At 36.7% G+C, this 72,089-nt stretch overlaps 2 protein-coding genes, 1 long non-coding RNA gene and 2 pseudogenes across 4 annotated transcripts; all 5 read right to left on the bottom strand.

Annotated features, from left to right (window-relative positions):
* Positions 1 to 38,632: 38,632 nt before the first annotated feature.
* On the bottom strand, positions 38,633 to 41,667 carry LOC148195972 (uncharacterized). The gene is made up of 9 exons (XM_088094437.1): positions 41,520 to 41,667; positions 41,157 to 41,277; positions 40,831 to 41,072; positions 40,546 to 40,752; positions 40,385 to 40,477; positions 40,204 to 40,305; positions 39,207 to 39,422; positions 39,034 to 39,108; positions 38,633 to 38,960 (listed from the first exon to the last, which is right to left on the bottom strand). Exons 5-9 carry the CDS (start codon positions 40,385 to 40,387, stop codon positions 38,904 to 38,906), a joined length of 453 nt encoding a protein of 150 aa, XP_087950563.1. The 5' UTR covers positions 40,388 to 40,477; positions 40,546 to 40,752; positions 40,831 to 41,072; positions 41,157 to 41,277; positions 41,520 to 41,667; the 3' UTR covers positions 38,633 to 38,903.
* Positions 41,668 to 42,898: 1,231 nt separating this feature from the next.
* LOC148195971 (uncharacterized) lies at positions 42,899 to 43,488 on the bottom strand (annotated as a pseudogene).
* A 384-nt stretch (positions 43,489 to 43,872) lies between these two features.
* LOC148195970 (uncharacterized) lies at positions 43,873 to 45,393 on the bottom strand (annotated as a pseudogene).
* A 1,845-nt stretch (positions 45,394 to 47,238) lies between these two features.
* On the bottom strand, positions 47,239 to 48,154 carry LOC148195969 (uncharacterized). Of its 2 annotated transcripts, none has more exons than XR_015780808.1 (3): positions 47,846 to 48,154; positions 47,613 to 47,674; positions 47,239 to 47,482 (listed from the first exon to the last, which is right to left on the bottom strand). It is a non-coding gene; the product is annotated as an uncharacterized LOC148195969 (long non-coding RNA). The 2 variants fall into 2 exon arrangements; XR_015780807.1 differs by having other exon boundaries at positions 47,613 to 47,671; positions 47,846 to 48,151.
* A 737-nt stretch (positions 48,155 to 48,891) lies between these two features.
* Positions 48,892 to 49,531, bottom strand: LOC148195968 (uncharacterized). The gene is made up of 2 exons (XM_088095337.1): positions 49,332 to 49,531; positions 48,892 to 49,237 (listed from the first exon to the last, which is right to left on the bottom strand). The coding sequence occupies exons 1-2, from the start codon at positions 49,529 to 49,531 to the stop codon at positions 48,892 to 48,894; spliced, it is 546 nt and encodes a 181-aa protein (XP_087951463.1).
* Between the last annotated feature and the right edge of the window lie 22,558 nt (positions 49,532 to 72,089).

The following is a 72,089-nucleotide window of genomic DNA, read 5'->3' as shown; positions in this document are numbered from 1 at the left end:
GCAGAAGGAGAATCATAATCAGAGGCATTGGCAGAATAAGCACTATTGACATAACCAGAATAGGTAGACATGGAAAAAGAAAAATACTAAAAATTACGAAACAAATAAAACACAACACATTTATACATGCAACACGCACACACAAAACAGAGCATCACATCACAAGACAAGACAAAACACAACACACACTAACAAAACAAAAGACCTAAAACTGAACCGTTGGTCCCCAGCAACGGCGCCATTTTGTTGAGAGGGTCGCACCTCCCACAAAAAATTGTTTGCAAAATTAATGCAGTATAGTACTAGGAAGTGACTCCTAGGTCGTCTCTCAAGGACCAATGTTGTGGTTTAGTCTCAGATCAAACAATGAGTGGGGGGTTTTGAAAGTGTTTTTGTGATTAGAAACAAACTAAATTAAAACTGGGAATCAAACACGACCAAACATAATTGAAAGCATTGAAATAAACGAACAAAACATGAAGACAGAACGGTTCTACATTGAGACCGAACGATCTCTAAAGCAAGTGAGGAAATTAAAAATACAGGAAAATAAAGAAGCAGAACAAAATAGACAACATAGTGAACGAAAACAGTAAACTGTCCTAAAACAAGATGTGTGAACTAATTAGAATGTAGGAAATAATAAAGAAACATATGATGTGTTATTCAAATGCAACACATTAAATACACAAACCAGCGGGAATTAAAAGAAGATCTCCAAAAAGTGCTTGAACCAATTTTAATGAGCGAAAACAAAATTAAATTGTGTGAACAACTTGAATGGCAAGGATAAATCATCATTTAATGCTTTGCAATGTTGAGTTAAAAGGTGAAATGCTAAATTCGGCAACCTCAACGCATATTCATAAAGAAACAACAATTTAAAAATGCATGACAATGAAAATAAAATATATGACTAAAGCTAAATTCATTCCATGTATATAATATATATAAATCTCGGTGCATGCATTAAAACAAGGTGAATCATAACATTTCTATTTAAAACTAAACAAAGTCAAAGCAAAGCAATTCCCAAATGAAAATAAAGCCTCCTCTGCTCCAAATTCAAATCAACGTCACTTTTTCTTGAAAGAAAATAAATGTTAACTTTTTCTCCAAAATAAATCACCGTGCATCTTCAATTTAAAATCACCGCTTCAATTTAAATTCCCGTGCACTCCTCTTTTGCTTGCGTGCTGCACCGTCTCCAACCAAACCGCGACAGATCCTTCCCAGCTCCCATCACCCGTGTGATCCTCTCCAAGTTGCCTCCATTCTCATCAACCGTCCGTGTGCAAGCTTCCAGCAAAATGAATCAACATTTCTAAAACAAAATCATCATCCACACAACCCGTTCATGCATCTAAAGAAAGAAAGTTTAAAGCATTCTACTGCTGGAATAAAAGAACGTGTGCTTCCAAACACTGCTCCACTTCAGCCGTAGTTCATCTCTCTCTGGTTGGCGGCTCCTCTCCGCAGCTGCCTCTCTCCCTTCTTTCAACGTCACGGGTTTTTAAAACCCTCTCCAAGCTGCTTCTAACGTGGTTGCCCCTTTGCTTGCAACCCCCTACCATGCTTCCTGGACCCCTCTCATACTACCAAATCTGGACGTGGTTCTTTCTTTTTCCTTCCTGCACCCCCTCCTTTCTTAAATAATGTTCCAATTAATCCCCCGTGGCAGCTAGAAATCTCTGGGCCGCTTCTCTCCTGCCACCACGTGCTGCTCTCTCTTCATCCACTTACATTCTTTAAGCCAAAAAAAAATATTGTTTTTCTCCATACCGTGTGTCTGGACAGCACCAAAAATAACTCTCCTTTTTGTGATGTTGGACTCCTCCATGGGCCCCTCTTGCTGGACGTGAAATACCGTAGGCTGCCTCCCACTAAATGCCAAAGTCCTTTTCTTTAATGTCCATGTCTTAGGTGGCAGCTAGACTTTTCCATGTGGGCCGTGACACCATGTGGCATGTGTTGATATGCTTGACAAAATGAACTTGACAAAATGAATTGTCATGGGGCTGTGTTGGGGCCGTGTGCAGCTTGTCATTTACGTGGCCACTTCCTCCTTTGACTTCAAATGCATGTGTAACCTATTTTACCAAATTATGTGAGCTGCACTTCCAATTGGTCCCCTCCATGCTTCACGGTTAATCTCCACTTCTCGGCAAAAGTGAATGGTAATGTGCTTTTAGCATGAATTGGCTGTGTGATGTGTATGTGGGTTCCAAGTTTTGCTTCCAAAAATTTAAGAAATGAAGGACTTGCTTAAGAGTGTTGGGAGGTCTTAGCATCGTCCAATGATCAATTCCAGCCACCACAATTACTAAACAGCAAGCAAACAATGCAAACAGATTAGAAATCACTCAAACAGTAATCACTGGACTGACATATGAGAGTAAAATAAATACTGGGAACAGCACAGAACGAATTTGAACAAAGTAAAAACTATACGTTAAAATAGACATCCAGACGAAACTATGAAAAAAAATTGCATGAAAAACGGATAAGAATTGAACTCAAACGAAGACACACAAGTTGACACAACATTCACGCGGCAGCCAGCGAAAATAAAAATGGCTAAGATGCATTGGCTCAATTGCCATTTCTCATTTAGCTTTCAAATGTCCCAAAAAGTTATCCAAAATTTTCCCGTAATTAATAATGCAAAATAATAAGCTCAGATAATTCAAATTAGTTAAAATAAGAATTTCTGATCAAATTAAGCACAATTAGGAAAAACAGGAAAATACCGGACGTTTAAGCATAATTCACCGACTAATTCTAGCACATTAAACTAAGTGAAGTGAGGAAAATATTGGTTCATCAAAATAGACCACACTTAGTCTTTTGCACTCCTGGGCAAAATCAAGACGCAAATCAGGGAATAGTTCAAAGGACTTTTAAGAAGGTGACACAACGTCGACACACAGAAAATAAAGACTCACAAGGAAACAAACAGAATTACACATTCCTCAAGAAATCTGGACAAAGAAAAGAGGTAGACAATATCCAACTCAGAATCAGAGAAAGCAAATACTCATGAAATTATCCAAGCAATTCAAATCATGACAAAATGATCAATCAACTCAAAAAGTGAATCAAAAGTAACAAAACCTCACAGATGCACTATCAGTGTTTCTCTCAAGTGTCTAAGGTAAGAAATGTCAACTCAATGCACTCAAGAAAGCAAACAACAACAGACTTGGCAAGACTCTAATATCAACACTCAAAACATATGCATGTTCAAATCAAAAGGTCTTTTGTGGGTGAAACGGGGCCAAGGACAAGGGAGGATAGATATGGATGAGAAGCTCCAAACCAAAAGAAATAGAGGAGCAATGGGGAACAAGTGTAGACACAGTCAAACACACCCAAACCTCTAATTCAATCCTCTTCTTGACTCCATTATTCACAATTTTTTTTCATTTTTTTACTGTTTTTCTACTCTTTTTTTTTCATCCTGTCTCTTTTCTTTACTCTATTCAGCACACAATTTCAAGAGACAAGATACACCACATATTTACAAAAACAAAACAAGAAGAGGAACCAACCAGCCAATTCATCAGAAACCCCCAGGAGACCACACTTGTTCCCAAAACACTTCCAAAGCTCCAAAATTCCCTAAGGTTAAGGTAATCATGGTTTTTCACTTAGAGCTAGTGTATGAGCTTCAAAACAAAGAAATGAGGAAAGTATAAGCTCAAAAGGGGTTTTCAAAGGATCAGAACAAGGTAAGCTTATTTGGCTAGAGAGGCTCAAAACCAAAATTGCCTTTATCACTTCCAAACATGCATATCAATCAAGAATTATCAACAAGAGTCAAGCCAAGGCATATGCGCAAGCAATCAAGAGACATATCACACACAAGAAAGAACATCAAGTGGCTCAAATCTCACACAGGGTAATTTATGTCACAATCAAATCAACCTCTCAAACATCATAATCATCTTCTCAAGCAGAGAAAAGCAAGGATTTCAAACAAATCAGAGTATCAATGAAGTGAAAGACACATCTACAACCTAAACAAAGTCCAGAAATCAAGAGAAACATGTAAAATTGTACACAAGACACGACAAAAATAACCTCGAAAAGAAAAAATTTAACCAAGAAAACAAAAACTAACGAAGAAAAATAAAAATCTCCCCCAATAGACCACACTTAAACTACACAATGTCCTCAATGTGTCATAAGCATAAGATCAGAAATCATAACAGTCAACAGATCATGGACAAGTGCAATAAAAGTAGGGAAAGGGGGAGAAGAGAGAAAGAAAACTCCCCTGATCATGGTGGCAGTTGCCAATTTTGGACTTGCAGGGAGATATTTTCCACCATTGGATCCAACAAGGAAGTTTTGAGGAAGAATTCCTTCATCCTCCAGATTTGATCTAGTAGGGAAATGTCTTCGATAGCTGGATCTAAGAAGCAAGGATTGTTGATGAGCACGTTCAGCCGGTGTCTATTGATCTTCAAACTGTTGTGTTTGTGAGCACCTTTGTCTTCAATAGTGGGTATTTGTTGATTAAATTCGTGTGTACCTCCTGCAACATGGTTAGTGCAATGTGGCTCTACAGAAATTACATGCAGGGGTATAACACCCAATCCTAGTGTAACAGGCTGAACCTCAAATATACTCTCAGAACATGAATCACTTTCAAATTCAGAAACAATATCAACCACAGACTCAGATTCATGTTCAGTGCATGGAGAATAAACATATGAATTTGATATCAAAAATTGGTTCTCATCATGCAGAGAGGGAGAATTAAAAACATGCTCAGCAACAATATAATCACCAACATACCTATCAATAGCATAATCATTAAAAGCATAATCATCAACAGCATAATCAAACTGAGGTATGCTTACCTCCACTTCCTTGAAGATTGGTAAAGTGGTGGAAGATGAAGGTGGTCTACCTGGCTTAAAAGTATTGCTTATTCCTGCCTGGGCCCCAAGATCTTTATCAGTCTCCTCAGATGCAAGAGTACGGACATCTGAAGGTGGGAAAGTATGTGACGCAGTAGTAAGCTCATAACTCTGCTCCCCATCTTCTATGTGGATGACACTAACATCATCAGGAATCAGAACAGTCTGAAATGGTGATTCCTCTAAATCTTGAGACTGTTCCTGATTGAGTTGAGTGGTCATCTGCCCTATCTGATTGCTCAAACATTGAAGGTGTGCTCTGTTCTCTTGCTGAAACTGAAGGTTCTGCATGGTCATTTGCTCCAACAACTCCTGCAATGTAGGCTCAGAAGTAGAAGGCGGAGGGGCTATTTGGGCAGGAGCATCATACTGCTGACTCTCGTATTGTTGGACTGGTGGAGACATAAAAGTACTCTGGAATGGTGGTTCTTGATAATGATGTTGTGGAGTACTATGCCATCCCAGGTTAGGATCATTCCATCTAGGATCGTTGCTATAACCATACTGCACAGGGGAGAATTTGCTCAGAAACTGATGCTCAAGATATCCCCAATCGGTAACGGATCTTAGAGGAAGAGAGTCTTTCCAATCCGTAGCTGCTCCTTGTAATGAATGCGGAAATGCCCCCAAGAAAATGTGATCAAGAGGGACATGTGGAGGCTTCAGTGAAGAGCACATGATGTGGAACTCCTCCAAATGTCTATGTGGGCATTCTCCTGCAAAACCATGAAACTTAGGCAGCAGATGTATCAGTCCAGTGGTGAGAACGCAATGAACATCATCCTCATTAAGTGAAACCGGCTCCCAAAGAGAGCTCTCATAAGTTGGAGGATGAGCCATATTATTCTCAACATAAAAGTCAGTAGAATTACAATCAGAGTACCACGCAGAAGGAGAATCATAATCAGAGGCATTGGCAGAATAAGCACTATTGACATAACCAGAATAGGTAGACATGGAAAAAGAAAAATACTAAAAATTACGAAACAAATAAAACACAACACATTTATACATGCAACACGCACACACAAAACAGAGCATCACATCACAAGACAAGACAAAACACAACACACACTAACAAAACAAAAGACCTAAAACTGAACCGTTGGTCCCCGGCAACGGCGCCATTTTGTTGAGAGGGTCGCACCTCCCACAAAAAATTGTTTGCAAAATTAATGCAGTATAGTACTAGGAAGTGACTCCTAGGTCGTCTCTCAAGGACCAATGTTGTGGTTTAGTCTCAGATCAAACAATGAGTGGGGGGTTTTGAAAGTGTTTTTGTGATTAGAAACAAACTAAATTAAAACTGGGAATCAAACACGACCAAACATAATTGAAAGCATTGAAATAAACGAACAAAACATGAAGACAGAACGGTTCTACATTGAGACCGAACGATCTCTAAAGCAAGTGAGGAAATTAAAAATACAGGAAAATAAAGAAGCAGAACAAAATAGACAACATAGTGAACGAAAACAGTAAACTGTCCTAAAACAAGATGTGTGAACTAATTAGAATGTAGGAAATAATAAAGAAACATATGATGTGTTATTCAAATGCAACACATTAAATACACAAACCAGCGGGAATTAAAAGAAGATCTCCAAAAAGTGCTTGAACCAATTTTAATGAGCGAAAACAAAATTAAATTGTGTGAACAACTTGAATGGCAAGGATAAATCATCATTTAATGCTTTGCAATGTTGAGTTAAAAGGTGAAATGCTAAATTCGGCAACCTCAACGCATATTCATAAAGAAACAACAATTTAAAAATGCATGACAATGAAAATAAAATATATGACTAAAGCTAAATTCATTCCATGTATATAATATATATAAATCTCGGTGCATGCATTAAAACAAGGTGAATCATAACATTTCTATTTAAAACTAAACAAAGTCAAAGCAAAGCAATTCCCAAATGAAAATAAAGCCTCCTCTGCTCCAAATTCAAATCAACGTCACTTTTTCTTGAAAGAAAATAAATGTTAACTTTTTCTCCAAAATAAATCACCGTGCATCTTCAATTTAAAATCACCGCTTCAATTTAAATTCCAGTGCACTCCTCTTTTGCTTGCGTGCTGCACCGTCTCCAACCAAACCGCGACAGATCCTTCCCAGCTCCCATCACCCGTGTGATCCTCTCCAAGTTGCCTCCATTCTCATCAACCGTCCGTGTGCAAGCTTCCAGCAAAATGAATCAACATTTCTAAAACAAAATCATCATCCACACAACCCGTTCATGCATCTAAAGAAAGAAAGTTTAAAGCATTCTACTGCTGGAATAAAAGAACGTGTGCTTCCAAACACTGCTCCACTTCAGCCGTAGTTCATCTCTCTCTGGTTGGCGGCTCCTCTCCGCAGCTGCCTCTCTCCCTTCTTTCAACGTCACGGGTTTTTAAAACCCTCTCCAAGCTGCTTCTAACGTGGTTGCCCCTTTGCTTGCAACCCCCTACCATGCTTCCTGGACCCCTCTCATACTACCAAATCTGGACGTGGTTCTTTCTTTTTCCTTCCTGCACCCCCTCCTTTCTTAAATAATGTTCCAATTAATCCCCCGTGGCAGCTAGAAATCTCTGGGCCGCTTCTCTCCTGCCACCACGTGCTGCTCTCTCTTCATCCACTTACATTCTTTAAGCCAAAAAAAAATATTGTTTTTCTCCATACCGTGTGTCTGGACAGCACCAAAAATAACTCTCCTTTTTGTGATGTTGGACTCCTCCATGGGCTCCTCTTGCTGGACGTGAAATACCGTAGGCTGCCTCCCACTAAATGCCAAAGTCCTTTTCTTTAATGTCCATGTCTTAGGTGGCAGCTAGACTTTTCCATGTGGGCCGTGACACCATGTGGCATGTGTTGATATGCTTGACAAAATGAACTTGACAAAATGAATTGTCATGGGGCTGTGTTGGGGCCGTGTGCAGCTTGTCATTTACGTGGCCACTTCCTCCTTTGACTTCAAATGCATGTGTAACCTATTTTACCAAATTATGTGAGCTGCACTTCCAATTGGTCCCCTCCATGCTTCACGGTTAATCTCCACTTCTCGGCAAAAGTGAATGGTAATGTGCTTTTAGCATGAATTGGCTGTGTGATGTGTATGTGGGTTCCAAGTTTTGCTTCCAAAAATTTAAGAAATGAAGGACTTGCTTAAGAGTGTTGGGAGGTCTTAGCATCGTCCAATGATCAATTCCAGCCACCACAATTACTAAACAGCAAGCAAACAATGCAAACAGATTAGAAATCACTCAAACAGTAATCACTGGACTGACATATGAGAGTAAAATAAATACTGGGAACAGCACAGAACGAATTTGAACAAAGTAAAAACTATACGTTAAAATAGACATCCAGACGAAACTATGAAAAAAAATTGCATGGAAAACGGATAAGAATTGAACTCAAACGAAGACACACAAGTTGACACAACATTCACGCGGCAGCCAGCGAAAATAAAAATGGCTAAGATGCATTGGCTCAATTGCCATTTCTCATTTAGCTTTCAAATGTCCCAAAAAGTTATCCAAAATTTTCCCGTAATTAATAATGCAAAATAATAAGCTCAGATAATTCAAATTAGTTAAAATAAGAATTTCCGATCAAATTAAGCACAATTAGGAAAAACAGGAAAATACCGGACGTTTAAGCAAAATTCACCGACTAATTCTAGCACATTAAACTAAGTGAAGTGAGGAAAATATTGGTTCATCAAGTACATTTAGGATTATCAGATAACAGAGATTAAAAATAGATGATGAATGAAAATTGTATTTCCAAAATTTATTAACTATCTATTTAAAATTCTAAAGCTCGTAATTTACTTTGTCTTCTTTATGTGATACCTATGTTTTTATTATCTTTTTCACCAGGTAGTTATTAGTGTGCTGATAATAATCAAATTCTTCCAATTAGAATTTTGATTTCAGTAAGTTTTTCCTACTTTATCTTTCTTTTATCTTTTAATATTCTCTTGCATGCATGTAGTTTTTTGGGGTATTTTTGTATATAATCTAACATGGAAATATGGATTCTTATCTAAGTCTGGAATGATATGTTTGGTTTTTTGTAAGTTAAATACTTTCTTAACACATCTACTTGGTTGGGGTGTTGGTGTATTTAGAAAATAAATGATAACAGATAGAAAGAGACTTTGATAGGATTTAATAGAATACGTAACTATTAACAAATTGATATGATAGTGATTTATTTTGATTGAGAAATAAGTATAATCACTAGTGCAGAAAGGGCTATAGACGTCCGTTCTATAGCCCTTTTGACGTCCGACGTTTCCCCGACGTCTTTGTGGGTGACGTTACTCAGACGTCCGGGGGTTCACATCGGACGTCTATATAGATATCCGTTTCATATAAACAAAGTTCTACTTAATGTGGAGTTGAATCCACTACCAAAACTATCAACATAAAACTTAAACTAAAACTAAGCAATGTTCAACAAGAAATAAAACTATTCCTAACTCCATCTTTGCAGAAGATAAGCGGTCCACTCCTGCCTTATCTGTTTAATTGTGTCCTCTGGAATAGGCGATGTACTCTTGAAGCGCTGCAAAATTCAAGAAAGATTCATTATGGTTTCATATATGTTGAACATGAATATGATTTGTAATGTATTGAAGGTATACATCATTACCTTATTCCAGTCATCTGTAATGACAGCTTGAATGATGGTCTTAATCCAACACATCACATAGAAGCCACATTCCCATGAATCTAGCTGCTGGTTACACTAAAATCACAAACTAAATAGTTAAGAATTTAGATCATTCAATAACATAGAAAATGAATTAGAAACTATAAATGACTTACAACCTTTGGATACAAAATTTGAACCAGTTGACCACGAGATTTACCAATAACTCTGTACAGATTGAAAACACAAAGTATAATTAATATGACTATATTTATCATAAAAGTTGAAGGTGAACATCAAATTCAAAGTCATTTTTGGAGAAACACTTACCCTTGAAGCATGGTTCTCAAGTCATTTTTCATCCTCCTGTGCAACGAACAAAACCATATAATTTTACATTGTTTGGGAATGATGACCATCAGCTGCCAGTGCGACCTATCACGAAGGACAAATAGTTATTCAACTAATTAAGGAAACTATAATAATGAACTGACCACATATAACAACACCTACCCCTCAATGTATGGCACAAGGTATACGTCTCTTTTTGACTCATCCATCCATGTTTGTAAATAATGTTGTCTGTTTTGAAGTGTGTTACCAGACGGTTGAATGGTCTGAGGTTCAACAAATCCGTACATGGAAGACCGACCTTGGTCTACAACGATTGTGTCCATGTACCTAAAACAAAAAAGTTAAGTTGTTAGAAACTATAACAATGTAAATAAAAGTAATATGAAAGACCAAATTGACTATCTTACATGCACCACAGCTCAATGATGGAAATATTCAACATCCTGTCTTCCCCAATCACCTCCAATGCATTAGAGAATGTGATATAAACTGGCACATGTGGGGGAACACCAAATACTCTCAAATCCCAGTATAGTTCTAATGATAGAGGATCATCCTCCGCTTCAGCCATCTCATCATCTTCATGTATGATTGTATCATGAATTGACTGCTTCTGAGGACGTGTGAACTGAAGATAAGAATTTACGTCAAAGCGTTATCAACAATTATTTGAAGAATAAACATAGAAATACTAAGGAAAAAGACATTATACCTGTGGAGTAGCGATGTGTGACGTGATCAATGCTCTGGGAACAACGGTTGCTCTGAATCATTAATAAGAGAATCATACAAATTAGCCCTTCCAAAATTATCTTCACTGACATCACGTATCATGTCCTCTAAATGGTCACTCATCCATTCTTCCACATAATCCGTTCCTCGTGACGTGGTAGGCTGCTCCAGTACTTCTCCATGTCAAGTCCAAACGGTATAAGTCCTCATTATGCCGTACATGAATAAATGGTAACGCACATTGCCTAAGTCTTGCCGTATTTGATTAAGACAATGGACACAAGGACAAAAGTATGTCCCGTTGACAGACTTAACATTTTGTTCAATGTATTGCAAGAACTTCGAAACACCCTTATCATATTCTTCACTGATGCGATGTTCGTTCATCCAGCTTCGATCCATACTATGTTCGTAAAATCATCAGTTCAAGTTTTTTTAACTCTCACAAGGTTAGGCCCTACCCATTCAAAAAAATTAATTTTCATAATTTGCTCAGACACGTGCATTGAAGTCTACATCATAAAATTGATAAGATTTCGGCAGCATTTCGCATTGGTCTCCGAAATACACGAAATGAGAGTAGTCAACGATGACCACAATCAAATATGCATCCAGAGAACAACACAAAGAATGAACCGAAATTTTATCAATCTTATCCATAAACTCCAATTAACATGTTATTGCAAATTATGAAAATTAATTTTCTCAAACTGTCCAATCGAACAATTCAAAATTTAACACAAACGATTAAAAGATTAATCGTTTTTGTTAAATTTCAAACGGGAACTAAGTGTCACTCAATGATTTGATACTTATAATAACACAACTAATACATGCATATTCAAAAGCCAATAACACATGCACACTTTAGAGTAAAAAACATGCATACACAAAATCCAATTACATGCATACAAAAATTTATCAACCAACAAGCTAACCTGAAAAGTAGATTCGAAATGAAAGGGAGGGAATCGAGGAAGGAACGGCCTAAAACGTAGCCCAAAAACAGTCAAAGAAGCCGCCCAAGAACACGCAAGAGACTGCACAAAAATAGACCGAAAACGATTTTGAATCGGTTCAAATCAAAGATATTTCATCACAGGGCAATGTAATCGGATTGAAAGTAAATTTAAACGGTCCAAAAGAGAGAAAACGCACCTGGAAAAGCAATGGCGCAGACAGCGTTCGCGGGGAAGACGATGAACAGTAAGCGTAAACTGCTGATAACAGTTGAAAAACTGTTATTTTTATGATTAAAATTGACACTAAAAGCAACCTTTACACTTAGAAACTAGCTTGAAATCATGCTTTTCTTTATATTTTTGGAAATAAGAGAGCTGGACAGGTTTATGCTTGATTTCAGTGTTTTTGTGCAGGTTTTAAGGTGAATTTGGTGAAAGAAGTGAAGAAGGAGAGAGATGAAATCAGAAAAGACATCAAAAAGTGCAAAAGGAGAAGCCGAAGTCACCGCTCAGCGGCAGTTTACCGCTGAGCGGCACTCAGGCACTCACGGGAGATCCGCTGAGGGGCAAAATGGCCGCTGAGGGGAGAAAACAAGACACGCACTTACCGCTGAGCGGTAATTTACCGCTGAGCGGCACTTTAATGGGCTTGGACCTAAGTTTTTGTAATTTACGAATGGTATTTAAGCTTTAGGGTTTCCTAGGGTTAGGTATCTTTGGCTGGAACGAAGCAAACACTCTCTCTTCCACTCCTTTGAAGGAGGATCTTGGATGTTGAGGCTTCCTCTTCACCTTTTTAGGGTTTATTCTTTCATTCTTTCATTGTAATTCATCTAGGTTCACCATGAATATGGTGAACTAAACTCTGTATGTTTGTTGGGGAATCAATGTAATCTTGTGAAACTCTCATATATGGAATCTGTTTTTACATCTTTTAATTAAGACTTATGCTTGCTTTTCATCATTAGTTAGGGTTTTTCCTCTTTGCTTAATGCTTGCATTGTTTAACTCATTCGATGCATGATTATTGGTTTTGTCGATACGGACACGTACGGGGAAGTCTAGATCCGGGGAATTTCTCCCAATATGATATTGGTTGTCGTTAAGCTCCTGCACTTATGAACTGATCATTAGGAATGCTAGGAATTGTATGAACTCGTGATTAGGGAGAAGCCTTCTAGAAAGGTACTTTAGAGAGTGGCATTAACAATGATGATTTGAATGTTGAATTCCTAAAATATATGAGAGTGGATAAGATGAAATTGACCCCCAACAACATATTCATACATTAATATCATTGAAAGTGTTTATCTTTTGCTTTTTGCCATTGATCAAAACTTCATGCATACATGTTTATTTTCTGTCTTGCATATTAAACTCCAAATATTTTATCTGTAAGTCTTAGCTAATTAAGAAACCACATAACTAAACTAGGCCGTGAGTCCTTTGGGAAGAACGATACTTGGTCTTACCAAGTTTATTACTTGAACGATTCGGTCATACTTGCCGATTGAAAAACAAGTTTGTGACATCATATTTTGGTGTTCATAAATTTGTCCATCAACTGCTCGCGGGTTCGCGTTTCCCATATTAATACTGTTAGACGTCCGGTACTCTGGGGCCCCGACGTCTATAATATTATAGACGTCCGGCCCATCACTAATATGACGTCTTTGGGGATTTAAAATTGATATTCGCGGGGGATTATAGACGTCCGTCTTGGGGGAGACGGACGTCTAAGAGGCTGAAACAAATGAACGCTTCAACTCCCTACTCAGCCCATTAAACGTCCGTTATGGGGGGGGGGACGGACCTCTACGAGACTGAACAACTTAACGCTTCAACTCCCCATGTCATCCCCTTAAACGTCCATCCTGGGATGGGCTAGACGTCTATAATATTATAGACGTCTTGCCCCTCCCAGGACGGACGTTTAAGGGGCTTAAGACAATTAATTCTCCAACCACCCTGTCAGCACCCTAAATGTCCATGGAGAGGGGCCGAACGTCTATAACATTATAGACGTCTGGCCCCTCCCAGGACGGACGTTTAAGGGGCTGACATGAGGAGTTGAAGCGTTAAGTTGTTTAGTCTCGAAGACGTCCGTCCCCAACCCACGGACGTCTATAATATTATAGACGTCCGTCCTCCCCCACAACGGACGTCTAGAGTTTCACTTATTTACGAATATGCCACCGGTCAATTATTTACGTTGGGGATTTTACGGACGGACGTCTATGGGAGGACGTTAAAAGCCAATTCTACACTAGTGAGTTGTGATGATGTTGAATTATATAGACCCAAACACATTGTTGGACATATTTAGGTTCAATGTAACCTTTGGACTTATAGTTGAGTCCAAACAAATTTCTCTTTACACATTTTTTATCAACACTTTTTCATGTCAAAGTTACATTGCTTTTCCCAATCCTACACATTTTTTATTCAAAAGACACAATTTCTTTTTTCATTTTTTATTTATGTTATCTCGAACAGCTTGGAAATGTAGTCATTTTAAATGATGGTTCTCCTCTCTAGCCTTCTTCCAAATTCAAAATTAGAAGCATCAGTGCTTTTTATCTGATTAGTTAGTATCACCTTATCATGTTTAACATTCATTTTGATACAATAGTTTTATATTGAGGAGAAAACTAGAAACGCTGTAAATAGTTAAAAAATCAAACAAGACAAATTACAGAGACATTCACGCACACTCCTTGAAAATCTCTAATTGTTTATCCACAAATTAATGAAGCGTGTGATTATAGAGTCTGGTGATGAAACACAATCCATTACTTATCCACGGGCAAAATCTCACAAGTTCTACAGATAAGTATCATCAAACTACATTTAGGAATAAAATTGCATGCATATCCAAGAATACCTTGTTGACACTAGGAACCAATTCTTGCAAAACCTTGATTCTTTCAGCTATTCTCTCTCTACGCAATTGTCATTGAATGGATACATGAAAAATAAAAATTAGCAAATCATGAAAATAACTTAAGTTATTTTGTCATTATTCTAAATAATAATCTCTACAACAAGTAAAAGGTTTGTATTATCCAAAATATCCAGTAGCCCACCCTTTCAGCTATACTGTGTGGATTTGTAGCCTATCCTCTTCTAGCGCGCACTCTAGGTCGCACTGCTGGTGGATGTGGAGCAGTCGGAATAGTAGTTGGCATAATCAAATACAAGAGTTAACAACAGCAGCAAAATAAAAGAGTTAGACACAATCGAATCAATAACGCGTTCAGACAAAAATATCATATTAATAAAACAATATTTAGTTTAGTTCAGATTAATCAATACTGAAAAACATAGATTTCAACTCTGTCTTATCATCTTTATGCATTAACCAAAATGACAGTGATTGATTTCTTGAACATTGATACTCAAGACCGAGGATGTATCTATTAAAGAATGATAAAGTTTGATTACAACTATAGAATTATAAAACGAAGATAATAAACTTTCTCATACTTATTTCTTAATTAGTATAAGTAATAATTATTTTAAAAGTCTTAGGTTTATTGAGAATATAAATAATTAGAAAATAATAGTAATGTAGCCTTCACACTATCATTCAATTGGACTTAAAAGGTTTCTTTTTTTTATGATGTCCAAATAAGCTAAGCTATGCTACATGTTTTCATAGCTAGTGTTTAGATTAAATGAGTCTAGATATGTTATGTGCCAAGCTAGGTTATCCTTAAATAAATGTGACAGCCTAATCAATTATATATAGTTTTGATTTGAACTAGACTATTTTAAAATGTATAAAATAATAAAACTATTAAAATTTTCAGGGTAAACACATTACATTCTTTCGATAATTTTTCTGTCTTAAAACACTATAAGGGATGTTACTTATTCATAGTTTTAATTAACCTTATATTTTAATACCCTGCTCACACACCTTAATTATCACTTGTTTTAGAATTTTTTTTTAATTTTCTTCCTTAATAGAAATGGATCATAATGTTGTTAAAAAATTACTTTATTTTATTAATTTTATTAATACCCAAGTCGCAATAGTAAAAATGAAGACATAAGATAGATGAAAGTACATCAACAATAAGTATGAAAATATTTTAATGGTCATGATTATTTCTTAAAAATGTATAGGAATACAATTTCTTCTATCAATTTTTCACTCAAAAGTTATTCTTACAAATTGTAACTTTTTTGTAAACTCTTACATGCATGTATTCATCATGTTATTTGTAAGACCATGCACACTTGATAAGACAGTAAAGTAAATGGTTAAAATTAGGCTTAATATACCATTGATGGTCTCAATTTTTGTCAGCTTTGTTCAAAATGGTCCTAATGTTTTTAAAATGTTCAATGTAGTCTTAAAGATGGTATGCTTTTTGACAAGATTTTGACGGCGATTCACGGTGGAGGAAGGGGAAGATGGTCATGGTGGTGTTTCTGGGTGATTGTTGGACAGAGAAGAAGAACAACGATGGTGGTGGCACTCTATGGTGGCACGATTAAAATGTCCACTGGGCAGTTAAATGCCATCCATTTGAGTATTGCACAGTTGGACAATTGGTTGTTAAAAATTTACACGACATTAGCCAAAAGGACTAAATTGAATATAAATTATCATCTTTAGGACTACATTGAACATTTTAAAACAATTAGGATCATTTCGAACAAAGCTGACAAATATTGGGACCATTAGTGATATTAAGTCTTAAAGTAATAAGAAAAAGGAATGCTAATTATCAAAGTTATGAAAAAATATTTAATAAAATGAAATCTAAATAAAAATGTAAAACTATGGAAACAATTCTAATTATTTTGAGAGAGCGCATACCAGTGTTCTGGGCAATTGAGTTCACTAAGTCACAACTAGTAAAACATTTATAAATAGAGGATAATTTATTACAGTTTGATTCACTAATACATTTTCTATATAATGAAGGGAATGCTTGTTTAGGATCACATTTTAATGCACATTTAACTTCGCATAAATTAATAAAAATATTAATATACGTTAAGATATAATTACTTTGAAGGTAAATTTTGACTATTTTAATATTTAAAATACAATATTTAAATATTGAAATCTAAACACGAATTTATAAAGAATTTATTTTTATACTTTTTCGTTTTTAAAAATAGGTAGTCAATAAAATATGTTTTCATTAAAAAAATATCATTAATTTATGTGAGACCTCGGAAAATTAAACCATAATTATCATGTCTAATCTGTTATTAATGCATTGCTGAGTCACCTGACTGCTTCCATAAATGCACCGTGCCACACCCTCAGTCTCATTAAAACGCACTCACATTCTGAATCTGCAATGGAAAACAGGTGTCCGCATGAGAGTGCACGTCCGTTTGACGTTGGGAAGAAAAATGATTTTTTCTGAAAACATTTCTTCTCACTCTCTGCATTCACCTTCTTCCTCACGAAACTCAAACCCCATTTTCTCCACCTTCTCTCTAGAACCTCCCAACTTCTCTCTACTGTAATTCTCACGCTTCTTCTCCGATCACGTTTCAGCACCGTAGGAGCGTTCGCTGAACTGAGAGCTACACCTGTGACCAAACAGTTTCAAGAACTGAAACTGGTAAGTTCTCTTGCAGTAGCTCGTCCTTAGGTTTTCTGGAAACCGGGTTCTTGGGTGCATGCGAGTAGGTAGTCTAAGTGTTCTGTTTTCCTGTAGATAGATTTGTGTTGGAAGAGTCAAGAGGATAGAAATACATTAGTTGAACAAAGTCAAACCCTTGGTTTTGGACGTACACTGCTATCCAGGTAAGGGAAGCTTATTGGTTTAATTCATACGCTGTTGTATGTTTGCTGAAAACGTATGCATGTTGATGACTGAAATGTATGTATGCAGTATGAATGCGAATGCATGATGTATGATGATTGAGATGTGTGATTATGAACATGATTATGAAGTAAATCTGTATGATGATGTTGAATATGAATTAATTGGAATGAATGTTATAAAGTTTATAAATTGAAAATCATATGAAGCATAAAGTATAAGTTGAAATGTTGAAATCTGGAATCTGTTATGGTTGAAAAATCTGAAACGTAAATCACTCCCTATGATAAATTACGCTCGTCACCGTACGGTCTTATACCGTTCGATTTCCCTGAAAATAACTTAGAATGGAATTCTTTCATTTGGAAAGAACTCCGCTCGAGAAGAGCGTCCCCATTTAAATGTCTGAGCGTTCGGTTCAGCTCAGCTGTATATAAATACTTTAAACTTTAAAATACGTAACGTTCGGTCTTATACCGAACGTTCGTCCTAAATAGCGCTCGGTCTTATACCAAGCGTTCGTCCTAAAGAGCGCTCGGTCTTATACCAAGCGTTCGTCATGGTTGGTTCTCGGTCATCTACCTAGCGTTCGCTTTAATGTAGTGTTCGGTCTTAAACCGAACGCTCGTCCTTATCTTTGATTCCTTAACGAACGTAAATAGCGTTCGTCCAAATACTTAGTAAATGTATATTGGCGCGTTCGGTCATTGACTAGCAGTCGACCCCTTTTAAACAAAAGGTTCCCAAGGTAGTTAAGTATTCTCCTTGATGTATCTTCGTCCAAGTTGAGTTAACCTGACCTCTTGGTACTTGAAATATTCTGAAAATGGTTGTATATCTCTGGAGTCTTTCCGATTGTTAATGGGTTCTTCTAAATTTTGCTTTTAACGTTCGTCCTCTTCATTCAGAAGGTTGAACGTTCGTCCTTTTATGAAAGTGGAACATAGAATGAAAATGTTTTTAAGATGAAGTATTAAGATGTGTGAACACTATATTAAATGATTATACGATTATGGAATTTGAACGAGCATTCCAGGGAGGAACGTCTCAGATATGTTAAATATTAAATTTGGTAAAGTATGACTGTGGATAAGTTAAGACTCGCTGTCCATCCTGATGTTCCGTGATACTCTTCTTCACGTAGAAGAGGGTAGTTCATGTGTGGGAACGGCAAGAGGTCCTTAGTCCATAAGTTAACATGGGCGACGTAAGAACGGACTAACCTCGAGTGGCAGCTGTTTAGAGTGTATCAGTTACTACATCACTCGGGTGCAAGGACGCTTGTAACTACACAGATCATACAGTCCGGACGGTCGTCTTATATATATATATATATATATATATATATATATTTATAGATGTTACATGATGTTATATGTTAAACTATGTGCTTGTGTGGAATGATATGTTCATTGTATGTGTTGATTGTATGAATTAAATTATATAAGCTTACCCTTTCGTTTTTCGTTGTGTTGTCATACTGTATATGTACGTTCGTCCTGTCTTGCAATGATCATCCGTGTGGATGTGAGCAGATGGCGAGGCCACCTTAGAAGATGTGATTGAAGAAGAAAATTTAGTCGAAGTTGAAGTGAAAGCGGAGCAGTAGGACGTCCGCCTTTCCTTTTGTTTAGTTGTTCGTTTTTGAAAGGGACGTTCGGTTATTTAGTTTGTAAAACCGTTCGTCCTAATCTATTGTATATCTGCACATTAAGCCGTTCGGTTTTGACTTGTGTTTTATTAATGTAAAGACTGTTTATATTACTGTTAATTGTAATTAATTCTGAATTATGGTAATTACTGTATTTTGGGATGTTACAATTTACATCTTATTTTAATATATAATTAATATATTCAACTAATGTAATTTTTGACTATGTGTCGTATATTTAAATATAGTATTTAAATTGTTTATATAAAATTTGATTTAATATATATATATATATATATATATATATATATATATATATATTTTGCACTGTTTAATAAAAAATTAATTAATGTAATATTATAAAAGTGTAAATAATTTCTTTACAATTAATAGTTTTTTGTTCTGTTTTATATTTGGATTATTTAATGTTGTAATATAACTCCTAGTTTTTATGCAGATTATCTTTATTTCTTTTGTTAAATGCAAAATGTTATAATATCAGTTATACGTGACTATGTATAATTGGTGCATAGTAGATAACTAATTCATATTATAATGATATTATTCATATTTAAATAATATTCAATATCATAAAAAATATTTAATTAATACGTCTTAAAAATAATGGAAAGATTTTCTATTAATTTATCTCTAATATAATAGTTGCATCTTACATGAATTTATGGTGAATGTATTATGTATAATAATAGTGTTATTGTCTCCTATTTAGAATTTCGTATGGTAGTTCACCGATACTTGTTTGTTTGTGCTGAAAATCTTATTTTTGCGATGATCGTATAATGTATGTGTTATACAGAGGCTGAGAGAACGACGTCTGAACCAATACAAGTGAAGAAGGAGGCAGCAGAGAAATAAAGAATGTATGGTAGGATATCGGAGTCGACCGACTAGCAACCCAAACGATCACCAAGAATAAACAAGTCACACAATAACGAGTTGTCATATGACCATTCCCGAACGACCGTTCACCCACTAGGCAGAACGATCGTTATATCATATGCTCATCATTGGCGCTTCTAACATCAATCATCCAACGATCGTCTTTTAGCGATCGTTTGTTGGTTAAACCAAATGGTCAACATTAGCTTGCAGGGTCACGACAACCTAGTCAAAGGTAAGAGTCAACAGACGTTCGGTCAGTTTTAGTCAAAATGGATCTTTTAATCCTGATAAACCAAAAAAGCGGTTAGAAATATGTGGCCATGATGTCGCAAATAGACGAACCAACTAACCTAATATCAAGTACGACCAAGCGGTTGTGTTTTCCAAGCAGTTAAGTTCTCCAACCAACCGGATTTTCAGGTAAACGGTTTATCTTACTGCTAGGTTAAATATGAAAAACCAGAAGGAAAAAGGGTACGTTTTTCTGAATATCAAGAGAGAGGAGGAGAATACATTATTTCTTCTATTATTGGGCTGAAAAAGCTATCATTTCCCTTTTTCTGATTTGAGCGTCTGAGTGCCTTCGCAGGTACCCACTCTATTCTCCCTGAAGAATTCTGGGCAGGAAGAAGACGTAAAGATAACTACATTGTTGGAAGGACAAGACGTGACTCATCGGATTCGCATCTCGGCCTCGACTACTATACCGAAACATTTTGGCGCCCACCGTGGGGCCGAGATTTGATATCCCAAAGAAGACCACAAAAGTTATGGAGGACAACAACACCCGAGATTTGATCAAGCAACTACAAACACAGATCGAAGCGCAGGCGCAGACCATACGAGAACAACAGGAAATTCAACGCAAAAAAACAGAGAAGCTTGCGGCGCTGAAGGCGCAGCATCCTCCGCCAGAAATATCGGCCTCCAACCAACAGGACGATAATGAAGGAAGCCATCATGGAGGACCATCTTAACCTGTCGGAGGAGGAAGGAAGGGGCCCACCTCTCTGGGGCTCACTAACTTGCTTCCATTTACGGAAGCCATCATGCAAGCTCATATGCCGGAAAAGCCCCCTCCGACGTTAGAAAGATACGACGGTTCAGCAGACCCCGACAATCATCTCCGCAAGTTTATAGATGCCATGGCGTTCTACACGGATAACGATCCCGTTATTTGCAAAGCTTTTTCGTTGTCCCTGAAAGATGAGGCACTCGAGTGGTACCACACTCTTCCTCAAAATTCGGTGGACTGCTTTGCCACCGTAGAAGCTCTCTTTCGAAAACAGTATGCTACCAACAGAAGACTGGAGATGACTCCTGCTGAGCTCGTAAACACCAAGCAGGAGAAAGATGAGACCCTGAAGGCTTTCATGCAAAGATACCACACATTTATAATCAGCAATCTACCCTCGTGTTTACGACCAGGATATTTCGCGGAACAGCTGTATGCAGATCCTCCAAAGTCTATGGAGGAACTCCAGGCAACGATCGCAAAATTCATTCGCATTGAGGACCTCAGGAACTCCAGGAAAAAGCAACAGCATGAAAGTCCGAACAATAGTACCAAAAACGACATAAAACGGTCGTCCAACGACTATAAAACTGATTGACCCCCTCGAAAAGAGTCGGGGTGGACACCCAAATACGATCCTTATACATCCCTCAACGCACCCAGCGCGAAGGTGCTCGAAGAGGCACTGCACGCAGAACTCCTCACCGTTGGACGGAAGGCTACTCCAAAGAATGCTGATGGCAGTAAAGCGTGTCGACTTCATCTGAACCATGGTCATGATACAGAAGAATGTAACATGGTGAAAGATGAGTTAGCAAGACTCATCTGCGCGGGATATCTCCAAAAATACATAAAGGAGAGAACATCCACCAGAGCGGCAACTCCCAGCCGGAAGGAAACCTCCTGGCGAAGTCCCAAACGATCACCTCCCAGGGACGACTGACGAAGGCGACAATCCCGGAGCCAACCCCGACACTCGGAGAGGGAGAGGTCGGTCCGAGGGCGAATCGACACCATATCCGACGGCTTCGCAGGGGGAGGAGCATCACAATATCTTGTACTGGACCACCTTCTAGAAAATGGATTTATCCGAAGACCTGATAGCCCCTTTCAACGAGCAGATTGTAGGCTTCACAGGGGAAAGAGTCGACACTCGGGGATACCTCGACTTACGAACTCGACTCGGAACAGGCAGGGAGGCGCGAGAGCTCAGAGTCAGGTTCCTACTAGTAGAGGCAAATACCTCGTATAACGCCTTACTAGGACGACCTTGCTTGAACGCTTTCGGAGCCATCGTGTCCACCCCCCATCTAGCTATGAAATTCTCGACAGAAAGAGGTACCATTTGTACCATCAGGGCTGATCAGCGAACCGCTCGACAGTGTTACGTCGCCGGTTTAAAGGTCACCCCTTTCATGCCACCTAGAAGAGCCAGAGGAGCCGAAACAGCGGCGATCGACTTGGATCCCAGAACCAATGTCGACGAACGTCTCCATCCACAAGGAGACATCAAAACATTCCAATTGGAAGCAGATGCGTCAAAAACCACGACCATCGGTAGTAGCTTGGCGCTGCATGATGAGCAGGATCTAACGAAAATACTAAGAGCCAACGATGAACTATTTGCGTGGGTGGCCGCAGATATGTCGGGAATCCATCCAGGGGTGATGACGCATAAAATGTCGATCTTCAGGGAAGCGCGTCCGGTTGCGTAGAAGAAACGACGATTCGGGGAAGAAAAACGAGAGGCCATCCAAGCAGAAGTCAACAAACTGATGAACGCCCAATTTATCAGGGAAGTAACTTACACCACGTGGTTGTCGAACGTGGTCATGGTCAAGAAGTCGAACGGCTAGTGGAGAATGTGTGTGGACTTCACCGACCTCAACAAAGCATGCCCTAAGGATTCATATCCCCTTTCGAGCATTGATCGGTTGGTAGATGGGGCTTCAGGACATACTATACTCAGTTTTCTTGATGCATACTCGGGGTACAACCAAATCCCCATGTACGCGCCCGATCAGAATAAAACAACCTTCATTACCAAGCGTGCAAATTACTGTTATGAAGTAATGTCGTTCGGTCTGAAGAATGTGGGCGCCACTTATCAACGCCTTATGGACAAAGTCTTCCACCATCAAATCGGCAAATGCATGGATGTCTATGTAGACGACATGGTCATCCGCAGTCAATCTGTGGAACAACATTTCAAGGATTTGACAGAAGTTCTCCTCCAAATACGACGATACAACATGCGACTTAACCCCTCTACATGCACCTTCGGAGTCCCCGTTGGCAAGTTCTTGGGCTTCATGCTGACATGCAAGGGCATCGAAGCCAACCCAGACAACTGTAGAGCAGTGTTAGAAATGCAAAGCCCAAAAACCCTAAAAGAGATACAACGTCTGGTTGGCCGAATGACAGCGTTATCACGCTTCATTCCGAAGTTGGCCGAACACATCAGGCCTATCCTGAAGAACATGAAGAAGGGCACCACCCAACACTGGGACGATGAGTGTGAACAAGCCTTCGGTGCTGTTAAACACATTCTCACCAGCCTTCCAATCAGGGCGCGACCTATAGCAGGATCCGACTTACGGTTGTACATTGCAGCATCCCATCATGCTGTAAGTGCCGCTTTAGTATAGGAGACCCCCACCCTTAAGTTGATATATTTTGTGAGTCGAACACTACAAGGGGCGGAGGAGCGATACTCCCAGATCGAAAAAGTAGCCTTGGCTTTGCTCACAGCTTCACGTCGACTTAGACCGTATTTCCAAAGTCATCAGGTGGTCGTTCGAACTAATCACCCAGTCGTTAAGATCCTTAGGAAACCCGACCTGGCAAGGAGGATGGTATCATGGTCGGTGGAACTTTCTGAGTTCAAGCTTTGTTTTGAACCTCCGGGATCCATCAAAGGTCAGCACCTGTCAGACTTTGCAGCCGAGCTAACGCCAATACCTGACGGCTCAGAGCCAAAATGGCTCCTTAACATTGACGGATCCTCGGACAAAAGAGGGGGGGAGCTGGTATTGTTCTAGAAGGACCAAACGGTCTAGTCGTCGAACAAGCCATCACATTCCGGTTTCAAACCAGCAACAACCAAGCAGAGTATGAAGCTTTGATTGCTGGTCTAACCCTAGCCAAAGAATTGACGGTTGCTCGATTAGAGTGCAGGATGGATTCACAGTTGGTGGTCGGGCATATGAACGGAACCTACCAGGTTAAAGACAACTACTACGCTACTTTCATAAAGCGAGCAACCCTCCTCAAGGATTTTGTCGATGTCAGCATCATTCATGTACCTAGGGAGCAAAATGCAAGGGCAAATCTCCTGTCTAAATTAACTCACTCAAAGGAGAGAGCACATTTATCTTCAATCATCAAGATAACACTCGACCACTTAGTCGTGGAAGCTTTTGCCACCGATGTCTCGACACAGGAAGCTGATTGGAGACAGAACATACAGGACTTGATGATGAAGCAGGAGCGAGGAGAAAAGGTCACCGCGAGTGACTCAAAACGCATCGCACGCTTTCTATACATAGGCGACGACCTATACAGGCATGGCCACAGTACACCCCTGTTAAAGTGTATATCGGTGGACGAGGCAGATTACGTCCTACGTGAGCTCCACACCGGGATCTGCGGCTTTCATTCGGGCAAGCGTACGCTCAGAGCGCGCGTACTACGCGCAGGATATTACTGGCCAACGATCGACCAAGATTGTGAGACATTTGTCAAGAAATTTCTCTCATGCCAGGCACATGGTCATGACTTCCGCGTCCCTCCTGAAGAATTTCGTGTCGTAACACTCCCTCTGGCAAATGTTCACCTTAGAACATCTGGACCAAGGCAACCATTCGGCCTGATAAATGTTCACCTTAGAACATCCACACAACGGGATACACTCCCTCTGGTAGATGTTCTCCCTCGAACACTCAGATACATTCGTCAAAGGGATACACTCCCCTGGTAGATGTTCTCTCTAGAACACCCAACACATTTGTCAAAGGGATACACTCCCCTGGTAGATGTTCACCCTGGAATACCCAATACATTTGATCTAACCGATCACTCACAGACCTTACCAACGTCTACCTCACACCAGTATGAGGATACTATACTGTTCATACAACAATAATAACAACACGATAGCAAACATCTATTTCATAGGTAATCAGTATCTACAAAACGAAAGTTCCAAACAAACAAATAAGAGTTCATGGCCACGCCAAAATCCTACAACCTAATCTATTACAATATTTAGAGATCCAACAACGGATCCTCCAATAGCTTCGGCATTGGGCTCCTCAACAGCAACCACTCCATCGTCGAAACCTACTTCAGCCTCCATGAAAGCATCATCTAGAATCTCATCTAAGGGCAACATTTGACCCTCATATACGTCCTTCCTCAGATCAAATGACACTCCCTTAGTGGACACTTGAAGGATATGCGCGACTTTCCTTAAAGCCTTCTTGAAACCTCTAGTGTGTTCCACGACTATGGCTTTGCTCATTTCTTCTCTTATTTCTTGCTCCTCGGCAGCCGCAACAAGTAGATCGTCTCTTTTTTTAGTCAGATCGTCCCTTTCTTTAGTCAATGCAGCCACAGTCTTCTTTGACTGCTCTAACTCGGACACCATCTGGTCCCCCTCTATCTGGAGCTCATCCCGTTCTTTCTTCAGAGCAAGGCCGACTGACCGAGTAGTATTCAATAACACTTGGGCCTCACACATCAACTGCTCCGACTGCCTCTACCTCTGATCACAGTTAGAGTGGACGTCCGCCAGTTCCTTCAGTTGAGTCCGCACTTTCTCCAGCTCGACCCTCAACACGCCCTTGTCGGAGGCGTATGCCATGTGCCAAGCAGTCATAGCTGTTTGACTCGCCCATTCCAACATGGCATCAGCCATTTATTGTTCCGTCATGTTCTCCACTACCTTCTTCTCAGAATCATCCAGGTTGAACTCAATTTTGTGGCTCAGAGTGAAGGATGAATCCCACACGCTGTTAGGAACATGACAATTCGTCTCTTTTGCAGCTTCCTTCATTCTCTTTGACGCAGCGCCTGTGGTGTCGAAAGTCTTGCCTCTCCATTTCCTTACCAGCGACTGCTCCTCAACGATCGCCACTTCGTTCGGAGAAGCCGACCGCATATTAGGAGGAGGTGGAGGAGTTTGAGCAGTTCTTGAGGATGGGCCTGGATGTCCGACACCCTCCTTACCACTGTCGATGGCTTTGAACCAATTGCGAACTGGTCCCTTTCTTCCCATTATCTCTGCAAGTACAACTTCCTCCAACACGGTCAGCAACAATCAAGTAACATACACAAACAACAATAAGAGAAACATACCAAATACCCTCGAGTCAAAATCATCATGTTCGAGACAATTTATGAGTCGACGGGAAGAAAAGGTGCGAGGCAGTGCCGTCAACACACTCAGAGCTTCTAATTCTTCAATGGTCATTTTATCCTCAGACCACGATGTGAATCTTAATGGATTCTGCGTCCAATACAACAGAAATTTCGGGCTCCCATCTTCATCAAAAAAGAGCGTCCGCCCTGAGTCGAGAATCGACACTTTAAAGAACTTGTCTTTAAAGCCCCTGTACGACTGCGTGTAAAGTTCTAGGAGGGCATCACCCGGCTCAGAAATTAAAGACACGCAACCCCTCCTAGAGACAGGATGACATCTAAAAAAACGCAAAAACAGCGGCACAGTAGGCCTAATAGCCAAGGCCTGACAAATAACAGCAAACGCCAGGATGTACCCCCAACTATTGGGATGCAATTGGGTTGGTGCTACGTTTAGGGTTCTTAGAACCTCCATTTGAAAACTAGTTAAGGGCAACCTAATATACAGATCATAGAACGACGAAGAATAGAAATAGAAGAAATCGTTGGTGGCGTTCTCTCTTCCATGAAAAACTCTTTCATTCTCATGACAAGCCACCCACTTGACACAAGATCTTTAACCTAGGGTTCTCAAGACGCAACTATTCTCTACCTAATCTGCTAGTACTACTCTACTTCTAAATAAGCTACGGAAATCACTTACTTCCCACGAAGCCCAATCGTAGCCGTTACTAGAAGTCGAGGGAGCAACGCAGTCTTTTGGACCTTCAGTCAACACATTTCCATACAAAAACGCACTTTCGCCGCTAAGAACAGTGGTGATTTAATGGCGCTCCACCGTCGACGACGCTTCCGGCGTATCAGCACGTGCATTCCGCCCCTTTTCTTCTATTATCGACGATGAACACACTACAGCGGAGAAAGGGTTAGGTTTACCTGGCGGGTTCGTAAAGGAGAAGAATCACCTCGAAGCAAAGCAGGAGAACCGTCAACGGAGTAGAAAGGATGCTTTTGTGTTACTGCAAAGTGTTACGCCTCTTCACATTTCCTTTCGTGTTATTAAACGCGCGATCGAAGGCAGAACACCACGCACCGTAGGATTAGCTTCATCCAACGGCTTTGTTTGCGTGTCGTTACATATACCTCCAAAGGCGGGAAACCCTAAAACCTTTCCACAAAACGGTGCGTAGCAATTACCTTACTCAATAAATGTACCCTCAACGTCCTACAGTAAACTCACATGCTTAAACCGCATTCGTTTACTCGGACTCGAGGGGCATTATGTATGGTAGGATATATGAGTCGACCGACTAGAAATCCAAATGATCACCAAGGATAAACAAGTCACACAATAACGAGTTGTCATATGACCATTCCCGAATGATCGTCCACCCGTTAGGCAGAACGATCGTCATATCATATGCTCATCATTGGCGCTTCTAACATTAATCATCCAACGATCGTCTTTTAGCGACCGTCTGTTGGTTAAACCAAATGGTCAACATTAGCTCGTAAGGTCTCGACAACCCAGTCAAAGGTAAGACTCAACAAACGTTCAGTCAGTTTTAGTCAAAATGGATCTTTTAATCCTAATAAACCAAAGAATAAGCGGTTAGAAATATGTGGCCATGATGTCGCAAATCGGGGAACCAACTAACCCAATATCAGGTACAACCAAGCGGTTGTGTTTTCCAAGAAGTTAAGTTCTCCAACCAACCGGATTTTCAGGTAAACGGTTTATCTTACTGCTAGGTTAAATATGAAAAACCAGAAGGAAAAAAGGTACGTTTTTTTGAATATCAAGAGAGAGGAGGAGAATACATTATTTCTTCTATTATTAGGCTGAAAAAGCTATTATTTCCCTTTTTCTGGCTTGAGCGTCGGAGTGTCTTCGCAAGTACCCGCTCCATTCTCCCTGAAGAATTATGGGCAGGAAGAAGACGTAAAGATAATTACATTGCTGGAAGGAGAAGACGTGACTCATCGGATTCGCATCTCGGCCTCGACTACTATACCGAAACAATGAATATTTTAAAAAGAAAGAAAAAAAATTATGACTATTTTATGTGATATTTGAAAATATAATGTATTTTCAGTATGAATTTTTTATACTGCGTAAGACATGATTGTAAAATAAATGTACAATAATTATATTATCTATTCAGTTTCAGTGTGAGAATTTGGGGTGTTACAATATTTTGAATTCATTAAGTGCGAGTGATTTTAGAACAAATTGAATTAATTTTAGTTATATTTTAAAAAAATATTCCAAAACCCTTTATCTATGTATTTGTATTGTTATATCCATAATAAAAATATTAAAAATAAAATATTTTATATGAAATTTAAAAATATTATTAAGATTTCTTTAACATTGTAATCCAAATATATATCCTATATTCAATAATTCTTAAATCACTTTATTAAAACTCTTTACGAAGTCTAATGTTAATGTTGATTAGTTATAATCAAATCATTATATATAAAACGTACAGTATTTTATATTATCAATTTATTATCATTAACATTAATTATAACAAACCAATTGTTTATTATAATTAATGTACGTTATTATAAAATTGACAATTAACAAATAATACATTATTAAAAAACAAAATATGCATCTTCTAATTAGACATAATATTATCTGATAAAATCATAGATAATTTAATATAATTAATTAAATTTTAAGTTTTTACAAATTTGAATATTTTTATTTAAGTTCTAAATTTTACTTAAGATTGAAAAGAAATAATTCTTGAGGGCTTAATTGATCCCTCTCACAATCTTCTATTTATAAGAATAAATTGATACACAAATACATGATAAATAGGGTAACCCTAGACACAATATAATCATGATAAATAGGGTAATCCTAGACACAATATAATCATGATAAATAGGGTAACCCTTGACACACTATAATGATGATAAAATAGGATAAATATCCTAACACTCCCCCTCAAGCTGGAGCATACAAATTGTATGTACCAAGCTTGGAACAAATAAACTCAATCCGAGGACCCCTTAATGACTTAGTCAATACATCTGCGAGTTGATCGTTTGACCCAATAAACTCAGTACATATTTCTTTGGTCAACAACTTTTCACGAACAAAATGACAATCAATTTCTATATGTTTAGTCCTCTCGTGAAACACTGGATTTGATGCAATGTGGAGAGCAGCTTGATTGTCGCAATACATCTTCATAGTATGGATGTCACAAAATTTAAGCTCTTGAAGGAATTGTTTCACCCATATAAGTTCACATGTTAATGATGCCATTGCCCTATACTCGGCTTCCGCGGTTGATCGAGCTACTACATTCTGTTTCTTACTTTTCCATGAAATAATGTTTCCTCCCAGAAAAACACAATATCCTGTTGTAGACCGTCTATCAATAGGTGAACCTGCCCAATCTGCATCACAATACCCAGAGACATGAATGCTTCCTTTATCTTCATATAACAATCCTTGCCCGGGAGCCTTCTTTACATACCTTAGAATGCGAATGAGAGCATTCCAATGGTCAACACATGGAGCCTGCATGAACTGACTAACCACTCCAACTGCAAAGGATAGATCTGGCCTTGTAATAGTGAGATAAATCAGTTTGCCAACCAGCCTCCTATACCTCTCTGGATCGGAGAATAATTCACCTTCTTCTGTCCTTAATTTCTGGTTTGGGTCCATGGGACTGTCTACCGGTCTACAATCAATCATGCCTGTTTCTTGTAATATATCAAGAGCATACTTCCTTTGGGAGATTACAACTCCATCTTTTGATTGCGCTACTTCAATGCCTAAGAAGTATTTGAGACTTCCAAGATCCTTGGTTTGAAAATGTCTACACAAGTACTCTTTTAGTTGAGATATTCCAACAGCATCATTTCCTGTAATGACAATATCATCAACATATACTATTAAGTAAACACATTTCCCGAGAGAAGAATGACAATAAAAAACTGAATGGTCTGCTTCACTGCGTTTTAGCCCAAATTTTTGAACAATGGAGCTAAACTTTCCAAACCAAGCACGTGGGGATTGCTTGAGGCCATATAGAGATCGATGCAATTTGCATACCATACCAGACTCCCCCTGAGCAACAAACCCAGGAGGTTGCTCCATATAAACTTCTTCCTCAAGATCACCATGTAGGAAGGCATTCTTGATATCCAATTGATGAAGTGGCCAGTGACGAATGGCTGCCATGGCAAAGAAGAGACGAATAGTAGTCATCTTGGCAACAGGAGAGAAAGTGTCACAATAATCAAGACCATAAACCTGAGTGTAACCTTTTGCAACAAGCCGAGCTTTGAGCCGATCAATTTCACCATCAGGGCCAACTTTAACTGCATACACCCATCGACAACCAACCGCCTTTTTTCCTGGGGGAAGGGGCACCAGCTCCCAAGTATTACTGTGGTCAAGAGCCTGCATTTCTGCAATCATAGCTTGTCGCCATCCAGGATGATCAAGTGCTTCTTTCACATTCTTGGGTATAACAACAGAGGACACTGAGGATAAAAGAGAAAAATAGGAGGGCGACAATCGATGATAGCTTAGAAAATTATAAATGGGATGAGGGTTCCGAGTGGAACGAGTACCTTTTCTGAGGGCAATAGGCCATGCTGAATCATTTGCACCAGGAGGCGTGGGAGGAGGTGACGAGGGAGAAGAATCTGAAGTAGGAGATTCACCATTGTCTTGGGGAGGTGGACTATCCATTGAGGCCCTGTGTGGGATGATCTCAGTATATGGAGAAACAGGTGTAGAAGGATTGTGATCAAGACTTGGAATGACAGAGACAGTGGAACTGTTCGACTCAGCCATTGGAATAGGAAGGACTTGCTGGAGGATAGAAACATCCTGAACAGAGGGAGAGAAGTAAGGAGTCTGTTCAAAGAATGTGACATTGGCAGACATGTAATACTTCTTAGTTTCAGGAGAGTAACACCGATATCCTTTTTGAAGTCGAGAATAGCCTAAGAAGACACATTTGAGAGCGCGAGCAGAGAGTTTGTCTAGACCTGGAGACATGTCATGAACAAAACATACACAGCCAAACACTCGGGGAGATGTATGAAAGAGAGGATCATTAGGAAACAAAATGGAGAAAGGGACTTTATTATCAAGAGAGGAGGAGGGCATCCTATTAATAAGATAACATGCAGTTAAGATGGCATCCCCCCAGTGATGGACAGGAATATGGGCACCAAGCAAAAGGGTACGAGCAGTTTCAACCAAGTGTCTATTTTTTCGTTCTGCTATACCATTTTGTTGTGGTGTATGAGGACAAGTAGACTGATGTAAGATACCATGGGAACTCAAGATGGCAGAAAAGGAGGATGAGAAATACTCTTTTGCATTATCAGTTCTTAATATTTTGATTACTTGACCAAATTGATTCTTGATTTCATTCAAAAAGGATGTAAAGATAGCTAACAATTCAGAACGATTTTTCATAAGATAAACCCAAGTACATCTTGAATATTCATCAATAAAGGTAACAAAATATCTAAAACCAAAGGAGGAGATACGACTAGGTCCCCATATATCAGAATGGATGATGGAAAAACTAGAATTACATATTGATTGAGACCTTTTAGGAAAGGAAGATCTAACATGTTTTCCTAATTGACATGACTCACATTCTAAGGTTTGGAGACCACTAAGTTCAGGACACATCTTTTTTAATTTGGACAAATGAGGATGACCAAGTCGATCATGTAGCACTTTAGGATTAGGAGCAGCAACACAAGACACCCTTGGACGAGATCCAAAATGGTATAATCCGCCAGCTTCATATCCTTCTCCAATCTGTCTCCCCGAACCACGCTCTTGTATAACAGAAGATTTATGATCAAAGGTTATTGAACAATTTAACATTTTAGTCAACTGGCTTAAGGAAATTAAATTAAAAGGACAATTAGGGACAAAAAGGACTGAGTTGAGATTGAGGGAGGGAGACAAAGAAACATGACCGACTCCTTTGGAAGAAGTTTTAGATCCATTTGCAAGGGTTATGAAATGAGGTTTTTCTCGAAAGGAAATAGATGAGAACAAAGAGCTATTACCAGAAATGTGATCAGAAGCACCTGAGTCAATTACCCATGAATTTTGACATTCCATAGATTGAGAAACGCAGGCTGTTGATGTATTGGGAGATTGAGATGGTTGTGCCAAGCTGTTAGACTTTAACCTTAAATACTCTTGATATTCATCCTCAGAAAACATAGAAGTGGAGGTTTCAGTTTTCGAAGTGGAAGTTTCAGTCTTCGAAATATTGGCGGTTTTGGAAGGGAAACCATGTAAGGAGTAGCAATTCTCTTGAGTATGACCCATCCTTTTACAATATGTGCATTGAGTACGTCCCCGACCTCCTCGTCCTCCTCCTCTAGTGCCACGTCTTCCTCTTCCTCGTGTGGCAACCATGACAGATGGTTCCACTAGTTCATGCGCTTCTTGAGTTTGAGATACCGGGACACGCAGAAGGCGAGTGGTCAATGTTTCCATAGAGGGGACCTCATGACTAGTTAGAAGTTGATCTCTGAGATGATCAAAATCGGGATGTAGGGCACGAAGGATCAACACCATGTAAAATTTGTCTAGTTTCTTTTTGATATCCTCTAATGGATCTACTTCCAAAAACATCCTAAGTTCTTCGACAGCAGATTGGGCTTCAGCCATGAAGGACACCATATCATGGTCAGCCATTTTAAGAGATGCAAGCTTGTTCGTAGTGTCATAGAGACGTTGAATATCGTTGGCATAAATGTTTTGGGCTTTCTTCCAAAAGGAGTGACAAGTTTTGAAAGCCCTCAAAGATACAAGAAGTTTGGGTTCCACTGATTGCCATAACAGGGTACACAACTGGGAATCTGCTTGTTTCCACTGAGCAGCTTTTTCAATAGGCACATGGCTTCCATCTCGCTCAAGGTGGTCATAATGCCCTTGGCCGAGGAACCACATTTCAACCGCAGCAGACCATGATAGATAATTTTTTCCATTTAGCTTCTCGGAGGTAATTGATGGACTTCCAGAGAAGGAAAGAGTACTGCCAGACGTCATCTCTGAAGAAGACAAATAGTACTAGCGAGAAACAAGAAAACCCTAAGGGTTTAGACGAAGGAAACTGTGACAGTGATGGACGACCGGTGGCCGGCAACGGCGGGCGGTGAACGGCGGCCGGCGACGGACGACGGTGGCCGGCGGCGACGGTGGCCGGACGGTGGCCGGCGGCGGCGACGGTGGTCGGCGGGCGACGGTGGCCGGCGGTTGACGGTGACCGACGGCGGGCAGCGGCGGGCAGCGGCGGGCGACGAAGAACTGTGGCGCCGGACAGATATATATTACGAGACAGAAACCAGAGCGGGATCGACCCGCTCTGATACCAACTTAAGATTGAAAAGAAATAATTCTTGAGGGCTTAATTGATCCCTCTCACAATCTTCTATTTATAAGAATAAATTGATACACAAATACATGATAAATAGGGTAACCCTAGACACAATATAATCATGATAAATAGGGTAATCCTAGACACAATATAATCATGATAAATAGGGTAACCCTTGACACACTATAATGATGATAAAATAGGATAAATATCCTAACAATTTTAAACAATACAAATTTATTTTAAATATTTTAAATATTTTAAAAATTTAAGAAAATTACCTTCCAATGAAAATTCAATTAAAATATTAAAATTAAAAAAAACAACACTCAATTAAATCAATAAAATATATTTAATTAATACGTCCTAAAAATAATATATTTATACTGTCCAACATCTACCTACACAAATTCGATCAGGAGATAGGAAGGATCCGACAAAAGTACGAAATTCCTAGAATAAGATCGGTTCTATTAAGGACAGGTCGTATTGATGACCAAGAAAACTCTGGAGAAGAAGCAAGCTTCAACGCTCCCCAAGACAATAGAGCCATCATTGTGGGCAGGGTCAAGACAAATATATATATCATCGTCTTTAGACGAAAGATTTTCTTAATAAAAGATCATATACTTTTGATTACAACTATAAAATTATAAAAAGAAGATAATAAACTTTTTCATTAGTATAAGTAATAATTATTTTTAAAAACGTTAGATCTATTAATAATATAAATAATTATAAAATAATAATAATATAAATTGACATTATTATTCAATTGGACTTAAAGGTTTATTTTTGTATGATGTCCAAATAAGCTAAGGTATGTTATGTGTCAAACTAGTTTTGGCTGAAATAAACTATTTTAAAATGTATAAAAGAATAAAACTATTAAAATATTGCCTTAATCACATTACATAGGATAAAAAATTTGTCTTAAAACACTATAATAACTCGGAAGAGATGTTACATATTCATAATTTTAATTCACATTATATCTTAATGCCCTACTCACAAACCTTAATTATCACTTTCTTTAGAATATTTTTTAATTTTCTTCCTTAATGGAAATTGATGATAATGTTGTTAAAAAATTATTTTATTTTATTAATATTATTAATACTCAAGTTGCAATAGTAAAGAGGAAGACATAAGATAGAAGAAAGTAGATCAACAATAAGTATGAAAATAACTCAATATTGTTTATTGGTCATGATTATTTTTTAAAATTTTGTAGGAATACAGTTTCTTCTATCAATTTTTCACTCTAAAGTTCTTCTTACAAATTATAACTTTTTTCTACACTCTTGCATGCATGTATTCATCATGTTATGTGCAAGACCATGAGCTCCTGATAAGAAAGTAAAGTAATTGGTTAAAATTAAAAGCAATAGGAAAGGTAATTATCAAAGTTATGAAAAAATATTTAATAAAATGAAATCTAAATAGAAATATAAAACTATGGAAACAAGTGATTATTTTGAGAGAGCGCATACCAGTGTTGTAGGCAATGGACTTCATTAAGTCACAAGTAGTAAAACATTTGTAAACAGGATCAGAAGATAATTTATTGCAGTGTGATTCGCAATCCTTAATACAATTTTTATATAGTATAGGGAGTGGTTGTTCAGAATAACATTTGAATGCACATTTTTCTTGGCAAAACAAATCATCAGTTTTTCCATTTAATTCAGCATGTGAAAAACCCAAAAGAATCATGACCATAATTAAAACTCCAATAGCTTTTATCTCAACTTTTCCCATATCTTTTTTCTTAGTATTTTTTAAGGATTCTAAATTTAATAGAAGATAAAGTCTTTTGTATTGTTTTAAGAAAGCTAACCATGAATTTATAGAGAAACACTATTATACTTTTTCACATTTAAAAATAGTTAGTCAATAAAATCTATTTAATAGGAAAAATATTAATAACTTATTTATTATTCTAATATATAATTACTATGTTTAATATTTAAATTAGTATATTTGAATATTGAAAGCTAAACCCAAATTTATAAGGAATTTTTTTTATACTTTTTCATTTTTAAAAATATTTAGTCAAAAAATATATTTTAATTAATATATATCATTAATTTATATATTATTTTAATATATAATTATCATATTCAACTAATGTAGTTTTTGACTATGTATCATATATTTAAATATAGTATTTAAATTGTTAATATAAAGATTTATTTTATATATATATATATATATATATATATATATATATATATATATATATATATATATATATATATATTTACATTGTTCAATAAAAAATTAGTTAATGTAATATTATAAAAGTGTAAAATATATCATTAATTTATATATTATTTTAGTATATAATTAACATATTCAACTAATATATTTTTGACTATGTGTCATATATTTAAATATAGTATTTAAATTGTTAATATATATTTTTAATACGTGTATATATATATATATTGATAGCCTAAGTGAATTTTGATAGACTAATGAATTCCAAAAATAATGAAATAAGACAATTAGTTGTATTCAAAAGTAGTTATGTTATAAAAAACTATTATACGCTTTCACATTTAAAAAGAGTTAGTCAATTAAATCTATTTAATAATAAAATTATTAATAACTTATTTATTACGTTAAGATATAATTACTTTGAAGTTAAATTTTGACTATTTTAATATTTAAAATACAATATTTAAATTTTGAAATCTAAAACACGAATTTATAAATAATTTATTTTTATACTTTTTCGTTTTTAAAAATAGTTAGTTAATAAAATATGTTTTCATTTAAAACATATCATTAATTTACATCTTATTTTAATATATAATTAATATATTCAATTAATGTAATTTTTGACTATGTGTTGTATATTTAAATATAGTATTTAAATTGTTTATATAAAATTTGATTTAATATATATATATATATATATATATATATATATATATATATATTTGCATTGTTTAATAAAAAGTAATTAATGTAATATTATAATAGTGTAAATAATTTCTTTATAATTAATAGTTTTTTGTTCTATTATATTTTTGGATTATTTATGCAGATTATGTTTATTTGTTTTGTTAATTACGCAATGTTATAATATCAATTATACGTGACTATATATAATTGGTGCATAGATAATCAATTCATATTATAATGATATTATTCATATTTAAATAATATTCAATATCATAAAATATATTTAATTAATACGTCTTAAAAATAATATATTTATTTTTATTCATATATATATATATATATATATATATATATAACATGGTGTCTAAGAAAAGATTTTTCTATTAATTTATCCGAATCATAGAGTCTAATATAATAGTTGCATATTACATGAATTTATTATGTATAATAATGGTGAATGTATTATGTATAATAATAATGTATATGTTATACAGAGGTTGAGGGAACGACTTCTGAACCAATACAAGTTAAGCAGGATGCAGCAGAAAAATGAAGAATAGTTTAAGAAGAAAGAAAAAAAAATTATGAGTCTTTTATGTGATGTTTGAAAGCATAATGTATTTTTCAGTATACACTCTTTATACGCGTGACACATGATAGTAAAATAAATGTACAATAATTATATTATCTATTAAATTTCAGTGTGAGAATTTCGGGTGTTATACTATTTCTAATTCATTAACTCCTAGTGATTTTGTAACAAATTAAAATTAATTTTAGTTATATTTAAAAAAAATATTCCAAAACCTTTTATCTATTTCTTTTTATTGTTATATCCATAATAAAAATATTAAAAATAAAATATTTTATAAGAAATTTTAGAATATTATTAAGTTTTCTTTAACATTGTAATCCAAATATATATCCTATATTCAATATAATTTATACGGTGTGAAATACTAGTTCTTAAATCACTTAATTAAAACTCTTTACGAAGTCTTGAATAGTTATAGTCAAATCATTATATATAAAACGTATAGTATCTTATATTATCAATTAATTATCGTTAACATTAATTATAACAAACCAATTGTTTATTATAATTAATGTACGTTATTATAAAATTGAAAATTAACAAATAATACATTATTAAAAAATAAAATATGCATCTTCCACTAAAAAAATTATAATTTTTTCAGGGATTATTTGTAGCGTTCCAGCGGTTTTAATCCTTGGAAAATTTGTTTTCCACGATTACAAAAGTCTCGGGGAAAAGCAATGTCGTTAAGCATTACTGGCGGTTTTGTATGAAACCGCCACAATTTCCCGGGGTTATGGAAAAACTGCCACTATTTCTAGGGGTTTTTGCAAACCGTTGGGAATAGCCGGAGTTTCTTTTAACCGTCTCTATTTCTAGGGGTTTCCTACAAAACTGTCGGAAATGTAGTGATAGCTCAAATTTTTATTGGTCGTGACATCTGTTACTCCATGCTTCTAGTTCAAATTAGTTTTTCATGTTTAGCTAATTAAAGACGTAAAGGTTAAATTAAAGTTTTAGTTCCTTAACATTTTTTTTTTGCTTTTTAAATCTGTTTTCACACTTAAAAAATTGTTGAAATAGTTCCCTTTGTCATTTTCTATCATAACACTTTCATCTGGATAACTTGCTAGAAATTTCTTTTGTCTATATGTTACTTCTTTATTGAAATGGCCAATTTCACCAAATTATGTGCACCTTTTTCAATTTGGTAGGTGCTTCTTTAAATGTTCTGTTGATCAATGTAAAATGTCTTATATGGACTATATTAGCAGAAGAAATTAATTTCAAAACATCTGAGAATGGGAAAACTGATTTAAAAGATGTGGTGATTAAATTAAAGACGAGTAAAAACTATACAACATTAAGGACAAGATTCTAATATAATCAAGTAGGTGAGGAGGTGATATTGCTTTTAAAATAGGATATCTAAATTCAAATTTTCTCAAATTTCTTATTTATAATCAGTGTCATGATGAGTATAAAGAGTATGTCAGCTACTAATCAAGTTATTGACACTATCATGCTCAAACTTGTTACTAATTTTGCTACTGGTGACTGCATAGTGCATGTGAATAAAATCACTTAAAGATACTAGCATATCAATACATACACAATAAAAGGATGGCAGGTGATATTTGCATCCTCAAAAATTCATATATTGCATATCAATCCAGACATAACTAATTGTTCATGCATGTCTAATTTTCTTGATCTTCATTACACTCATCGTTTGACACGCTTCCTTGATCAGATACCTACAATATAACATAATAGTTAGTTGGTTATATATTTTAAAAAAATCATAAAAATAGATTTAGCAATTATTACCGATGGTTGAAATGCGGCAAACTTTGAAGGCAATTGTGATGTCATGTCATTGACTTGTGATGTCAATGAAGATACCTGTAACACATGAAATTATTTAGAAAGTAAGAAAAATGATACCTAACAAGTTAATCATAAAAGGAACAAATCAAGTAATTGATAAAATATTCATTAACCTGAGTTTGTAATTCATCATTAGAAGGGGCAACTAAAGATGATCCACTATGAGAACGAACTTTGACTCTAAAGACTTTAGATGGGCAAGGACCCAAACCTAGACCGCGAGCGCGTCCCCAATGCTCTTGGATTCCTAAAGCATGAGCCAATGAATCTGAATTGGATATTTTTTTTGATTGAGACGATGTTGTGGATTCATATGCTTCAATTTGTTCCTACATTCAACATTTAATAAAATAGTGAAATTCTAGAAGTATCTGATTCATGTCTTTTACTTATGTTATAAATATGATGATTTTGTGGTTTGCAGTAAGGAAAAGACAGTAAGTGCAATGAAGGATAATTGCAGTATGAGAAAGGTGTGAAATGTTTGGAAGTGATGATTGGTTGTAGTGTTATGGAAGAAAGAGAAAATGCGTGAAGATTATGTTTTCTTTGTTTGCCGTAACTTTTGGCTATTCTATGTTTGATATGGATAACACTAACAAGTTAAAAAAGAGAAGAAAGTTGGGTACCACTAGGTGTTATGCTGTCAGACAAAGCCTCTCACCTAATAAAAATGAAGTCTCCGTTTTCTTTTCTTCTGTTATGGCGGGGTAGGGGATTCACTTATGTAAAACAATTATCTATTACTTTTTATGAAGGCTTTGGAGTTTAATGTAGAGGGTTACAATGTATAAATGGTTTCCTATTTTGTCTGGCTGTGTCGTTTTCTAGTGTCTAATGAAGGGGATGACACTAATTTCAACAAATTGTACCCATTCAACAGGTTTTATTTCATCTTTGTCAACACATTACTTCACAACAATTCACCAGAATGCATTCAATCCTTATAGTAAGACCTAAAGCACCAAATAAATTACAATACATGGTTCACATGTTTATCTTACATTCAAATTCTGAAAATTAGTCAAAACTAGTTTCAGCCACTGAAAAAAAATACTTCATGACATATTTAAATTGTAACTATACCATAATTAGGCTTAGATAACTTACACAAATTTTCCTTGCCTCATCACTGACATAAGCTCTGTTGGTCTTCTTATGGCTAGCTATCCATACTTCTCCTCTGCTAACTTTGTTTCCACACTCTTTTTCCTATGAAAATGAACAAACACATATAAGTGTGTGATAAATATAATGAGAAATAGAAAACTGAAGAACAATATTACTTCACCATTTCTTCCCTCTTTCTTGCAATGCTCTTCGAACCCCCCGTGTGAGCAAGAGTTTGTTGTGTCCTATTGTGTTTATTTTTTAGGGCAATCTCCTAACATTATCATAAAAAAAAGTTAATAAATTATATCAGAATTTTAAGAAAAGAAATTTAGGTTTTACCTTTGTTCTTTAATCAAGTCGATAATCAACAAAAGAAGCCCAATGATCTTTATCTATTCCTTCTGGAGCCATGGCAATCAATTCATCTCTAGTACGTGTGCCATCATCTCTTTGTTGCCACAATTCTTGCCGAGAATCTCTCCATTTATGATTAAGTAATTTCAAGATGTAATTGATTTGAATATCGTAATTAACTGCAAACTTTGTCTTCAAAACATATTTTAATCAAAATCAACAACAATTATCAAATAACTTAATTATGAATTGAAAATTTACATTAGTTACTTGAATGGTATTATGAATTATGTCTTCTTTGTAATCTTTAGGAATCTTCTTCCAAGTAGAATAACAAATAGGGAATGCCTTGAAGTTTCTAGCAATACTCCCTAAGAACCGATTCAATAATGTGCCACCATCTCCAATTGGTTGATATTGCTCATTCCAACGTACAATAATCCTTTCATTTTGAGGCAAATTCCAAACATCATTTGTTTTTAAGTGTTTGGTAGTCATCTTGCATTGGTCATCTGTGAAGAAATCAAATTTGTGTCAAATACCCTTGTGTGAAAGAACTTCAACAATATTTATTGATATAAGTAACAGTGGCTTACCAATAACATCAACCAACCATGATCTCTTGTATGTTGATGGCCTTTCTTGTTGCACTTCCAACAAAATATCTTGATTTTCATCTTGTTCATGTTCATCTTGTACATGTGAATTTTCTTGTTGCTACACAAGGTTAAATGTCAGATTAAATGAATGCAGTTGATAGGAATAGAGATCAGATGCAAGCAACAGAGAAACAAATTATATTGACAAATTCTTTTTTCTAATTAGTTTTAGTTTCAAGGTGTACTTGTGGTTCCTAGAAATGTCACAACATGACTATCAAAATTCATCAAAGTATATGCTAAGATAACATATATTATCATTTCAAAGAACATATTTAACATATTTGAAAGAACACTTACATCAACTTCAACGAGTGACTGGATAACTTCATTTGGGGGTTGACCAAACGAAAATACTTGATTTGCTGATTGAACACCAATTGCATTTAGGGGCTGAATGGTTCCAAGAGTGCATAGGCTTTGGCTTGTCGGAGGTAACTTTAGTTTGTATGTTCTACAAATAAATGAATGTCAAAAAATTTCAACAACATAAATAAATTTTAATTAAACAATCAGTAAAGGGAACTTACTTCTTTGAGGGGTAGATAGAGATGGAGATGATTGGACTTTAGGTATTGCAATTTGAGGTGCTGGTGGATGATTTACTATATGACCCCATGTATTATGTGCTTGTGTATGATGTTGTGTCTCATTGTTCTTAACTATCATTCTCTTCATCTTCAGGTGCTCTACAAACAATTACATAAATAAAACTTAAACCAGCTATAAATATAATAAACAAGAAAATAAACAGAATAACAATATATATAATAACTAATAATTCAAATTAAAACCTTGTTAATGGTATATTTCTTTCATCATCTGGAAATAATATTTCTAAATTTTGTTGTTGAAATGGTTCACATTCATGAAAATTGTCAACATCATCTTCACCCATGTTGTACAAGTCTCTAGGCTTTATATGTATTGGATGCACCAATTTTTATCAAACTCATCATCTACATAATATACCATTTGTGCTTCTGACGCCTGAATGTATGGTTCATCATCATCATTATCACCGCTATGGATCAAGCGTCCAAAACTTACACTTGTAAATCCCAACTCATCAGTCATAATCCCCTTACATGTTGTTGTATTAGCCCACATACATTTGAACAAGGCAATTGAGAAACAACCATGATAATTTATTTCAATTATGTCCACTAATCGACCATAATAAGGCACACCTCCAAATTGCATTTGATTATCACTACTACTTGCATAACTCCTTGTCCCAAATGTACCAAACACTCCACTATTTTGTGTTTTAAGCCATATGTCACGCTCCACGATCCTAAACTTGAATCCATTAACATTATAGGCACTATATCGCTTTGCACAATCAATCGGACCCATGGCTAAGAATTTCAAATCAGTTGAGTGGAGGCTAGTTGAGTCATTCCTTATCTAAAAGGAAAAAAATAACATGTCCATATCAATTATGAATTATAACATAGAATGAAACCAATGTTCATTGGTATAAATATACGTACACGACGTGAAAACCAATTTGCAAATTCCCTATGAACTCTCTAGTCTATCAAAGATGATTGTCGACTCCGACTTCTCAATTGTCTCTGTATAGTGTCTCTAAATTCCCTACACGAAGTGTCCAAATTAGACATAGTTACTTTCTAATAAAAGACTAATTAGTAGAATTGACGAAGTGAAAATACTTACTGAAGAAATGGGTCAACTATGGAACTATTTGCTAGGCTACGACGATGTTCCTGTAACTTTTCCTTTATAGATAGAGTGAAATAAGTGAAACCTCCAACTGGTTTTCCGATTGGTGGGAATAAAGTGCTTACAGTACAAGAGCTAATGCTTGGTTCATCATTAACACGACACAATCTATTAAACACAATCTGAATTCCATCTAAGTATCTAGAATTGTTAAGCACTCTTCAACCATGTAACCTTCTGCTATTGAGCCTTCAGCTTGTGCCTTATTACGCACATAAGACTTCAATTTTCCCAAGTACCTCTCAATAGGATACATCCATCGATATTGAACAGGTCCTCCAAGCTTGACATCTTCTACTAAATGCACAATCAAATGAACCATCACTGTGAAAAAAGAAGGAGGGAATAACATCTCCATGTGACACAATGTGAGGACAACTCTATCTTGTAATTGGACAAGTTCATCTATCTTCAAAACTTTATTACATAATTATTTAAAAAAAGAGCATAGATCAATCAAAATAGATGAGACTTCTTTAGGGAGTGTCTTTCTTATTGCCAAAGGGAGAAGTTGTTCCATCAACACATGTGAGTCATGACTTTTTAGTCCTCCAATCTTACGTTGTTTGACATCAACACATCTACTGATATTACTTGATTAACCATCAGGTATAGTTATATTCTTCAAAGTTTTCAGAAACATATCCTTATTTACATTTGACAATGTATATATAGCAGGAAGATATCTAGAATGCTCGTCAGACCACAAATCTAGTCTTATACCCCAAAGTTGCAAGTCCTTTCTTGCCTTTAGATTGTCTTTGCATTTATTATTTGTACTATCATTCAACAATGTAAACAATATATTGTCACAAATATTTTTTTCAATATGCGTAACATCCAGATTATGGTGCAATAAGTTATCTACCCAATAAGGAAGGTCAAAAAATATACTTTTCTTTCGCTATTGTAGAGTTTCTACCTTAGAGATGCGTTGTCTTTTTGAGCTTTCTTCAATTATAGGTTCTTTCCCAAATTCAACATGAACATTACCAAGTTGTTGTAAGATATCATGTCCTGAGATTGTCACTGATTGGCAAGCTTCTTAGGAGTAGTATCAAAATTACATATTGGACATGCCAATCTTGTATGTGTGTTCCACCCAGATAAGGTTCCAAGTCTTGGAAAGTCACTAATAGTCCACAATATGGCTGCATGCATATCAAATACTTCATTCCCATATGAATCAAGAGTTTTGATGCCAGTGTTCCACAACTCCTTAACTCTTCTATTAATGGTTATAAGTAAACATCAATATCATTGCTCGGTGCTCGCTTTCTAGGAAGGATCATGGATAGAATAAATGAACTTTGTTTCATACACATCCAAGGAGGAAGGTTGTATGGTATGAGAACAACTGGCCAAATACTGTGATTTGTGCTCAAGTTGCCATATGGATTGAACCCATCAATAGATAAACTGAGTATCACATTTCGAGGCTCTAAGGCAAATTGAGGGTGCATCAAGTCAAATTTCTTCCATGCTTCAGAATCTCTTGGATGTCTTAACATGCCTTCATCCGTACTTTCTGATGCATGCCATCTCATATGCTCATCTATTTTAGATGACAAAAACATCCTCAGTAATCGAGGCTTCAAAGGAAAATACCTTAAAACCTTTGTAGGAATCTTCTTTCGCTTATTAACAACAACATCATCACCAATTGTATTTCTCTTTTTTGGCTTCCATCTTGATGTCTTGCATTTCTTACAAGAATCTCTATCTTTGTCTTCTCCAACATGCAACATACAATTATTTGGGCAAGCACCAATTTTGGTGTAATGAAGACCAAGCTTTTTTGGCTTCATAGAATGAATTTGGAATTTTAGCATGTTCAAATGCATCTGCTAGCAACTCCAGTATCATGGACATAGCTTTGTCACTTATTCTGCATAGACATTTGATGTGATATAACTTCACCAAGAAAGAAAGTTTTGAATATTTATCACATCCTTCATATAAGCTTTGTTGTCCATCTTGCTATAATTCCAAAAAATCTATCCCATCATGACTTTTAGTATGGCTTGACTCTACACCCATCTGGTCATCATCTGCCATGTCGTTGTTAGAGCAATGATTTGCAAATACATCATTAATCATTTCACACATATTATCATTAATTTCAACTCTTCCACCATCTTCTTCGGCCATTACTTGAGGAGCTTCAACCATTACTTGAGGCGCTTCGTCATTTACTCTTCTCTCCCCGTGCAGAAGCCACACTGTATACCCTTTTGGAAAAGGTTTAATAATTAAGTGATCATACTTCTTCACGATTTTGAAATTTCTTAAAGTTGCATTTCTGACATGGACATATTATCTTTCCCCTAACACCATTGTTAGTGAATGTGAAGTCCAAGAAGGTATTCAATCCTCTCATATATTGACTTGTATTTCGAGGCATGTCTATCCATGATTTATCCATTAAAATCTTTGTTCATGCCAAGAGGATTGAAAGGTTAGAACAAGTGACCGCATTCAACGAAATACACTACATAATGTTAAAACTAAGTAGTTCCCCTACTTAGTTATGAAATTGTTACCTAGAATAATTTAATACTAAGTAGTACACCTACTTAATGTTAAAAGTAAATGGTGAATAAAACACTAAGTACCAGCTATGATAGCATTGCTCAAGAATAATATTTACTAGACTTTGAATCACTACTTCTAAGAAACAATTTAATGCTATTAACAAAATATTTTAAATGTCATAAAAATAAATTAATATATATATATTGTTTTTTTGTTTTATGTAAATATGTAAATTAAGAAATAATCAACATTGATGAAAACTCATACCTCGGAAGTTATTCACTTGGACAAATGATGGATGTGATAGCACAACAACTTTCACAAGGCCATAACACACCTTATGTTTACGTTCAGCAAGGCTAAGTCAATTAAGAAATACAGAGTACCCAAAATATCTTGTTAAGAAGATTAATCTCATCATCTATTCTAAACTAAACAACTACTGAAAAAAATCAATCACAGTTCGTAATGAGCACGACAACGCGAGGAGAAGATTCAACCTGCATTGATATATGTCTTTTTCAACTCCAACAACAATCACTTGAACTTGTCCATGTCAGTTTTTAGAAATATTTAATGACTTTTCTGATCTAGGTGTTACTTTTTACTTCATCTTATAAGTTAAAATCTTAAATTCTATCATGCTAAAATTGCCTAAATCTGTTAGTTTGAGTTTGACATTCGAACTTCAATACAGTAAAATTCAAAGACATCTATCAATCACTATTTTCTTAAGTTGTAATGAATACATTTAGGATCATCAGATAACAGAGATTAAAAATAGATGATGAATGAAAATTGTATTTCCAAAATTTATTAACTATCGTAATTTACTTTGTCTTCTTTATGTGATACCTAAGTTTTTATTATCTTTTTCACCAGGTAGCTATTAGTGTGCTGATAATAATCAAATTCTACCAATTAGAATTTTGATTTCAGTAAGTTTTTCCTACTTTATCTTTTCTTTTATCTTTTAATATTCTCTTGCATGCATGTAGTTTTTTGGGGTATTTTTGTATATAATCTAACATGGAAATATGGATTCTTATCTAAGTCTGGAATGATATGTTTGGTTTTTTGGTTCAAGTTTCTTAAGAATAAGTTAAATACTTTCTCAACACATCTACTTGGTTGGGGTTTTGGTGTATTTAGAAATAAATGATAACAGAGAGAAAGAAACTTTGATAGGATTTAATAGAATACGTAACTATTAACAAATTGATATGATAATGATTTATTTTGATTGATGTTGAATTATATAGACCCAAACACATTGTTGGACATATTTAGGTTCAATGTAACCTTTAGACTTGTTATAGTTGAGTGTGTGCTGTTATACAGTATTGTTTTGTATATTCTCTTCACACATTTTTATGGTTTGGTATATTCTCTTCACACATTTTTTATCAACACTCTTTCATGTCAAAGTTACATTGCTTTTCCCAATCCTACACATTTTTTATTCAAAAGACACAATTTCTTTTTCCATTTTTTATTTATGTTATCTCGAATAGCTTGGAAATGTGGTCATTTTAAATGATGGTTCTCCTCTTTAGCCTTCTTCCAAATTCAAAATTAGAAGCATCAGTGCTTTTTATCTGATTAGTCAATATCACCTTATCATGTTTAACATTCATTTTGATACAATAGTTTTATATTGAGGAGAAAACTAGAAACGCTGTAAATAGTTAAAAAATCAAACAAGACAAATTACAGAGACATTCACGCACACTCCTTGAAAATCTCTAATTGTTTATCCACAGGCAAAATCTCACAAGTTCTAATTGATTATAGAGTCTAGTGATGAAACACAATCCATTACTTATCCACGGGCAAAATCTCACAAGTTCTACAGATAAGTATCAAACTACATTTAGGAATAAAATTGCATGCATATCCAAGAAGACCTTGTTGACACTAGGAACCAATTCTTGCAAAACCTTGATTCTTTCAGCTATTCTCTCTCTACGCAACTATCACTGAATGGCAACATGAAAAATAAAAATTAGCAAATCATGAAAATAACTTAAGTTATTTTGTCATTATTCTAAATAATAATCTCTACAATAAGTAAAAGGTTTGTATTATCCAAAATATCCAATGGCCCACCCTTTCAGCAATACTGTGTGGATTTGTAGCCTATCCTTTTCTAGGCACTCTAGATCGCACTGCTGGTGGATGTCGGGCAGTCGGAATAGTAGTTGGCATAATCGAATAGAAGAGTTAACAACAACAGCAAAAGAAAAGAGTTAGACACAATCGAATCAATAACGCGTTCAATAGAGTAACGTACAAGAGACAAACGCGTAGATTGAAAATGAACAAAGAGAAAATGAAGTGACCTTGCCAGCTTTCTGAGTTGCGTGAACCACAGATGCAAGGAATTCCGAGAGCATCTCGACGAACAATAAGGCACCTCCACGCTGCCTCGACGCCTCGACACTTCGCTCAACTCTAGGAGGGGAAGACCAGAACGAAGATGGTGCGAGGAAGGGTTTTTAGGGAAATAATTATGATGCAGGGAAATGAAGACGCAGGAAGGGGAGGGAGAGAGTTAGGGTTTATGAGAAATTAGAGAATCAGGGAAAATGAGTAAAGATAGAAGAAATGAAAGGCGTGAAGAGGGATGGATATTATTTATGGAAATACACTAAAAAAAAAAAAATTTAGGGCCATCGTCTGTTATAGAAGCAAAAAAAAATAAAAAAAAAGGTAACTACGATTTTAGTCCTAAACCGTCGAAAATTATTCAGGATTTCTAAAACTCCCGAAAACTAACCCTCCTAAAATGTATTATTTTTGTAGTGTTCTGATTATACATAATATTATCTGATAAAGTTCCATAGTTTGACTCATGGATAATTTAAAATAATAAATTAAATTTTAGGTTTTTACAAATTTAAATATTTTTATTTAAGTTCTAAATTTTAAACAATACAAATTTATTTTAAATATTTTAAAAATTTAAGAAAATTACCTTCCGATGCAAATTCAATTAAAATATTAAAATAAAAAAAACAACACACAGTTAAATCAATAAAATATATTTAATTAATACGTCCTAAAAATAATATATTTATATTTCATTCATTTATATATATATATATATAACATCCTCTCTAAAGGAAAGATTTTCCTATTAAAAAATCATATACTTTGATTACAACTATAAAATTATAAAAAGTAGATAATAAACTTTCTCATTAGCATAAGTAATAATTTTTTTAAAAAACGTTAATCTATTACTAATATAAATAATTAAAATAATAATATATAACGTGGACATTATTATTCAATTGTACTTAAAGGTTTATTTTTGTATTATGTCCAAATTAGCTAAGGTATGTTATGTGTCAAACTAGTTTTCTTAATTAACTGTTATTCTTCTTCAACTCCCATCCTCCAGTCTTCGTTTCTTCTTGGACCTTCCTGGCATTGTTCTCTTCTTTGGTTGTAATATATTTGAATAGGGTGTAACATCCCAGACATTTTGACCATTGATAGGGTTAATTATTGTGTTGTAAGTCTCTTCATAGGTAGACTTCCTAAACCAGTGTCCAATGTATTCTTCTGCATTTATATTAAAAAATTTCATTGCAGTTATGGCATGAGTACAAGGAATTCCAGTAATTGCCCATTTTCTACATGTGCAGTCCATGTTGTCAACATTCACAACAAATTGCTGACCAAATTGTGAAACATGTTTCACTTCAAATAATTTTTCTCTTGACCACCTGTATTTAATACACAATTCGTAACACAATTAGGTGGATCAATATAAATGGAAACAAAGTTAACATGAATGGAAACACACATCATAAAAGTTACCTTGGTAACCAATATCTAGTTAACCAGGACTCCTTCTGAAATCTGTTAAAAACCTTGGGGAAGATTGAACCTTGATATGATGTCATCTTTGTCCTAGTGGCAGCCCATCTCTTCATTATGTAAACTCTAATGTGTTCTAACATGCTAATAATAGGCTTACACCTACTATCAACTAGCACACTATTAAAGCCCTCAAACATGTTGTTCACAAGAGTGTCACATTGTGATCTAGAGGTGAATCTAGATCTTGACCAAAACCAGGGATAAGTGAATATAACTAGTCAAGTATGTAAATGTGAACTGTGAGTTTATCAAATAATTATAAGACTTAATACATACCTAGGTGGGATGGCAAGCAAATATTTAAATGCGTCTAAATTTATGTCTTTAATATTCCTAATTTCAGCCTCCCATTGTTGTGGATGTGTGGCTGTTGCTACCCTCCACATGAGACGTTTAAGGTTTTTTCCAAGAATTTTTTTTTTTGAAGTTCGAATATAAATGCATAACACAAAATCTTTGTTCTACACCAGACAGAAGATCTTGGATAGCTGGCAAAAGACCCTGACATATTCAAGATATTTTAATTAACATTTGTGTAATGAAGATATTCAGTTATATGTACAAGATATTGAACATTGACTGACCTTTTGTTCGTCTGAAATAAATGTGCATCATGCACATACAGCTGCCCCACCAAGGTCCTCAATAAGGTGCTCCAAGAACCAAGTCCAGGAGTCTTTGTTTTCTACCTCAACAACATATGCTATGGGCAACATTTGTTCATTTCCATATCTTCCCACTGCTGTTAGTAACTCCCCTCCATACTTGCCTTTCAAAAAGCATCCATCTAACCCAATAATAGGTCTACAACAAATGACCCTTCAACCTTATCTTTTGCCATGGCTCTTGCCCTAAAAGGCATATTTCTTGAAATTCCTACATTCCATTTCCTAGTGACTTTGTCCCGAATGTCTATGACCTTCATTGTAGGGTTTTCTCTCACAGTTTTCTCCATCCTTTGACTCAACCACTTTGAAGTCATCAACTTTACATTGAAATCTCTACTACAGCTATGAGCATCAAACACTTTTCTTAGTTGTCATGCATTGACATCACTCCTGAAGGAACAATAGGCATACCATTTACAATTTCCTCTTCCACCCAAGCACTTCACAAAAATCCTTTTCTTGTCATTCTTAATAAATTTTAAACTTCTTCCATTACTTAGTGCATAAGTCCTTATGGCATCTATGAATTCATTTTTCTCAGCAAAATAGGTTCCTACTTCCCATTTATAACCCTCCAAAGTTTTAGGCATACTAAAAGTGGAAAACCTTATCTTAGTGGACCCATCATTGTCCTCACTATCTGATCCACTAATCAACTCCTCTGATAGCCACTCATTGTTAGACAACCCACGGACATCATGAATACAATCATTATCTGTTGACTATGAAGACTCAAGTACTGCACTGGAAGCTTCTTGTCTCACATTTCCTTTAGAAGTCCCAATGTCACAATGCACGCTGACATCAATTAGACTTTATTCTCTCAATCTACATCTTCGTCCTCAGTCTCTGCCTCATGTACATCATCACCCTCACTGTCCTCTACATCATCATCCTCTCCTAAATCGTCTAGCTCAAAATCATGTACATCCTGTACCTGAGCTTCCTGTACATGATGGACCTCAACATCATCAACCTAATGGACCTCAACATCATCAACCTAATGGACCTCAACATCCTCACCATCACCCTCATGGGCATCACCCTCTTCCTCAACCATTTTTGTTCCAACTTCAGTATGATCCTCACCATCATCCTCATGGGCATCACCCTCACCCTCAACCATTTTTGTTCCAACTTCAGTATGATCCTCACTATCACCCTCATGGGCATCCCCCTCACCCTCCACCATATCTGTTCCAACTTCAGTATGGACCTCAACATCACCCTCATGGGCATCCCCCTCACCCTCCACCATTTTTGTTCCAAGTTGACCATCACCAACAACCTCAACCTCCTCCACTTGTGTTGCAATATCACCTTCATCATCAAGATGACCACCAACCCAATCAATCATTTCTATTATTTCCATTTCCATCATATTATGAACCACATACAGATTAACTTCATCATTTAACCTAGCAATGTTCAACATATGCATGGCACCCCTATCATCAGTTAATAATTCTAACCTATCTTGGTCCACAGACTGACCTCCTAAACCGTACCATAATTCTTTGATGTTCATATGACCTAATTCTTTGACAGAGGCTACTATGCCAAAATAGCTCCACAAGTCTGGATCACTAGACCATTGATGCACAAATTTATGATCACCAAAATATGATGTCACAAACTTGTTTAACAATCGGCAAGTATGACCGAATCGTTTCAAGTAATAAACTCGGTAAGACCAAGTATCGTTCTCCCAAAGGACTCACGGCCTAGTTTAGTTATGTGATTTGTTGATTAACTAAGACTTAAGAACAAAATAATTGGATTTTACTATGCAAAAGACGAAAATAAACATGTATGCATGAGGTTGATCAATGGCTAAAACAAAAGACAAGCACTTTCAATGAAATATATTGATGAATATGTTGTTGGGGGTCAATTTCATCTTATCCACTCTCATATATTTTAGGAATTCAACATTCAAGTCATCATTGTTAATGCCACTCTCTAAATTACCTTTCAAGAAGGCTTCTCCCTAATTACGAGTTCATACGATTCCTAGCATTCCTAACAATTAGTTTTTTAACACAGGAGCTTAAGGCAACCAATATACTATTGGGAGAAATTCCTCGGATCTAGACTTCCCCGTACGTTCCCGTATCGATAAAATCAAAATCATGCATTGAATGAGTTAAACAAAGCAAGCATTGAGCAAAGAGGAAAAACCCTAACTAATGATGAAAGAAAGCATAAGTCTTAGATTAAGATACAAGCACAAATTCCATATATGAGAGCTTCAAAAGATTACATTGATTCCCCAACAAACATACAAGGTTTAGTTCACCATATTCATGGTGAACCTAGATGAACAATAATGAAAGAATGAAAGATAAAACCCTAGAAAGGTGAAGAGGTAGCCTGAGCATCCAAGATCCTCCTTCAAAGGGGTGGAAGAGAGAGTGTTTGCTTCGTTTCTGCCAAAGATACAAACCCTAGGACGTCCTAAAGCTTATATACTATTCTAAAATTACAGAAAATCTAGGTCCAAGCCCATAAGTGTGCCGCTCAGCGGTAAAGTGCCGCTCAGCGGTAAGTGCGTGAGTAGTTTCTTCCCCTCAACGGCCATTTTGCCCCTCAGCGGTTCCAACATGAACTCCTGAGTGCCGCTCAGCGGTAAACTGCCGCTGAGCGGCAGTTGCGGCTTCTCCTTTTGCACTTTTTGATGTCTTTTCTGATTCCATCTCTCTCCTTCTTCACTTCTTTCACCAAATTCACCTTAAAACCTGCACAAAAACACTGAAATCAAGCATAAACCTGTCCAGCTCTCTTATTTCTGAAAATATGACTAAAAGCATGATTTCAAGCTAGTTTCTAAGTGTTAAAGGTTGCTTTTAGTATCAATTTAAGCATGAAAATAACAGTTTTTCAACTGTTATCACAACCCCAAACATAGAACTTTGCTTGTCCTCAAGCAAATAAGGTGTAACTCAATCTTCAACCAATTCATATGATGGTTCACTTATTCAAAGATCCTCTTTTTCAAGATAAGTAAAAACTACAATCAAACTTATGACCAAGAGTTCAATCAAGATGTGCACATGCTTTAGTGTTCACAAAGTCATTTAAATTCCAGCAAATGCTATTTTTCATGAATGATCAATCAATTAAGCATGGATGTTCATGTGTTCATGGAATATTTCCTCACTAGGTAAAGTGTTTCACTCACACACAAGTGTATAAGAGGTAATCACTCATTCACTCTACTATCACAATGTCACATGAATCAACTTTGCCTTTCATTTTACCACAATCAAAAACATTCACAAGCATGCATCATCACAAGGACTTTTCAATGGCTTATAATGTGGCTGGGCTAACAAGAAAATTGGTTTTTCTGGATCACAAAATCCTTGAGTTAAGAGAATCATAATCAACACAATTATTCTTATTTTTCCCAACTTGCCTTTGCATTTGCATTGAGCTTTGCTTTTTTTTTTCTTTTCTTTTTCTTTTTCTTTGTATATTCTTACTTTTTAGCTCTTAGCTCAATGCTTTTCCTTTTTCATGTTTTCCCAACAACCCCAAACTTGAACATTTAACAATACCACACAATATCTTCTACTTAAATCAAGGTAAAGATTTTCAATCAAGGGTTTTCAATTTATGTTCAAGGCTAAGGGTTCAAAGGATAGAACACAAAGTGTTCTCTTTTAGTGGGCTAACTTTATGAATTTGGCCAATAAAAAGGGTTCCAACAAACGGCCTTGATCACATGATGCAAAACAAGCAATTGATTCAATCATAGAAAACCTGGGCAAAATCATTCATGCTTTCAAAGTAATAGCATTCAATCATAACAAAAACTCTGGAGCTCAAAACCTCACATATAAGCTCATCCACATTTGACATACACATCCTGCTTAATCTCACAATCACAATCATAATATCATGCATTTGTTCACAAAGCTTGTGAATCACCTGTATAAGCATTTTAATGTGCACATCATCTCAACATCAATCAATCAATAAGCATCATCAAGCATTACTTATCAAACAATCACAGTTAATAGCAAACCATCATAACAAACCAGGTGTTCAATAGAGTACATCAAACCCTAATCTAAAAACAAAAACAAATAAGTTCAGAAAACTTAAACCAATAAAAGCATAAGCATATGATAGCATTCATCAGTAAATGCTATCTCAGCTCCTCATCAATCTGAGCTGTCCTCTGTATCCTCCTTCTTCTTGGATCTTATAGTCTTGATTCTCTTTGCCTGATGAGGAGGCCATCCCTGCATCAAACATAATTCACAAAACCAAAAGATACATTGTTAAGCATTAGTACCACAATGAAGAAATCATCCCCTTCAATGATGCTCTCTCCCAACCCCAAACTTAGATGCAAAACTAGTGAGCAAGTGAGTGAAAGAGAGATTTTCTCAAGAGGGAAGAGGGAAAAGATGTGGAGAACCTTGGAAAAGGTATGTGTGAGTGAGTGTGCAGAGAAAAGCCTGAAAATAGAAGCTTATGCGCAGCTTAGGGTATAAAATACCCTAATGGGCTCGAGTCCCGCTGAGGGGAAACTAAAGCCCATCTGCGAGAGTACCGCTCAGCGGTAAATTACCGCTCAGCAGCACTTTCGTGATGTGCTCTTCTCCTTCTTTTCTTAACCTACGTGCCTCCTAGACATGCCCCTCACTGGTTCCCTGCAATTCAATGCTTAAAATACTTATGCAAAACCCTATTATGCAACTAAAATGAAACAAACAAAAATAATTAATCAACTGGGTTGCCTCCCAGGTAGCGCTTGTTTAACGTCATGAGCCTGACCCAAAATCCACCAACACCCATCAGTAGGTGTTAGCATCCTTTAGTAGATGCTATATCCAACTAGCATCCTTCAGTAGATGCTATGTCCAACAAAATATTTACACAATAATGTTCAACAGATTTAAAAATTACAAACAAAAATAAAATTTAAGTTTTTAAATCAACCGGGTTGCCTCCCAGCAAGCGCTCTTTTATCGTCATTAGCTTGACCCAGTAAAGCTCAAGTTCTTTCTTCATAGTTGATGTTGTTATCCCACCAACTCCTCAGCTGTTTCCTGTGAACTGTTTTGATTCTTCTAAGATGTGGAGATTCTATCTCTATCATCTCCTTCTCTTTAAAGCCTTTCACAACCCACAACTTGTTTTTGATTCTCACAGGTACACCAAGTTGGGGTCTTCTTTTCTCCCAGTCATCAGGAATTTCTCCTCCTCCTCCAATCTTTTCTTCCTTTTTCACCTGAAACAACAAACAATGGTTACCTGCAACCTTGGGATCTTCATCTTTATGGCTAGTCATGTGTGCATCTTGAAATGCAGCTTTATAACTAGCTTCTTCCTCCTATGTTTGCGTCTCATCTTTAAAGACGTCTACAACCACTCTCTCCTCTCGATCCTGGAGCACCACTATACCTTCATTTACATCAATGATAGCTCTGGCCGTTTTCATAAACGGTCTTCCAAGTATGATAGGTATCTTCTCTGTCTCCATCTTCATCACCACAAAGTCTGCCAAGAACTGAAGTTTGCCAACACAAACTATAATGTCCTCTGCAATCCCACATGGCTCCTTTGAAGATCCATCAGCCATTACTAGATTAACCTTTACAGGTTTCACATTAACATTGCCGATTTGCTCCAGTAAAGAGTAAGGTATCAAGTTAACACTTGAACCTAAATCAAGAAGAGCTTTCTTAACCCTTTTCTTCCCTATGGTACAAGGTATAGAAAAGCTTCCTGGATCTGTTGCTTTAGGAGGGAATGGCTCTTTTTTAACAGTTATACACTCCTTTACTTCATCATCTCTACGTCTTTTCTTTGTAGAGATGTTTTCATCAGATTTCGTGTAAACTGTGATTTGTTGTAGAATCTGCTCCCAAGGTGCATCATTATCCACCATTTTGAATAATTCAGTGAAATCCAGTTGTTTCCCTTGATGTATTGGAAAAGGAAAAGTGTTTTTGCTCTCTATTTCTCTTCTCTCTTCTATATCTAACTCAACTTTCTCATCATCAACACTCTCTACCACCTTGCACTCTTCTCTGGGGTTAACCTCAGTATTAGCCCCAAAATTTCTATTTGGCCTTTCTTCCACCTACTTGGTGATCTGCCCCATCTGAGTTTCCAAATTTTTGATAGCAGCTTCAGTGCTCTTTTGGGTAGACTCAGTTTTCTATATGAAATTGTTAAGAGTTTCCTCCATCCTCATGGACCTTTCATTAAGCATAGATATCTGCTGCCATAAGGTGGGTTGCTGCTGCTGCTTATTAAATTGACCAGCTTGCCCAGTTTGCCCTTGACCAATGCTTGGGTGTGGTTTCCACCCTTGATTATAGTTCCCTTGACGGTATTGATTGGTCATGTAGTTTACATCCTCTACGGCTTCTACTGGAAAGGCACATTGACCATTAATATGGTCGCCTCCACACAATTCGCACAACTGGGATTGTACCTGTGCAGCAATCTTCAACTCTTTGGGTAATTGTGCAAGAGTTTTAGTAAGAGTCTCCAGCTGTTGAGTTAGAATTTTGTTTTGAGCTAGCAAGGCATCATGTGTCTGTAATTGGAGAACTCCTTTTTGTTGCATAGGAGCTCCTCTGTCACTGTGCAGCTCATTATCACTAGTAGCCATGTTTTCTATAATTTATGTGGCTTCCTCTGGAGTTTTCCATTTAATATTGCCTCCTGCTGAGGCATCAAGCATCATCTTGGTTTGTGAACCAAGCCCTCCAAGGAAAGTTAAGACTACTTCCTGTTCTTCAAAGCCATGCGTGGGTGTTTTTCTTAGCAAACTTTTGTATCTATCCCATGCATGCCCCAGTGATTCTTCCATGCCTTGCCTAAATGAAGAAATCTCTTGCTTGCCTTTTGTCACCTTTGATTGTGGGAAGTACTTGTTTAAAAACTTTGTTACCACTGCTTCCCACTCTGTGAAACTTCCTTCTAGGAAAGAATTCAACCAAAGTTTAGCATTGCCTCCCAATGAGAAAGGAAACAAGCTAAGTTTGATCGCTTCATCTAGCACCCCATTAATCTTCACTGTATTGCAAATCTCATTGAATGTAGTGAGGTGCTCATATGGGCTTTCATGAGATAACCCATTGAATTGGTTGCTTTTCACCAGTTGGATCAGTGCTGGTTTGACCTCCATATTAGCTGCATTGACTCTAGGTCTAGCTATACTGTTAAAGTGCTGAGGTCCAGCTATATTGGTGTAATCAGCAAGAGTTCTTCTGACATTATTGTTCTCCATATTTTCTGTGCTATAGTTAGAACCTTGTGGTGATGGTTGCAACAGAGTTTCTGGAGGAGGGAAAAGTTCTCTAGATGTTTGGATTCTTCTCCTCCGTCTACTCTCGTCTAAACCTTCAAGAAGAGGTTCTGCGTTATCTTGCTCCTAGTTCGAATTGCCTCCTCCATACACAAGAACACAAAACCCTAGAATATTTGGTTAGCACAAAAAGATATAGGAGAAGATACAAAGAATAAATGATAAGAAGATAAAAGATAGCAAGATAGAAGATAAAAACATAAAATAGAAAAATGAAAACAGAAAACAGAAAAAAAAAATAAAAACAGAAAACGAAAAAAAATAAAAACAGAAAACAAAACAAAATAAAATAAAATAAAATAAAATCTAATAAATCAAATAAAATAAAATAAAATAAAATAAAATAAAATAAAATAAAAACAGAAAAAATAAAATCATAAAATTAAAAACAGAAATTCAAAATTAAAGTCAAAGATAATCAATAATCACACAAATTAACCAGTTAAACCACGAGTCCCCGGCAGCGGCGCCAAAAACTTGATGCACAAATTTATGATCACCAAAATATGATGTCACAAACTTGTTTAACAATCGGCAAGTATGACCGAATCGTTTCAAGTAATAAACTCGGTAAGACCAAGTATCGTTCTCCCAAAGGACTCACGACCTAGTTTAGTTATGTGATTTGTTGATTAGCTAAGACTTAAGAACAAAATAATTGGATTTTACTATGCAAAAGATGAAAATAAACATGTATGCATGAGGTTGATCAATGGCTAAAACAAAAGACAAGCACTTTCAATGAAATATATTGATGAATATGTTGTTGGGGGTCAATTTCATCTTATCCACTCTCATATATTTTAGGAATTCAACATTCAAGTCATCATTGTTAATGCCACTCTCTAAATTACCTTTCAAGAAGGCTTCTCCCTAATTACGAGTTCATACGATTCCTAGCATTCCTAATAATTAGTTTTTTTAGCACAGGAGCTTAAGGCAACCAATATACTATTGGGAGAAATTCCCCGGATCTAGACTTTCCCGTACGTTCCCGTATCGACAAAATAAAAAATCATGCATTGAATGAGTTAAACAAAGCAAGCATTGAGCAAAGAGGAAAAACCCTAACTAATGATGAAAGAAAGCATAAGTCTTAGATTAAGATACAAGCACAAATTCCATATATGAGAGCTTCAAAAGATTACATTGATTCCCCAACAAACATACAAGGTTTAGTTCACCATATTCATGGTGAACCTAGATGAACAATAATGAAAGAATGAAAGATAAAACCCTAGAAAGGTGAAGAGGTAGCCTGAGCATCCAAGATCCTCCTTCAAAGGGGTGGAAGAGAGAGTGTTTGCTTCGTTTCTGCCAAAGATACAAACCCTAGGACGTCCTAAAGCTTATATACTATTCTAAAATTACAGAAAATCTAGGTCCAAGCCCATAAGTGTGCCGCTCAGCGGTAAAGTGCCGCTCAGCGGTAAGTGCGTGAGTAGTTTCTTCCCCTCAACGGCCATTTTGCCCCTCAGCGGTTCCAACATGAACTCCTGAGTGCCGCTCAGCGGTAAACTGCCGCTGAGCGGCAGTTGCGGCTTCTCCTTTTGCACTTTTTGATGTCTTTTCTGATTCCATCTCTCTCCTTCTTCACTTCTTTCACCAAATTCACCTTAAAACCTGCACAAAAACACTGAAATCAAGCATAAACCTGTCCAGCTCTCTTATTTCTGAAAATATGACTAAAAGCATGATTTCAAGCTAGTTTCTAAGTGTTAAAGGTTGCTTTTAGTATCAATTTAAGCATGAAAATAACAGTTTTTCAACTGTTATCAACCATTCTGCTCTCTCTCCTTCAAATTTTAACTGCCTATTATCATCACTAACAAAATCTCCACAATGGTGGACCACCATCTTAATACGTTCCTAGCAAGTTGCTTTTATAACCTATACATTATGGGGGTTAACAAGTCTTTGGAATATTACAGTCCTACCACTACGGGAACACTAACTCACTAACTAAACACTCACATCGACACTGATAGGGGGACATGGAACAAAGTAACATCCCCACTCACAGATATGGGACCACTACAGCTGATAAGCAATTCAACAAACAAAATTCGGGACCATAATGTCTAAACTACAATGTAACAATTGAACATGCAAAATGAGGACCACAAATCATTATAAAAATTGTTACCGACCAAAACAAAAACCAAATTGTCGAAGACGCACATGTTCATAAAAGCAAAAAGAAATTTATGTGTTCAAACAGAAAACCAAAGACGAAACTAAATACCTTACCTTAGTTCGCGTCAACTATCGGCTGGATTCTCTTCGTCTTGTCCAAAATTGCAGTTGGTCATCGTCTTCCGCTTCGTCTCGCTGCAAGGAAATGAAATCCCCAATTCCAATTTCAAATCCCTAATTCTGATATCTTAAACTGAATAAGGGTACTAAATAATGTCACATCAGCACTATTTATTTAATCAAAACACTCCACGTAAGTCATCAGCACACATCACCAGATATTATATTGCACAGAATATATTGTATTAATGAAGAATTAATATAATTAATGAGCTGGAAATTTATGAGGCCAATAAATACAATATTAATGTTTCGGTAAAATCATCTTTATTCCAAATTACTATCAGAATACACAAGGTGCAGTTTTTTCTGTCTTGAGTGTCGAAGTATTTTCTACAGGACCACTCCTCGCCGAGAGGACAACTTAAACACTAGACGAACGGATTGACATAGTGAAGGTCATATCTTCAGGCAGAAGAGGCTAGGATTGAAGACGGACAACCTCAGACCCCAATTAAACCGAAATAAATGGCACCCACTGTGGGGCCCGAGGCGTGTAGAAGAAACCCAACTTGAGACCACAATGGTAGAGCAGCTCCAGTTAGGGGTGCGTCAGGAGATGCAAAGGCAGATGCAAGAACTAAGGGCAGAGGTGGCGACTTTAAGGGCTGAGCGTGATGATGGCCAGAGGGAGCAATCAGTGCAGCAGTCAGTGATCCCGACACAAGAGCATCAAGTTGATATTGCTCGTATAGATCAGGCGGAGAATAGAGGCCAAGAGGAACCAGTGCTGTGAGGAGAAATGCTCAGGATACTCAAGATAACCTAGGGAACCATTCGGTCAGTGAGGAAAACCCAGCCACAGTGAATCGTCCCGAGAGGGGTAACCATATTGCGCTAGTGGAGCATCCCGATCAGGCAGAAGGCCTTCATCCCTTTACAATAGCAGTAATGAGGGCTTCAATACCCGAAAAAAAAAATGCTACCCACAATGGATAAGTATAATGGAACGACTGACCCAGAAAAGCACCTACGGTCTTTCGTGGATGCTATGGTGGTTTACTCATCGGATAATCTAGTCTGGTGCCAGGTTTTTTTATTTATCCTTGAAAGGAGAAGCCTTAGATTGGTTCCACTCTCTAGAGCCTGGGATAGTTCTTGGATTCACGATGTTGCGAAACTTGTTCAGTCAACAGTATGTGTCTAGCAAAGCAGAGGGTTTGACATACCTTGCGCTGGTCAAGATACAACAAGGGAGGGAGGAGACGATGAAAGACTACATGGATCGGTTTAATCAAGCGTTCAGTAGAGGAAGGATGTAGATAGGAAGCTCATAATAAGTACCTTGACGACCGCATTAAAACCTGGACCTTTTGCTGATTTTCTATATGTCGAGGAGCCGCAAATGCTTGGAGAGCTGCAAAACAAGGCAGCAAAGTTCATACGCGTTGAGAAAATGTGCGCCTTTCTGAGGGAGCAAAGAGAGGAGGCAGCACAAGCGGTTAAGCCCAATCGTGAAAACAAGGAAGGAAAACAACTGTTCGTTCCAGACGAACAAGGGGGTGATGCAAGGCCCTGATATACGAGTTACACACCTTTGAATGCCTCCAAGGCGACGGTGCTGGAGGAGGCACTACGGGCGGACCTGTTCGTAGTAAAACGAGTACCTACTCCACTAAATGCTGATGGGGGAAAGCATTGCCAGTACAATCAGAATCTAGGGCACAATACTGAAGATTGCGTAGCCCTCCAGGACAACATAGAGAGATTGGTGAGAGTTGCGCATTTGAAAAGGTATGTACTGGGAGAGTTGCAGAGAAAGGCCTCAAGGAAGACAATTGGCAATCTGACACGGTCGATCGGCGGTATGACGATTCGCGTAGTAGGAGCAGGAGTTGGGAACGACCTCTTAGGGGTCACATCAGTTAAGTACAATTTGTAATATGATATTCAAGAAATAATACCGGATGTTTTTAGATATTTGTTAGCCCTACTCACAAACCTTAATTATCACTTTCTTTAGAATATTTTTTAATTTTCTTCCTTAATCGAAATTGATAATAATGTTGTTAAAAAATTATTTTATTTTATTAATATTATTAATACTCAAGTTGCAATAGTAAAGAGGAAGACATAAGATGGAGAAAAGTAGATCAATAATAAGTATGAAAATAACTTCATATTGTTTATTAGTCATGATTATTTCTTAAAATTTTGTAGGAATACAATTTCTTCTATCAATTTTTCACTCCTAAAGTTCTTCTTACAAATTATAACTTTTTTGTACACTCTTGCATGCATGTATTCATCACGTTATTTGCAAGACCATGAGCTCCTGATAAGAAAGTAAAGTAAATGGTTAAAATTAAAAGCAATAGGAAAGGTAATTATCCAAGTTATGAAAAAATATTTAATAAAATGAAATCTAAATAGAAATGTAAAACTATGGAAACAAGTAATTATTTTGAGAGAGTGCATACCAATGTTGTAGGCAATGGACTTCATTAAGTCACAAGTAGTAAAACATTTATAAACAGGATCAAAGGATAATTTGTTGTAGTGTGATTCGCTCTCCTTTATACAATTTTTATATAGGTGTAAACCCTCCCTTGGTCCTCAATTTTGTATGGAAATCTTAGTTCGGTCCTCTTTTTTTCATCTGTCTCAATTGGGTCATATTTCTTGTAAAAATAAATACATTTTACCCTAACCGTTAACTGGTCTCAGACGACGTTAAATTGATATGAGCTGTATTTTTTCTTTTATCGACGTGGCATTGTGCACTAAAATTGAATGTGTCTTGTGTTTTATCTAGGTGGCCTACCAAGCCCTAACATTTAAGGGCATCCCCTCTCAACCAAAGTATATTTTCGTCTTGGGGAAGAAGAGGAGGTTCGTCTTTCGTCTTTCGTCTTCGCCAAGCACACTGCTGTCTTACGTCTTGGGCAAGCACTGTGGTCTTGAGGTGGTGGTAAGGATGTCTCGTTCATCTTTCTCTTGCAAATGTTTGGGTTTGGCCATGCAACGCAGTAGTGGCAGTGTTAGGAGGTTGGGTGCAAAACCTACATGCTTCTACGGTCAGAATGCATTGTTCCGTATTGCGATAACCCCTAAAAAAACAAGGGGAAAAAATTATGGGGTTGTTGATAGGATGTCGTTGAAGCTATCAAATTAATACTACTTTTCAAGGCAACTTCAGTATTGCCAAGTAGTATTCAAGAAAGTAGATAGGGTTAAAGTAACCCTGAGTCGTCTCCCAACGAATACGAAATTGCCTTTTAATATTTGAATCTTATGAATGCAATGCAATGTTCAAGAATAAAAATGATGTTTGGAGAAGGTTTAGAGAACAAATAAGAAACTTAAACACAGTTATGATGAAATAGGTTAATTCCACTGCTTTTCCAAGATAGATTCATCATCGGTTATTCACAGATAATTGTTCAATTGATTATTATTTAAGTTTTAAATTAATTAAAATACCTTCTTAATTAATTTGAGGGCGATCATGCATTTAACCAAAGTAAATTCTCAATCAAATGCAAAACCTTTCTAGATTATTAACAATAAATTCAACCAAAGTACATTCTCAATCAAATTCTATTGTGTTTAATCATGTCTATTCTTAAATCTCCTAATCAAGTTAAAAGTTAATCAATCAAAGTAAATTCTCAATTGATTATAGTTGAAATTATTACTACCAATCAAAGTACATTCTCAATTAATAGTAAAAACCATTTAATCATATGAAATTTCCTAAATTAAATCAAAGTAGAATCTCAATTAAACCTAGCAACCCTAGAACTCATATAATCAATATTCATGTAGATTCAAACACATTATGATGCAAAAATCTTTGTTTTTAATTTGATAGAGAGATGAAAGAAATAGAGAGAAAACAACTTAATTTGATAATCAAAATAAACAATTGCATTAACTCAATCTAACCTCAGAATCCATAATGGAATTACAGCAGAATAGCCCTAGATGCTTAGCTCTCCATGAATGGAGTTGAATACAAGATGAAAGAAAAAGTGAGAGAAGTAGTGAATGAATGAATGAAGTGATGTCCCCCCTGGGTCTCTTTATATAAGGCTTGATTGGGCTTGGACTCTGAATATTCAGTTGACAGAATCTTTTATCTTATATCTTCCAAATAACTAAAAGATTTAGATCATTATAACACTATTTGGAAGATATTTTTTGTTGATATTCCCAAATTAAATTAATTCAACAACTGAATTTTATCTTTTAGCTTTTCTGACTTTCCAAAATTGCATAAATGCCCTCAAATTTCTTCTATCTGCACTTTAGTCCCTTCTGAGTTTCCCAAAATATCACCAAAAGTTCCTGTTTGACCAGACTTTGACCAGAGAAGGCTTGTTGACCAGCTTTGACTCATATGGTCGTGACCAATGGGAACTTTCCATGTGTAAGCCCCTTTCCTACCGAAAATTAGGGTTTTGCAGATTGGGGTAAAGGGCTTTCTTTGTGTCGTCATGCGACCTGCTTTTGCACCGTGAATGAAAAACGCTTCTTTGCTTCTCGCACCAGGATTTTCAAATGGAGATGGCTCACGGCTTCTGAATTGGATTTCTGTATGGTTTTTCTGAGTGCAGGTGGTGGCCGTTTTGGAGTTCGGTGACGGCGGCGCGACTATGGGCTTTGCAATGATGGTCCGATTGCGGAGCGGAAAGGATGGTGGCGCGATGATGATGGATGGTTCGAGATTGGCGAACCCGCGAGGAAGATGACGGTGGCCATGGAAGAAGGTGGTGTGCGGCATGGTGAGGCGGTTTCACGATGAAGAAGGAGAAGTGGCGGCATGGTTGATGCGGCACGAAGAAGATAGATTAGCCGTGCATAACGGCAATTGTGCGTGACGGCAGCTGTGCGTAGGCGTTGGCGATGAGGTGGTTGGTCAAATCTAGGGTTCATAGCGGCGGTGCGACATTGGGGTTTGCGATGGCGGCGCCTTGCGGCACGGTGATGACGGCGGCATGGCAGTGGCGTCTAGGGTTAGGTTAGGATGATGAAATTAGGGTTTCTGTTTGGAGAAGATGATGATGTGTCAAGGGTGGTGACGTGGCAACAACTGATGGTTAATTTGGTGTGTAGAGGATTAATGACATGGCAACTTCTTGATGGTTAGATGTGTGGGTCTTAGATTGCCATGTGGCATGATCTGGTGGAGTCTAGTTTAGGAGGGGTGTGTATAGGAAACTTAGGGAGGTGTAGTAGAAAAGGCTTAGTGTTTGGGCTTGGTTGTTGGCCTGTTTCAGAAATAGGAGTGTATGTAGGGATTTTAGGAGGTGCAAGGGTAAAGTTTGTCTGTTTGGCCCATCTGTACGTCTCTTTAATTCCCAAACCCAACAATTTCAATCATCACAAATCATCTTCAAATCAATCATTCAAGCACATGAATTTCATCAAAAATTTAATTTTAAAGCATAAATGTGGGCATAAAAATGCACTCATCAGTTGTCGTAACTTCAAGGTCAGTTTGATATAACCATAAATCTCTGTCTATTTATTTGGGTTTTGACGAAGGAGTGTGTGTTCTTGTTGAACAGGGTGGGAGTGGAGAATTGGTTGGTTGCAACTTCTTTGAGTGGTGCATTGAAGAAGGAAATGAAGGAAATGGACTAAATGTAGAAGAAAGGACTAGCAGTGTAAGAAATGAAGAAGTGGGTGTGATGAGCATGGAAGACAATGTGTTGGAGATGGAAGAAAGATATGGTGAAAAGATCAGACTGGGTTTTATAGAGAAAAGTTTAGTTAAGTTGGATAAGTGGTTGAAATTGTTAGTGGGGATGATCTTTGTCATATTTGTTTTGAATGTAATTGTATTAGCAATGTTAGTGAAACTTGGTTGATGTTGTGTCATCTGTGATCAGAGTTGAAACTTGGCTTATATGTAATGTGTGTTTTATTAAGGCTTAATACCTCTTTTGGTCCCTCTTCATAAGGGAAATATTCAAGTTCGTCCTACCTTTTTTAAAAAGTTCAATGTGGTCCCAACTTGTGAAAAAAGTGTCCAATTTAATCCTTTTTGGTTACGGCGTCAAATTTTTAACGGTGCAGCTGCCACCCTAGACAAAATTTAATGACATGTACAGTTTCTCTGACTATGTGGCAACCCTAATTCCCAAATCCTAGCTTCCTTGTGCCGCCAATTCCCTAATTTTCATTGCAGAGACCTTCGTCCCTCCCATCCTGCGAGGGGCTAGCCGAATTGTAACCCATGTTGTCGGACCAGAGCTATACGAATTATAGCCCAATTCAGCACGAACTCATCACAGCAGCTCCAAAACACAATTCCAACAGAAGCTGCTATTCAGAACTTGGAGATTCAAATGGGTCAGATTACTAAGCAGTTGGAAGAAAGGCCTAACAATAATTGTGGGGCTAATACTGAGGTTAACCCCAGGGAAGAATGTAAAGTCCTAGATGTAAATTTTGAAAAAGTTGAGTTGGAAAAAGAAGAGAGAAAAGAGAGAGAAGAGAAAGAAGAAGAGAAAAATTTGTGTGAAGATTGAGAAAGTGAGTAAAAAAAGAAAAGAAAAAAAGAAAGAGAGAAAATCATATGAAAAATCCTTTCGTCATCCAAAGAAGTATCATAGGAAGGAAAAGAAATTTAAGTGCTTCATGGAAATCTTCAAGAAATTGGAGATTAAAGTTCCTATGATTGAGACATTGCAACAGGTTCCTGGTTTGATCAAATTTCTGAAGAAGTTCAGTAGAAAGAAGAAGAAAAAGAAGAAGGAACTTGAGCTTTATTGGGTCAAGCTAGTGACGTTAAAAGAGCGCTTGCTAGGAGGCAACCCAAGTGATTTAAGAACTTTTAATTTTTGGTTTGGTGATGTAATTTTGAACTTTTGGGTATTTTTGTTATAAGTTTGTTACAGGGTTTACATCTACTATGGATGTTAGGCGGAAGAGTATCTACTGAAGGATACTATGTTTGTATACACCTATTGATGGGTGTTGGTAAGAAAGATTTGCATCTACTGAAGGGTGCTGGAGGATTTTGGGTCATGCTCGTGACGTTAAACAAGCGCTACTTGGGAGGCAACTCAGTTGATTGATTTTATCTGTATTGTTTGTTTTGATTCTGCTTTAGTTGCATAATAGGGATTGAATGTTTGAGTGATCTGAGAACTTAATTGCAGGGAGAGGGTGAGGGGCATAAGTAGAAGGCACCTAGGGTAAGCTAGGAAGAAGAAAAGCACAACACGAAAGTGCCGCTGAGCAGCAAATTGCCGCTGAGTGGTGGTCTCGTAAAATGGGTTTAGGTTGCCCCTTAGCGGAACCCGAGCCCATAAGGGTATTTTTATACCCTAAGTCACGCTTTGGCCTCTATTTTTAAATTATTCTCTGCACACACACTCCTAAACACTTTTCCAAAGGTTCTCTACATTTTCCTTTCATTCCTCTTTAGAAAATCTCCCTTTGACTCACTTTCTCACTAGTTTTCCATCTAAGTTTGGGGTTGGGAGAGAGCATCATTGATGGGGCTGAGTTTTTCAAAACACTAGAGCAAGATTTATTTTATCAATCACTTTTGTTTTTAGAATAGGGTTTGATGTACTCAATTGGAAACTTTGTCTGTTATAATGGTTTACTTATGATTGTGATTGTTTGATAAGTAATGCTTGATGATACTCTGATATGGATTGATGTTAAGATGTGCACATTACATGCTTATACAAGTGGTTCACAAGTTTTGTGAACAAATGCATGTTATTGTGATTGTGATTGTGATTGTGATATTAAGCAGGATGTGTATGTCAAATGTGAATGAGCTTATATGTGAGGTTTTGAGCTCCAGAGTTTGTGTGAATGAATGCTATTACTTTGGAAGCATGAATGACTTTGCCCAGGTTTTCTATGATTGAATTACTTGCTTGTTCGCATCATATGATCAAGGCCATTTGTTGGTAACCCTTGTATTAGCCAATTTCATGAAATGAGCCATTAAAAGAGAACACTATGTGTTCTATCCTTTGAACCCCTAGCCTTGAACATGATTTGAAAACCCTTGTTGAAAAGCTTTACCTTGAGTTAAGTAGAAAATATTTTGTGGTATTGGCAAATGTTCAAGTTTGGGGTTGTTGGAAAATAGAAAGGGAAATTGAAAGCATTGAGCAGAAAGAAAAAGAGAAAGAAAAGAAAGGAAAAAGTAAAGCTCAATGCAAAAGAAAGTTGGGGAAAAGTAAGAATGATTGTGTTTATATGATTCTCTTAACTCAAGGGTTTTGTGATCTAGAAAAACCAATTTTCTTGTTAGCCCAGCCACATTATAAGCCATTGAAAAGTCCTTGTGATGATGCATGCTTGTGAATTTATTTGATTGTAGTTAAATGGAAGGCAAAGTCAATTCATTGTGACATTGTAATAGTAGAGTGAATGAGTGATTACCTCTTATACACTTGTGTTTGAGTGAAACACTTTACTGAGTGAGGAAATATTCCATGAGCACATGAACATCCATGCTTAGTTGATTGATCATTCATGAAAAATAGCATTTGTTGGATATTAAGTGACTTTGTGACCACTAAAGCATGTGTATGTCTTGATTGAAGTCGTTGTCATGAGCTTAATTGAAGTTTTTACTTATCTTGAAAAGAGGATTTTTGAATGGAGTAAACCATTGTATTGATTGGTAGAAGATTGAGTTACATTTTGTTTGCTTGAGGACAAGCAAAGTTCTAAGTTTCGGGTTGTGATAACAGTTGAAAAACTGTTATTTTTATGCTTAAAATTGATACTAAAAGCAACCTTTAACACTTAGAAACTAGCTTGGAATCATGTTTTAGTTCTTATTTTTGGAAATAAGAGAGCTGGACAGGTTTATGCTTGATTTCAGTGTTTTATGCAGGTTTTAAGTTGAATTTGGTGAAATAAGTGAAGAAGGATAGAGATGGAATCAGAAAAGAACTAAAAAAGTGCAAAAGGAGAAGCCGCAAGTACCGCTCAACAGCAGTTTACCGTTGAGCGACACTCAAGAACACCTGTTGGCTCCGCTGAGGGGTGAAAATGCATCAGAGGGGAAGAATCAACTTCACGCACTTACCGCTGAGCGGCACTATTTTGGGCTTGGGCCTAATTTTCTGTATTTTTTAGAATAGTATATAAGCTTTAGGATGTCCGTAGGGTTTGTATCTTTCGCTGAGAGGAAGCAGAAACACATTTTTCACCCCTTGGGGGTAGATTGGGAGATGGTGACGACTCTCCTCTTCTCTTTCTAGGGTTTTTCTATCTCTTTCATTCTTTCATTATTGTTCATCTAGTTTCACCATGAAAATGGTGAACTAAACCTTGTATTGTTGTTGGGGAATCAATGTAATATTGTGAAGCTCTCATTAATGGAATTTGTGTTTTAACATCTTACTTTAAGATACATGCTTTCTTTCATCATTAGTTAGGGTTTTTCCTCTTTGCTTAAAGCTTGCATTGTTTAACTCATTCAATGCCATGATTATTGATTTTGTCGATATGGGAACGTACAGGGAAATCTAGATCCGGGGAATTTCTCCCAATAGCATATTGCCTAGACATAGGAATATGAGGGTTGGTTGTCGTTAAGCTTCTGCACTTCAGAATTAATTATTAGGGATGCTAGGAATTGAATGAACTCCTAATTAAGGATAGGCCTTTTTGCAAGGTGATTTAGAGAGTGGCATTAGCAATTGATGAAAAGAATGATGAATTCCTAAAAGTATATGAGAGTGGATAAGATGAAATTGATAACCCCAACAACAAACTAATCCATTTAATTCATTAAAGTGTTTGTATTCCTCTTTTCCATTGATCAAATTCATGCATACATGTTTAATTACTATCGTTTGCATTTAAAACCTACAATCAATTGTTAACAAGTCTTAAATAATCAACAAATCATATAGCTAACTAGGTCGTGAGTCCTTTGGGAGAACAATACTTGGTCTTACCGAGTTTTATTACTTGATACGATTCGGTCACACTTGCCGATTGTTAAACAAGTTTTTGGCGCCGTTTTTCGGTGTTCATAAATTTGTCATCAGTGCCCAATATTCTTCTACATTTATATTCAAAAATTTCATTGCAGTTATGGCATGAGTACAAGGAATGCCAGTAATTTCCCATTTTCTACATGTGCAGTCCATGTTGTCAACATTCACAACAAATTGCTGACCAAATTGTGAAACATGTTTCACTTCAAATAATTTTTCTCTTGACCACCTGTATTTAATACACAATTCGAAACACAATTAGGTGGATCAATATAAATGGAAACAAACTTAACATGAATGAAAACACACATCATAAAAGTTACCTTGGTAACCAATATCTCGTTAACCAGGACTCCTTCTGAAATCTTTTAAAAACCTTGGGGAAGATTGAACCTTGATATGATGTCATCTTTGTCCTGTTGGCAGCCCATCTCTTCATTATGTAAACCCTAATGTCTTCTAACATGCTAATAATAGGCTTAGATCTACTATTAACTAGCACACTATTAAAGCCCTCAAACATGTTGTTCAAGAGAGTGTCACATTGTGATCTAGAGGTGAATCTAGATCTTGACCAAAACCTGGGGTAAGTGAATATAACTAGTCAAGTATGTAAATGTGAATTGTGAGTTTATCAAATAATTATAAGACTTAATACATACCTAGGTGGGATGGCAAGCAAATATTTAAATGCGTCTAAATTTATGTCTTTAATATTCCTCATTTCAGCCTCCCATTGTTGTGGATGTGTGGTTGTTGCTGCCCTCCACATGAGACGTTTAAGGTTTTTTCTAGGAATTTTTTTTTCTGAAGTTCGAATATAAATGCATAACACAAAATCTTTGTTCTACACCAGACAGAAGATCTTGGATAACTGGCAAAAGACCCTGACATATTCAAGATATTTTAATTAACATTTGTGTAATGAAGATATTCAGTTATATGTACAAGATATTGAACATGGACTGACCTTTTGTTAGTCTGAAATAAATGTGCATCATGCACATACAGCTGCCCCACCAAGGTCCTCAATAAGGTGCTCCAAGAATCAAGTCCAGGAGTCTTTGTTTTCTACCTCAACAACAGCATATGCTATGGGCAACATTTGTTCATTTCCATCTCTTCCCACTGCTATTAGTAACTCCCCTCCATACTTGCCTTTCAAAAAGCATCCATCTAACCCAATAATAGGTCTACAACAAATGAAGCTATCCTTGCATGCCTTCAAGCATGCATAAAATCTTTGGAATATGACCTCACCATTACTATTATCAACTTTAATTTGTATTGTTGTACCTGGATTTGTTTTCAACAGCTCATGACCATAATCATGAAGTCTTCTAAATTGATCTTTGAATGACCCTTCAACCTTATCGTTTGCCATGGCTCTTGTCCTAAAAGCCATATTTCTTGAAATTCCTACATTCCATTTCCTAGTGACTTTGTCCCTAATGTCCATGACCTTCATTGTAGGGTTTTCTCTCACAGTTTTCTCCATCCTTTGACTTAACCACTTTGAAGTCATCAACTTTACATTGAAATCTCTACTACAGCTATGAACATCAAACACTTTTCTTAGAGTCCATGCATTGACATCACTCCTAAAGGAACAATAGGCATACCATTTACAATTTCCTCTTCCACCCAAGCACTTCACAAAAATCCTTTTCTTGTCATTCTTAATAAATTTTAAACTTCTCCCATTACTTAGTGCATAAGTTCTTATGGCATCTCTGAATTCATTTTTCTCAGCAAAATAGGTTCCTACTTCCCATTTATAACCCTCCAAAGTTTTAGGCATACTAAAAGTGGGAAACCTTATCTTAGTGGACCCATCATTGTCCTCACTATCTGATCCACTAATCAACTCCTCTGATAGCCACTCATTGTCAGAGAACCAACGGACATCATGAGTACAATCATTATCTGTTGATCGTGAAGACTCAAGTACTGCAATGGAAGCTTCTTGTCTCACATTTCCTTTAGAAGTCCCAATGTCACAATGCACGCTGACATCAATTAGACTTTCTTCACTCAACCTACATCTTCGTCCTCAGTCTCTGCCTCATGTACATCATCACCCTCACTGTCCTCTACATCATCATCCTCTCCTAAATCCTCTAGCTCAAAATCATGTACATCATGCACCTCAGCTTCCTGTACATGATGGACCTCACCATCCTCAACCTCACGGACCTCAACATCCTCACCATCACCCTCATGGGCATCACCCTCTCCCTCAACCATTTTTGTTCCAACTTCAGTATGATCCTCACCATCACCCTCATGGGCATCACCCTCACCCTCAACCATTTTTGTTCCAACTTTAGTATGATCCTCACCATCACCCTCATGGGCATCCCCCTCACCCTCCACCATATCTGTTCCAACTTCAGTATGGACCTGACCATCACCCTCATGGGCATCCCCCTCACCCTCC

Source organism: Vigna umbellata, chromosome 7, assembly GCF_029865625.1.
Source record: "Vigna umbellata cultivar VRB3 chromosome 7, Vumbellata_1.0, whole genome shotgun sequence".
NCBI classification, from domain to species: domain Eukaryota; kingdom Viridiplantae; phylum Streptophyta; class Magnoliopsida; order Fabales; family Fabaceae; genus Vigna; species Vigna umbellata.
This window is presented reverse-complemented; position numbering and strand designations above follow the sequence as displayed.

Excerpts from the sequence above, each read along its gene's own strand:
- LOC148195972 (XM_088094437.1), bottom strand. Across the intron at positions 39,423-40,203 it reads ATGAGGCAAGGAAAATTTGT|GAACAAATTGAAGCATATGA; the intron begins GTAAGTTATCTA and ends TGTTGAATGTAG. Across the intron at positions 39,109-39,206 it reads ATGATGAATTACAAACTCAG|GTATCTTCATTGACATCACA; the intron begins GTTAATGAATAT and ends CATGTGTTACAG.
- LOC148195968 (XM_088095337.1), bottom strand. The coding sequence starts at position 49,531 with ATGTTTGAGGGCTTTAATAGTGTGCTAGTTGATAGTAGGTGTAAGCCT. Across the intron at positions 49,238-49,331 it reads ACTAGATATTGGTTACCAAG|GTGGTCAAGAGAAAAATTAT; the intron begins GTAACTTTTATG and ends TATTAAATACAG.